This window comes from Balaenoptera physalus (assembly GCF_965194825.1).
Source record: "Balaenoptera physalus genome assembly, chromosome: 4".
Classification (NCBI taxonomy): Eukaryota; Metazoa; Chordata; class Mammalia; order Artiodactyla; family Balaenopteridae; genus Balaenoptera; species Balaenoptera physalus.
This window is the reverse complement of record NC_138891.1, coordinates 28,708,260-28,780,348: the sequence shown is the minus strand read 5'-3', so window position 1 is coordinate 28,780,348 and position 72,089 is coordinate 28,708,260. Positions and strand designations below refer to the sequence as shown.

The following is a 72,089-nucleotide window of genomic DNA, read 5'->3' as shown; positions in this document are numbered from 1 at the left end:
CTAAGAGTTTGATAGTGTCTGGCCTTACATTTAGGTCTTTAATCCATTTTGAGTTTATTTCTGTGTATGGTGTTAGGGAGTGTTCTAATTTCATTCTTTTACATGTAGCTGTCCAGTTTTCCCAGCACCACTTATTGAAGAGGCTGTCTTTTCTCCACTGTATATTCTTGCCTCCTTTATCAAAGATAAGGTGACCATATGTGCGTGGGTTTATCTCTGGGCTTTCTATCCTGTTCCATTGAGCTATATTTCTGTTTTTGTGCCAATACCATACTGTCTTGATTACTGTAGCTTTGTAGTACAGTCTGAAGTCCAAGAGCCTGATTCCTCCAGCTCCGTTTTTCTTTCTCAAGATTGCTTTGGCTATTCGGGGTCTTTTCTGTTTCCATACAAATTGTGAAATTTTTCTTCTAGTTCTGTGAAAATTGCCAGTGGTAGTTTGATAGGGATTGCATTGAATCTGTAGATTGCTTTGGGTAGTAGAGTCATTTTCACAATGTTGATTCTTCCAATCCAAGACATGGTATATCTCTCCATCTATTTGTATCATCTTTAATTTCTTTGATCAGTGTCTTATAATTTTCTGCATACAGGTCTTTTGTCTCCTTAGGTAGCTTTATACCTAGGTATTTTATTCTTTTTGTTGCAATGGTAAATGGGACTGTTTTCTTAATTTCACTTTCAGATTTTTCATCATTAGTGTATAGGAATGCAAGAGATTTCTGTGAATTAATTTTGTATCCTGCTACTTTACCAGATTCATTGATTAGCTCTAGCAGTTTTCTGGTAGCATCTTTAGGATTCTCTATGTATAGTATAATGTCATCTGCAAACAGGGACAGCTTTACTTCTTATTTTCCAATTTGGATTCCTTTTATTTATTTTTCTTCTGATTGCTGTGGCTAAAACTTCCAAAACTATGTTGAATAATAGTGGTGAGAGTGGGCAACCTTGTCTTGTTGCTGATCTTAGTGGAAATGGTTTCAGATTTTCACCATTGAGGATGTTGGCTATGGGTTTGTCATATATGGCCTTTATTATGTTGAGGAAATTTCCCTCTATGCCTACTTTCTGGAGGGTTTTTATCATAAATGGGTGTTGAATTTTGTCAGAAGCTTTCTCTGCATCTATTGAGATGATCATATGGTTTTTATCCTTCAATTTGTTAATATGGTGTATCACATTGATTGATTTGCGTATATTGAAGAATCCTTGCATTCCTGGGATAAACCTCACTTGATCATGGTGTATGATCCTTTAATGTGCTGTGGGATTGTTTGCTAGTATTTTGTTCAGGATTTTTGCATCTATATTCATCAGTGATATTGGTCTGTAATTTTCCTCTTTTGTGACATCTTTGTCTGGTTTTGGTATCAAGGTGATGGTGGCCGCACAGAATGAGTTTGGGAGTGTTCCTCCCTCTGCTACATTTTGGAAGAGTTTGAGAAGGATGGGTGTTAGCTCTTCTCTAAATGTTTGAGAGAATTTGCCTGTGAAGCCATCTGGTCCCGGGCTTTTGTTTGTTGGAAGATTTTTAATCACAGTTTCAATTTCAGTGCTTGTGATTGGTCTGTTCATATTTTCTATTTCTTCCTGGTACAGTCTAGGAAGGTTGCGGCACCACTAGGTGGCGCTATTCTGAACGTTTCCCTTAATTTTTAAATTATGTCTACTTAGTGTTCTTTTCAGTGTATCCTATGAAAAAGCAAATATAAATAAATAAGAAATAAAAATTATTTATTTTAATGTAATGAATATAGATTTTAGCAGAATTACATGGAAAATTTCCGTATTGCTTATGAAACTCCCACACATCCTAGAGCCGAGAATACAAAGAGATGAAAAATGCCTGATCCTCAGTTGAACCATTATGGGAAATAAACGCATAATGTCTATAGTGTTAACAAAATTCAAGAAGTCGATGTAAAAGCATGTAAATTAGAGATACAAGATAAATTCCCCAAAAGAAAAAAAGAGGTAAAAAATTCAAGATGATTCTCACTGGGGATTAGGAAGTGGGAGTGGGCGATTCTTTGAAAACACAGAGAAAAAAGGAAGTAATTTAACTTGCAGTATAGGTTTCCTCCTCTCTTTCAAATAATCTATATAGTTTTTTCCCCATCATGAACTGCTCAACATTAGCATCATCTTGCTCTTAAATTTACATAAAGAAATAAACCTAAAGTAATTGGGAAAAATAAAAATAGTCTATGAATCTGCCCTAAGTGTAATCATGACTGTGTAATAAGGAAATATTTGGGTGAGAAATTTTAGTTAATTATTTATGAGGTAATAGTATATGAAGAAATAGTAGATGCAATGAAGGAATAAAAGGAAATTTTCAAAAATGTATGACCAGTGTTCATTATGTACAAATGTCTGAACCAGCTGGACCTCAAACACTGTATGATGTTCCTCTATACTCATGTTTACCTGGAGTAGGCTGTTTGTTATCTTAAATGCACTCTTAATGACTAACCTTGTTTGATGCAGTTTAGGGTGATGCACAAGAAAGTTTAACTAGAAAAAATAATTAATTTAACTGTTCTGTGGCAACTATTAGAGAACCAATCTTTTACCTAATTACAGACCAGTTAGGATAATTTGGGCTACACGTAACATGCAAGCCGATTCATAGTGACCCAAACAAAAAGGATATGTGTTGGCCTGCATAACAGGCAGTCCAGGGTTGAAAAATCTCTCTCTTCTATTATGTCACTAAGGACCTGTTCTCTCAGTCTCTCCATTCTGCCATCAACAGCTTAAACCTAAACCAGCTTCCAACCTCCTGGTTTTAAGGTGGTCACCAGTACTGATCAAAGCCACATGTTTCCTTGTTCATGACCAGCTCAAGAGAAAGAAAACACCTCTGCCCTAACCGCACAACATAATTCCATTCAACTGGACTAATTGGCCACTTAGGTTATCACATGCCCATTCCTAAACCAATCACTGTCACCAGGGGAATGCAATGCACCAGCTGGCTTATGCTTGAGTTGCTGACACTTGAAGAGGAGCGGGATTTTCATGATTACCCTGGATTTCTCAAGCTTTACTCTTGGATTTAAACAATTTGATAAAGTGCATGGCAGCTACAATGGGTGTTGAGGGATACACAGATGTTTGGAAGTTGACAGCAATCTCGACTCCCCCACTGAATAAAACACCATCTAGCTTAAACTGCCTACCATTCATACCTGATATTTACCATCTCAATACTGAGTCAATATCTTTTAATATGTTTTTGCTTAGAAAAGGACTTTCCTTTGAAGGATTTTCTTCTCAATAAAAGGTTGCCGCCTGAGCATATCCTTTTATAATATAGAGATAGATAAAATATACATCCAATTTGATGAATAGACATGGAGAAAATATTTAACTCTCAAAGTAGTACAGATATTTAATTCTACTCTACATAAACATCACGTATTTATTTGCGTGCAACTTTTTTCCCAAATATTTAGCTGTTATATTAACTATCCTTTCTAGTTAAACTTTCTTGTGCATCACCCTAAACTGCATCAAACAAGGTTAGTCATTACGAGTGTATTTAAGTTAATAAACAACCTACTCTAGGTAAACCTGAGCTTGGAGGGGCATCATTTTAAGTTCCAGCTGGTTCAGACATTTGCACATAATGAGCACCAGTCATATATTTTTTTAATTTCCTTTTTATTCCTTCATTGCATCAACAATTTCTTCATATAATATTTTCTCATAAATAGTTAACTAAAATTTCTCACCCAAATATCTCCTTATTACACAGTTATGATTATACTTAGAGCAGATTCATAGACTATTTTTATTTTTCTCAATTATTTTAGTTTTATTCCTTTATGTATATTTAAGAGCAAGAAGATGCTAATGTTTAGCACTTCATGATAGAAAAACAAAAACTATATAGACTTGAGAGAGGGGAGGAAACCTATACTACAAGTTAAATTGCTTCCTTTTTTCTTTGTATTATCAAAGAATCCCCCACTCCCACTTCCTAATCCCCAGCAAGAATCATCTTTAATTTTTTACTTCTTTTTTTCTTTTGGGGACTTTATTTTGTATCTCTAATGTACATGCTTTTACATTGACTTCTTGACTTTTTGTTAATGTTACAGACATTATGCATTTATTTCCCATAATGTTTCAACTGAGGATCAGGAATTTATCATCTCTTTCTATTTATTGACTGTAGTATGTGTGGGAGCTTCATAAGCAATGAGGAAATTCTCCACGTCATTCTGCTAAAATCTGTATTTATCTCTCATTGGTACTTCACAAAGGGAACATTTGGCTTTATCACCATTCATCATGAGGTACTCTATTAGGTATTTATTTTTAAAGGTAGCTGAGTAGCCCAATGCTGGCTGTGTGATGGTCTGTCTAAGGTCCATGGTCTAGTCGGCTGTGACTCTTACAGAAATTTGTTCAGGGCTATTCAACCATTATGCCTGTCATACCTGTACTTTTTCATTCAGTTGAAGCTCCAAAGCTAAAAACAAAGAGGATAATTCTTCCCAATTTTAAAAGAGGCATCAGAGAAGCTGTGCTGAACTTGCTAAGTGATGACCTAAAAATAGACACCTTAGCCCATCACCCATACAAGGGTATATAAGAGATAGTGAGGAGAACGATTCAAGGATGACAAAGAAAACAGATTTTTGGAGAGAATTTTCAGAGGGCCAGGCAATCTTCCAGTCCTGTGAGGTAGGGACTTCTTCTTGCCCATTTCAAAACAAGTAGGAAAGATGTAACCCAACCAGCTGGAGAACTTGATCTCGGGTTTCTAGAGTTCATGGGGTGCTGGAGCTGGTGCCTAATTCTCAGTTGGAGATGTGTTAATGTTAAAAATCCATCAGGAAGTATCTTGACACATGAATGATGGGCGTGGGAAGCACATATGTATTGCCTGTAGGCCACAATGACCCGGTGAGATCCCCAAATGGTGGGACATGAATTGTTTTCAGAAGGATCCAGCAGAAAAGTTTGAAATGTTCTGGGAGATAGAAGCTAAAGGAGTGTCTAAATCAGCAGGAAGGAATGACCTTTCTATCCTCTGTGTGGCTATGTCACTGGTAAATACACAGATTCATTTATTGCATTTTGAGTTTGACTTTTAGGGATTCCATTTTCAAATTTAAATTACTTTTTTAGTTATTGAAATATATAAATAGTTGAAAAGTCAAATCTATGAAACAAAGATTTTCAGTGAAGTCTAGTTGTCATCTGATCTTTTTCTTTTATGGCCTGCTTCTGCATCCAGATAGATGGATTGATAGATAGATAGAGATAATAGATAGATCTATAGATATAAATAGGTCTCTCTATATAAACACACATTTATGTTATATATATCATATATACACACATAATACACACACATATGCACTTACACACACACACACACACACACACAGATTTTATAGCTACATAGTACTCCATAGTACTCCACTGTGTGGATATACCATAGTTTATTCAACCATTTCTGATTGATAGATAGTTTTGTTTTCCCCATTACAAATAGTAGATAATACTCAGAGAGGGAGGGAGATGAGTCTGGGAACTAGGAAAGAAACAGAATGTGTAAGGTTTTGAAAGCCATAGTAAGAATTTTGGACTTTATTCTAAGGACACCCACAGCCATTGAAAAGTTTCAAGCAGAGGACTGACATGCTATGCTGTTTGTTTTGTCTAGGACTGTGTGAACTGAAGAAGAGAGGCCCAGGAAGGTGACTACTGCATGAATTGCAAAGGCAATTCTCTGTTAGGAAGATCATTTCTATTAATGAAATATGTCCTTTGCTTACCCTGAAGCCTACAGTTTTAAATAATTTCCTAGGAAAGCAGATTGATATAGCCAACTAGAGTCTGCAAGATACTTAAAAATAGGTTTCCAAGATTAAGATTTTAAGTTTATATTGCCTGGTCCCAGGGCATATATTTATTTAACATTTCAGAGTATATAAAAAATCCCATACAGATTATAAATTAAGGAAATGCAGAGTAATTTCTGTATGTACACAAAGACTGAAATCTGAAATAGCTTTGTGTTCAATGAGAGTCCTGAAGGTCATTTAGTTTTTCAGAATCTGTAAAGCTTTTCCAAAACCATGCCATTAGCTCTCCTGTGGTACTACACATTAGAGCTAATAACGCAGTTACAACTTATGTAGTTAAACAGTGACATTGTTTTTTTTTCCCCCAGAAGGTCTTCCTTTTAGACATACAGTCATCTTCATTGTCCAGTTGTATGGATTCACATTGCTGCAGCCAAAGTAAAATTATCAATATAAGTTCTCTGTCTTAGTAAATGCCAGATTTTCTATCAATTAACCAAATACTGAATTTCATTAAGGCTCTAACCTATTTTAAAAGAGTATGTAGTGTTTCCAGGCAAAGACTCAGGTTCTTTTTTTCTTTTTTCAAGTGGCTTAAAGAACAAAGGTTTTTTTTTGGTTGTTGTTTCCTTTTGTTCTTTTCTTGTTTGTTTTGCCATCTTTTGCCTTGTGAAATGTGTATAAATTCTCTTTCTCTAAAAACCAAAACAGTTACATTTTAATATTCTAGCTACAAATAATAAATCTTATGTGATTCCTGGTAAATGAAGTAAACCTTTATACTACAGAGGAGGAGAAGGAGAAGGAGGTGAAGAAGAGGAGGAGGAAGAGGAAGAGGAAGAGGAAGAAGAAGAAGGAGAAGAAGGAGAAGGAGAAGGAGGAAAAGGAGAATATGTGGCCACCATATTCATGGGTGGCCTTGAAAGATATTTTGGATGAAAATCTTCTCAAGGGGAAGATCAACAAGGAGTGCACCTGCTCGTCTAGTTTGTGTGAGAAGTGGCCAAAAGTGAGACTATGTATAGATTCCTAGGCAGTAGCCAAACAGATGAACTTCTGGTCAGGACATTGGAAAGGACCAAAAGTTCAGAAATAAGAAGGTATGGGGTAGAGGTATATGTCTGGACATATGGAATGGACAGAAAGTATAAATACTCTGTAGCAATTTTAATGCCCATCAAAAAACATGAACCACAGAAAACGTCCTGGATAACTAAGTACACAAAATTACTTGACCAACGGATATTAGCTAATCTCATTATCAGCAACTTCAGACTTAGCATAAAGGGTATATTAAAGGAACGGTCACAGTGGCAGAGATGGAGGCTATGGATGGCTCACGCGCATGGACTCCCACTTACCAAACCCTATGTAGCTACTTCTGCTTCTGAACATGTAACTTGTTCAGTAACAGAGACCAACTCTGTGCATCTGATTGTTGAAAACAGGTCTCCATGTGTTTCTCATACGTTTGAAGGCCTTACCAGCAGAGGCACTGGCCACTTTTGTTCAGGACTATCTTTTCAAGGATGTTTGTAGTGAACAGACTTGGAAGACAGAGGTCGTGTCTTCCACTGGAGTTAAGGGGTAGGTTTGTTTACTACCACTACTATAGTGATAGCACCTCCTTCTGGGGAAAAGATACAAACCTACTTCCCATTATAAAATATCTGGGTTCCCTAAGGTTGGGGTTCCTGTCCTGTCCAACTCACTGCATGTGTATTCCTCTTCACAAACCCCTTTTGGGAAATGGGGCTGGAGCAAAGATGATGTTACTCTCACTACTGCTGTTGCTGTACATAATAAATGGCCTGTTTTCTCTGATTCAAGAGTCTCATGTCTTCTGGCAAAATCTATGAAACTATGGCAGGCTAATGTAGTTTGTCAATAGAGTAAAATCTCAGCTCTTTCACAGTTCTTGACAATAATATGTCACTATTACTTGAGGAGAGCAATGGACCAGTTGGAACATGTTGACTACATTGGCCCCTTCCATTCTAGAAAGGCCAACAGTCCTTCCCTCTTAGAGGAATAGATGCCTATTCTGGGTATGGATTTGCCATTGTTACCTGCTTAGTTTCAGTGAGCACCAATATTTCAGGGTTTATGGATTTCATATGGCATAGCATCAGATCAGGTAACCTACTTTGTGGTGAAAGAGGTATGAGAGTATTATTGGGCTGTAGAATCCAATAATTATATCACATACCAAACCATCCAGAAGCAGCCAACCTCACAGAATGCTGGAACAGCTTTAAAGGCTCAGTTTCAGCACCAGTTCAGAGGCAATTCTCTCAAAGTATGGAATGCCACACTTCGGTATGTATTAAATTAGAGGCCTCAATATGACGTTGTGTCCCCAAGAGAAAAATACAAAGATTTGGGGACCAGAAGGTAGAAGTAAGAGTGACCATATATAGCATCACTCCCAAAGACCCAATGGGGATTTTGTGCTTCCCATCCTACAGCTCTGGGCTGTGCAGAAATGGAGCTCCTGAAAGCCAAAAGGATTATACTATTATCAAGGTCATCAACAAAAATTCCATTATATTATAAGCTACAGCTGCCACCAAGGCACCTTGTCCACCAGGACTCCTCGTGTCCAGAGACCAGCCAGCAGACAAAAATAGAAATCACCATGCTAACAAGGGTAACTGACTCTGAGTGGCAGGAAATGGTGAGGCTGCTTTTACACAATGGGGGCAAGAAGGAACACATGTGGAACCCAACTTATCCACTTGGGTACCTCCTAGTACTCCCTTGCTGAACAGATATATGCCGCAACTCAGGCCTGATAAGGGCATGATCATCAAGCATTCAGACCCTCAGGACACCACCAAGTAAGTAATCAAGATATGCTGAGGTGATAGCTGAGGGCTTTAGAATGGATCTTATAGGTGGAAAAAGATGAGAATCAATGAGATCAACCACAGTGACCAAGGCTGTAGTTCACCCTATAAATTTCTCTCTTTTAAGTTTCCCCTCAGGAAGACAGATCCATGGGAACCATGGAGGAGCTCCTCCCCAAATAAGTGTGGAGAAGTAAATCTGTGTAGAGCAAGTGCTAAAGTGTGGCAGCCATGAAAATGGACCATTCGAATATCTTGCTGAATGAAGTGTAATTGAACGGTGGCCCAAGCTGTTACATTAGGAATCCACCAACATGACTGTGCTGAGGCCACACTTCCCACATGCTGCTTCTAGCCAAAGACTGAACACAGAAGGAACTCCTCTGATGGGAAACTTTGGCTCAAAACCTCCCATTGCCTTAGCTGAAATTTTCTTCAAACTGCAGTGCAAGACTCTCCTTCCTTCCTTCTCTCCTTCACAGAAGTCAGAACTACATTAGAGTCAGAAGGCTTTCCCCACCTTCTCCAGCCCCTTTTCATTTGTCCCTCACAGATGTTTTCTTCAGTATAGTTCTTGCACTTCTAACCCCATCTTGCCTTCTGCCCTTAGAGGACCCAAACGAACACAGAGGCATCATTAATAAGTACATCCAGAATAAAAGACTTTATATTAAGTAAGGCACTACCAATAGTGTCAACAGTGACCTCCATTAGCTCTCCTGGATGTAATCATCAGGAATTCTGTGAATATGTGTCAGAAATAGAAGCTGAGTACTCTACCTTACAGCAATTCTATAACTCAACAGTGACACTGCATTGCAATTTTCTTGAGGTCAGAGCCAAGATTAAACTTTTTGTGATCAAGAAGAACTGTCCTCAAACACTCTTTTTGAATGTTGAATGAATTTGGAGATTACCATTTGTGGTAGACTGGATAATATTTCTTAATTAATTTGACCTAAAATTACAAGGCAAAACTATAAGTACTGATATCAGTACTTATATGCAAAACTTACACTGCAGGAGTGTCATTTGGATGACAACTAATATTGTTTGAATCATAAGTAAGGTCAAGCTGCTTTATACACCGCCTAGGTTGTCAAAAGTTAAGATAAAAAGAAATACCTCCACTACCACACAATTTTGAAGGAGATATACTTTTCAAGCTCAACCTAAGTTCTAATAGTTCCAGGTTCAAAGGAAATTTCCATGTTTCAAAATTCATTTAACTACGTAAGTGAGGAGCTTCCACCTAAACTACAACTGAAAAGGAATAATCTGAAATGTAATGACATACTAAAAGGCAAATATCTAGAGAAGAATCTAACAGAATTCTATAAGTGCCTTTCATGTGCTCAAGGATTAATATCAGTATTTGGCAGAATTTAGCTCTGTGAAAAGACATTTTCAAAGATAAAATAATAAAATCTCATTACTGATCAGCATTGTGATGAATACTTGCAATTGATTTTGATGACAGGAAACACTGACTTGAAACCCAATTAGTGAATATTATCCCTAAAGGAGAATTCCACTTTTCTGATTAATATGCTTATATTACCAAAAATTGTCTTCAGTTATTATGTTTTGAATGTCATCAATAAGATTTGTGGAATCCTGATTTCTCACTTGTTATTTAATGTCCTCTATAACAGTCTCAATTTTGCCTCTTGGCCCACAAAGCCTAAAGTAGGTATTATCTGATCCTTTCCAGTGTAGGTTATGAGTACAAAAGTTTCAAAAACAGAAACCATATGCAAAGCCTTGATTGTTTTTCCTTGCATTTGATATTAATTAAATATACTCTATTTTCCAGAGTGCTATTTGAGAACAATTCTGTGATGCCTTCAAATACAAACATGTTTGCAGCAAAGCAGATATGTGAGGGGAAAATGTCTATGAGGAGTTTTGAATGATGCCATTTAGATTTTCACAACCCAGTTTCCTTAATCTTATACTGCCTGAAGTCATCATTTGTGGCTTGACATAAGACAAAATTATTTGAAATTGTTCAACATGCTCCATTATAGTAGTATTCTTAATGATATCAGATGCACTATTAATCTAATTTGTAAATTGTACTGGTGCCTAAAATGTTTTAGCTGTATTTAAGATAAGTTTCAAAATATAAGAATATACCAATAACAGTGATCTAGGGTAAAATATGACTATGCAGAAATTATATGTTTGGGCAGTGCAGGAAGCTATTTACAGATTCTACCTGCCTTGCTCTGTGGTCATCCCCTGTGGCATACCCAGATATTTTCATAAGCTGGCAAGAAAAACACTGGGAGTGAGATAAATATGCAATTTATACTCAACAGAAAATGTAATAAAAATATTAAATGTATTTGTGCTCATATTAATAATCTTTAAGATTCAGTGTTAAAACTATAGTGCCACTAATAATGAAGTTTTTAGAAAATATGCACACCCAAAATAAAGCTTTAAAGAAAAATAATGAATATTAGTTATATTACTCTTCAGAATGGAATTTCAAGAGTGTTATTAAAATTATAAAACAAATTAGACCCAGTTTGTTAATGCTTTTTTTAAAAACTATTTTAGAAGATAAATGCTTTGTTAGAATTCATTCATCTCAAACTTATTCCTTCCACATGCTAATTAATAGAACAGGATCATGGTTTTGTTAATTAAAATAAGATACCTCAGGGAATTGAAATTAATTTTGAAGTCCTAATAGATACTCTCATATCAATAAATCTCCCAGATGTTTTGTTAGCATTATATGAAAGTGGATAAAGGCATTCTTAGCTTGACTTTGGAGAAAGTGAGAGGGAATTATCCATTTTAGGCTAATCACAATGCATGAGGTAGATTAATGTAGTTTTTCATTAAGACTAATCTCCATGGATATGTTAGAAATTTCAGAATAAGCTTTCAAACACTATATATCTAAGTCTTTTGTTCAAATGAGATCCAGTTTAATAGTTACCGAAAGCTGTAACCATCTGGCAGATGTTTTCTGGCCTATGTGAAATGAGTTGAGGGGCTCATTTCTGTTTCCAATGAACACATGTCCAGGTCACCAGAAATACCACCACAATTTGCACCCTAATTAGCAATCTCAAGCATGTTGTGGGCTGCATGGTAATGGAACATGGGCTACTCTCCAAATTTGGAAATGAATCTATTCAGATACAAATAGAAATGCCCTTGTAGGGTCAGCATCAAGAGAGCTTGCATTTCTGTGTAGTGTAAATTTCAAAAACAAAAGATTGGGTTTTTTTTTCTGGCTTTAGGTGTTCATTTGACATTTTCTCTGAAAAATTCTTCTTTTTCACTAGCAATTTTTTGATATAATACAGAGTAAAGCATATGTCATTATGGTTCTTAACATTCTGGGGAAAACAGACCCTTCTGAGAATCTGATAAAAGTTACAAGAGCTTACCCCATAAAATTAATTGATGAATATATACCAACATTTATATACAATGTCAAAGACTTTACAGAATAATGTTATCCTAAGATAAGGAAAAGATCTTAGAAACTATGATCAAGATTTTCACTGTGATGTGTAGACTAAATTCAATAAAGAAGTTTCTTCATTACAATAATAGGCCCAATAAAAATACATGGTAAGAATTTTTAAATAAAAAATTCAATACAATTTTCACTTCTTTCACATGCTAGTTGGAATGGTACCCCCCAAATTCCAACATTTTCTTAGGTTGGTAGTTCTCTAACGTCTGAGCCTATATTTCTATAAATATATTTATTTGGTTCTATAGGCTATACATTAAGCACAAGTCACTGCATTTTACATGAGGCCTTCCATTTTGTTTTTAACTATCAAATACCTGCTCTAAAAGATGAAATGGAATGTCCTTGACCTGTGAGAAGAATAATTATACAAGTATGAAAATGAAATTCAGGAGAGAAAACAAGAATTTTCTTTGTACATCAAATTTATATAATATTAAGGCAGGTATACTCAGCTTGAAAAAATCTGTTCGTTTAAGTCAACTAATCTATATTGAGTTAGAAAGAGACATAAACAGGATAGAAGGGGTTGCTGTCCTTTTGACACAATGAGTGAGAGATGAACATGTGGAAACAAGCAGCTCTAGCACAGCATGGGATAAGCCACGATGGGGAGGAACAAGATGGCACCGTAGTCCTTAAGAGGTAAACCTCGGTGATGCTCAGAGCCTCTGGACCTAGAGCTCCTGGAGGGCCACATGTGGGTTTTATTTGATTCTAATTCTTATGTCCAGCATGATGACTGGCCAACAGAAAGCCACGTAATAGAGATTTTGTGTTGAAAATTCAATTTGTCATGGAGTTGATGGTGGTGGTGGTGGTGTGTACGTACAACTTATAAAACATCAGAGCTTTTTGAATAGTCAATATGTATAATTATCTATACATGTTTTACAAAATGTGTTATACAAATCGAAAGATCAGAAGAGAGGTATGGACTAATATTATGAATTTGGGAGTTGATAGAAATTAGAGTGCGCATGTGGATCAGATTGTTCAGGGAGAGAGTATAGAATGAAAAAATTAGGTAAATGCAAGAAGGCCCTCAGAGTCGTAAAAGCAAAACCAGGAAGAAATAATATCAAATAAGTCAAAGAAGGAAAGTGTTTTGAAACAAGGGAGTTGTCAACCCAGTCAAGTGCCAAGAGAGGTCAAATGAATATGATTTTCTAAGCATATTTAGGTTTGGAAACCAGAGGACCATATGTTACCTTGGAGACGGTTATTTCAGAGAAGTGATAGGCCTTTGACTTATGAAGCAAAAGCCAGATTGTGCTTGTCTAGGTAGAGAATGGCGCGTAGTGGGTGGGGAGAGGAAGTTGAGAGGGCAAATAGTGATGTATATTTCAGGAAGCTTCTATTCAAACAAAGGAGACAAAGACTCTGGCATTGCAACTGACACAGACACCAATGAGAGAAATAGTGCTCCAGATTTTCCTTCAAGTGACACGTAGATTCCTGCCCAAAGGATTTCACACAGATTTAAGAACTCTCTGCCAGGAAGGGGAGGTCAAATAAACATTACAGTGAATTATGAGAAATGGTTTCTGGAATCACCTTTCCTCTAGGTTTATCTGTCCAAATTACTTATAAAATGTGCCTGAGGGTAAGGAAATGAAGCACCTGAGATCTGGAGACCTTTTGCAACTCTGTAGCACTGTCATTCATTTTTTTTTTTTTTTTTAACTTTAATTAGCCTTTTGAGGAGCAACTTAAAAAGGCCAATGTACCATTTCTCAGATAATTCCTGGTTATAAAGAATATAAAATATGAGGGGAAAAATTAAACACAGATGACATAGAAGCCCTTAACTCGATTTCCTTATCTACAAATACTTGCAGCAAAATACTACTACAATGTTCACTTTCCCTCCTTGCCATTGTTTTATTTCTACTTCACTTAAATAATTGGTTTTGTTCTGTGACTTCTCTTGTACACTAATGCATGCAAATATAAATGAATTAAATCAGCGAAAGAATAAAATTAGATGATAACATGTGATTCCTTCCCCCTCCGTTTTTTGCTAAATAGAACAATTTTTAAAACTGAAAACTCTCAAATTTAGCTTTTCCCCTTTGTTTACTTTAAACTAATAGAGGGTCTAATCCTCTCCTTTCCTCTGGCACACTAACCAAAGGGACAAGGTGGGCCTCTGTGAGATCCCCTATGATCTCCTACTTTGTAATCTCATTTTAGTTACAAACTCAAGAAAATGCTGTTTTGGAAATCCTGCCATTTGGGAAAACATGAATGGAACTTGAGAGCAGAGCATTATGCTAAGTGAAATAAGTCAGACAGAGAAAGGGAAATTCTGTATGATATCACTTAGATGTGGAACCTGAAAAAGCTGAATTCATAAAAACAGAAAGTATCATGGTAGTTACCAAGGGATGGGGGTAGGGTGAGGGGGAGAACTGGGAGATGCTGCTTAAGTGTACAAACTTGGAAATAGTAGATAAATAAGTCCTGGAGAGCTAATGCACCGTATAATGATTATAGTTAACAATACTGTATTATAATCTTCAAAGTTGCTAAGAAACTAGATCTTAGTTGTCTCCACTGCAAAAATAGAAATGATATTTGTGTGACATGAAAGAGGTGTTAGCTAAGGCTTTGGTGGTAATCAGACTGCAATATATACACATATCAAATCATCATTTTATATACCTTAAACTTGCACAAAGTTTTATGTTAACTATATTACAATTTAAAAACATTTAATAAAGATGATTATTTGAGGAAATAAAACTGTTTGGTATTCTTTTTCCCTCACTCTTTCTTTCAGCTCTTGGTGACAGGGTGACTTAAGGCTTTCTGTGTAACTGGATAGGAGGAGTTCACACTTCCACCTACCCGGGCAAAATTACAGATCCCTTCTAGACCCAGCAGAGGCATAAAAAGGCAATATTCATACAATAACTGAACAGGTTATGGTTGCTTATTAATTCAGTAAATATCTCAGTAAATACCTTTCTCTTGGTAAACGTAACAGGATGATCACAGAGACCCCAAAGAATCGACAAATGCCAGCTCTTAAGAAGGAGCATGAAATGAATCTTTAGTCTGGGAGGTCGGTCACGTTCTACTCTTTCTCACTGTCACTTTCCTAAAGAACTGTTTGTATCTGATCACATGTTTGTTTAATGAAGTGCCTGGCTTTAAATGAGTTAATGAACCTCTGCGGAGCAAAATAGGCAATGCTGGTTATTATGTGAATAGCAAGCTGATCATTGCTTCATTTCTCCTTAATTGTTATATCGTTTGAAAGCTTTATGCCACTAATATATTAGAAGTGATTTTGAGAGAATATTAAGATAATTAATATTAAGAAAATTTTGAAAGCAGATCAAATCAAAGCTGCTCTGTTTGAAAGGAGAGAAGAAGAGTCCAAAGTCTCTCTGCCCAGCCTCACATACACCCCTGGCTGCACTCTGCATCCCACACCCCGCCCCTCACACTCAGAAGCCCCTGAGGCCTGCTCTTGGAATGTGAGGATTTCCAGAGACACAGTCAGAAATTCACTGATCTAGTCTATTACCTTCTCACATTCCTTTCCTCTCCTAACTTTGGTTATTTTACGACTCATAATCACCTTCGACAGTAGAGCAATCAAAGAACATTACTGGAACCGAATTTTGTAAAAAACATACACAGCACTTGTAAAACAGAGAGAAAATTACTCTCTTTATCAATTTACTGTGATTAACTAAATTAAATTAAATATATTTAATTTCTCTCATAGCATCTGATACAAAGATGATAAGGGTATACAAATTAATAAACAAAAACCTCAGTTAAATAGAGGGGCAGCTCTCACACTCTTCCATGATAGCAGAGCCCAGCAGGAAGAAGAAAGACTCCCTCTTCTTGCCTGGCAAGAAGCTCAGTCAGTGAGAGACAGTCACAAATCAGAGTATGAAAAGCCATGGACTGTTTGTTTACTGTGGCCCTCCCAACTTCCTTTTCCCCGTATAAAAGAGGTGTCCTCTCCATTCATGCCATAGTTGCAGACCCCAAACTGCAATTCTTTGCTGATCCTGAACAAACTCTTTTTCTGCTGGAAAAATAACTGGCAGTCTATTTGTTTTATGTTAACAAGACCATGTGAATTTCCTTCTTTCCCCTTACCTCCTTCAAGTATTCCCTTTTTCAAGTGACCCAAGGTGATGCCCCAGATTTTTTAAAAGAAGAAATTTTATTTAAAGTCATGATTTCTGCAATGAAAATCATTTTCTCTGTGTGTTTCTCCAAACAGGGGGATAAGTATTCTAAATAAGGGCTATAGAAAATGGAATTCAAAGGAATTCTCTGATGGTGGGCCTGAAGCATCTTGATGGGTTCAGCTCCTACCTGTTGAATTCCATCAGTGTGTCCTTAGTGATGCAATGAAATTTAAATTCATAGTAGCTCCCTTTTAGGGGTTAGTGTTGCATTATTAACAAAAGATACCACTACTGGAGTCTTTTTACTCAAACAGAAGGCAGCAACCCATGGCTTAGCAGGTGGTACAGTGCACAGTGTTGCCATATCTAACGAAGGCCATACGCATTATAGATATGGCAGATTTGTATATTGATTACAACAATTTTTCTGAGAGATGAGAGTAAAATCCCAGTTCTTACAAAATCACAAAAGGGTCTCAAGGTAGGGGTTTCATGGCAGGTATTTCCCTTTTGTCCCTAAAAATCCATTCTCTATCCATCTCCACCTATCCCTACCTTGCTCTCTACTCAGAAAAACTGATTTCTTTGTTCTACAAAATAGAACCCCCTGTCTTCTTGTTGGAGTTTAGCCAGAGACGAGCCCGGAGATGGGGAGGTCAAGGGAGGGAGAAGTCAGAGTAGCTGTTTTCCTTTTACATACCTCTCATGTCAGCCAACCCCACCCACCTCTGTATTTCTGGGTTCTTGCTGTAAGTCACACACTTGTCCCTTTGGGGCTGACTAGTAGCCTGAGGGGTATTCGTCCTAGGTCACCACACCTACAAATATAGAAATAATGGCTTTGTAAATAAATAAATATTTCTGACCTTGTTCTATTTTGAAGGTGCTTCTGTTTCCTCTTGGTACCCTGACCTCTGGGGGTCCCTTCCTCTTTCATATACAAGCAGCGCATGTGTTGGCCCTTCTTTGTGCTCATGCTCCAAATTCACGGCCTCGGGTCCACTGATTCGTGCCTCTGTACTTCCTCCCTAAGAGAAAAAAGGAAATAAAGGGAAAATCTCAAAAGAAGAGAAATGTTTATGGGGAAAAGGACCCTCCTAGAGAATCTAGGGCATGTGCTTATGTTCAAATTCAATTTGGAGAGAGACAAATATTCGTACACATTCCTTTTTACTGTGAAAAACACCATTCCAAAATTCAGAACAACAAAAATCTCGATTTGCTATTTATTTAAAATGCTTAGTGCTCAAAACATAAATGTCAAACCATATAAAAGTTTTAAAATCTGAGTCTTATAAACTAACTTCCAACCCCTGGTTCCATTTTCTTTTTAACAATTTACATTTTTTTCAAGATGGATATCAGAAGATATGCTTAAAATATTCTAAAAACATTCAAATATCTAAATATTAATATATGAAAATATTTATAAAATTATTCTAAAATATGCTTATGCTTTAGCTTCCTGATTTATACATTTAAATAGTACCTCTTGAGTCAACAACATTAGGTTATCTATTTAATAAAATCACACTTGCTTTCACCAAACATTATATGGATAAATGTATACAATTGCTTTTATGTTTTCAAGGTTTCTAAAATTTACCTTCTGTTATTTATCTATAACCATGTCCTCTGTGTTTTATCCATAGCTTGATTATACAAACTGACCAATAATAGCATTTATCATATGGCATACAATACTGCAGAATCAAGTTATATGGGGGAAAAACGGATACAAGTAACCTTAAGCTGCTAAATATGTGCCAAAGGGAAAACATTCTCAGCATCAAGGTCAAATTAATTTTCTTTTCAGATACTCAATGAATTGCTCAAAACATTGTCACATGACTGTGCTTGTTCCTCCATCTTGAACCATAAATTCAGTTATGTATAATTTTAAATGAGAATTAAAAATAATCATACTCGAATCCGTAAATTATGTACAAATACAGTATTATTTATGTTCAACTTTCAATAGATTTATTAATCCTAAGAAAAATTGTAATGAGAGTGAAATCATAGCTTCAGGAAGGTTACCTTGGTAACAGTTTGGCTTGGTTTCCATGGTTACAAAGAGTACAGCTGAGAGGCTCAAAGAATCACAATTTCCTTTGATTGGTAGAGTCTCAAAAATGATGATTTGGAAAGTGACAGGGGATTAAAAAAAAAAAAAGGAAAAAGGTTTCCCTTATGAGGAAAGAGACATTAAGTGTAATAATAGCACACATCCGTGTGCTCAGACACAAGACAGGCCTTTGAAATTTAATGAAATCTCCCTTCACCTCTTCATAAAAAAATTGGACAGACTATCTCAATTTATAACAGTATGAATCTGCAAACCCAAATTCCTGCTCCTGATTAACTGGTCAAAATATGTTAGATGGTTTATGAAGAACTTTTGAAAAATTAGTTTAAAAATTTACTAATTGACTTAAAAATGTAAGTGATTCAAAAGACTAAAATAAATATTCTTGATTTCTCTTTATTGTTTTCTGGGTTTGAGTAGGAAAAAATAATATGGCGTAATAGAAGTACAGTGAGTGATAAGGGCATTAAGAAATCAGAGTCAGGGATATCTCTTTAGCTAGTTGCATGTACTTAGGCATATCATTTTATTTGCAATTATCAGTACTTACTATCAAAAATGACACAGAAACTGAAAACTACCTAAGCTACTCGTTGGAAAATACTATAATACATGATTTTAAGATCTCTTTCTGTGCCTTGAGTCCTTTGATTTTAAAATATTTCCTCCCAATTTGAAAAGCACACTGAAGAGATGTGTGGGCAGGCTTGGAAAAATGTGGACAAAAGCTCTAGACACTTAGCCCCTCCCTACTGTGTCAGAGCCTCATAAGAAGAAGGAGAAATGTCTAAGACTCCTCATTTAGATTTTCCCAGCAGGAAGGATGTTTAAAGGAAAGACAGAATGAACAATCTTTCCAAGAGTTAATTGTCTCCAGCCGGAAGGCAAAGCAGTCAAAGACAAAAGAACTTAAAAGGCAAGGCAGATCCTCTGAGGAGTTAGGCCCATAGAAATGGATGCACTAAAGGCCACGGGTCTAGACACCTTGACTGTAGTCTCCTAGTCCCCTTTACCAGTCAATGCCCCAACCCCTCAAACTCTAACCCCCCAGTTTGTAGACTAGACATGCTGGAAATTCTGTGGGCAAAAGCAACAGTTTCCAATTGTGTTTCTGTTCCTCTGCTTGGTGAGAATGTGGAAATGGCAGCTGGAAGAAGTGACAAAAGAACTACCCAGCCAAACCTTGTCAGAAGCAGAGGAGGGCTCCAGGATCCCACTTGACTTTGGATACAAGGGTATCCACCACAAACCAGAAACAGGATACACAGCCAACTTAGGACATTGAAATGTACACAAAATCTTTCACAAAAATGGAAAAAAGAGTACAGAGATCAAATCTTCCAAATAAGATAACACAGAGTCCAGGTTGAATTCTACTCTTGATTTTCATGGTCTTGGGCTACATAATAGTAATAGATTATGAAAAAACAAGATGTTAAATTGGAGCTCTGTGAATTTTATATCAGGTCAGAAAAGAAAATCATGGAGGATTTATCCATACTACATAAAATAGATTAGAAGATCTTGGCAGAGCTGGATGAAAGACAAAAGCATTTTAATACTGCAAAGATGTTATTGGAAGGAAAAAGGAAGGAAAGAATGAGAGAAGAGAGAGAATGAAAGAAAGGGAAGAAAGAAAAAAGAATTTGGCTGAAAGGGAAGTTGGATGAAATGATGGCATACAAAAGTGAAGTAAAAAATTAACTCCCGAAGGAAAAATTATCTAAGAAAATAAATAAAAATTTCTTACTGTTCCTTGACAAAAAATAATATAAAGAAAACACAAACCCAAAGTAGCAAAATACTAAGTTTACAGTGATAAAATAGCTGAATAAAATGCAAATGCGGAACTAAGGACCAAATTGAAGGGGCAGAAACAGCATTACAGAACTAAGAAATAATCTGAAAATAACAGGTACTTCCAGTAACTAGATTATACTAGGTAATATAGGTAAAACGCATAACATAAAAGTAACATAAAAGATAATATAGGAAACTCTTGAGATAATAATGTGAATGCAGATGAACAAAGTTATGAAAGCAATTAGAAAAAAAATAGTAGATACAGAGCAGGTAATAACGATGAAATAATAACGATGAAACCTAGGATAACCCTTGAAGTAGAAAGCACAACTAATGGAACAGAGAAAAATACTTTTAAAAGAAAAATTTTCTTATATATAAGAATAAATGGATGCATGAATCAAAAGATTATGTGTTTCTTTTTCTTTCTTTCTTTTTCTTTTTTTTTTTTGGCCACACCACGTAGCTTGCAGGATCTTAGTTCCCCCACCCGGGCCCTCAGCAGTGAAAGCGTGGAGTCCTAACCACTGGACTGCCAGGGAATTCCCAAGATTACGTGTTTCTAAAAGAAGTGGTGGCGCAGTGGTTAAGAATCCACCTGCTAATGCAGGGGACACAGGTTCAATCCCTGGTCCAGGAAGATCCCACATGCTGCGGAGCAACTAAGCCCGCACACCACAACTACTAAAGCCTGCGTGCCTAGAGCCCAAGCTCCGCAACAAGAGAAGCCACCGAAATGAAAGAAGCCTGCACACTGCCACAAAGAGCAGCCCCCACTTGCCGCAACTAGAAAAAAAAAAAAAAGTACTAAAAAAAAAGTGTTACAATACAATTAGCTTCTAACATAATAGTCAACTTCTTGAACTTCAAGGCTAAAGAAAGTATTCTTCATTCATCTAGGTAAGGAAAGCAAGTCACTTATAAAGTGGGAAATGTCATTGTCCTCAGACAACCACATAAATATTGAAAAAGCCATAGGAGCAGAGTCTACAAAGATCCAAGAGGAAATCAAGTATAATCCAGGAATGTTATTCACAGCCAATCTGTCAAGCAAGTGTAACGACAACAGAAAGAAATTTTCAGATATGCATGGTTTCAGGAAACATGAGCCCACAAGCCCTTTTTGAAAACACAAAATCATGACAAACGTAGCCCTAAATAATATACTGACCTTGTGGTAAAGAGCTAATGGTAAACATTGAAAACTTATGTATAGAACTAAGACCAAACATTAATATATGGTATAGAAAATAACTTTAGACTTTACTACATACATGTGATCAATATATGTTTAGGCTTTATGGAATAGAAAAAGAATCTATAAACTTCAAGCCAAGAAGGTGAAGAAAGGGGGGTTGTGTAGGAATATTAAAGGGGGTGATTAAGATAGACTGCATATAGAAGGTGATATTTAGGCAAAAATGTAAATGATATGAGGGAGTTTATTTGCAAATATCTTGCAAAAGAACCTTCCAGATAGATGTTACTCAGCAAGGGCTTGCTGCCTTATTTGCATAGAAGCCAGTACTATGGCACCAGCTTTTGAGAAAAGAAAGAACTTTATTTAGAGGTTGACCAGCAAAGAGACAGGAGACAAGCCTCTCAAATCTGTTTGCCGATCCAAGGTTAGGGGTAAAATTTAAGGGGCTGGGGCAATCTCAAACTTGGAAGCTGATTGGCTAATATTGAATTAGTACATATAAGTTACTTATGCTGCTGGAAGCTAGATTTTCCTATGGAAGGACTTCTCACTTTGTAAAGGGCTCCAGTGGCAACATTTCTATTCTTTGAGTTCCATAGACTGAAGATTCTTAGCTCTGGGGTCATGCTGGAGACAGGGGCTCCTGTCCTGTACCTCCACAGTGCTGTCTCTGTAAAACAACTCAAGGTTTGATTTACCAACAACCTATTTGAGGAGGCAAAGTCAGTTTAAGCTGGCGCTGTTTCAATTTGATTTTTCAACAACCTATTTAAGGAGGCAAAAACAGTTTAAGCTGATGCTATTTCATAGAGGGAGTAGTTAGAGCAAGTCGTAAAGTGGAAGAATCCCAGGCATGTTCTAGGAATAGCAAGGAGGCCAGTGTGACCAAAACAGACTAAGGGGAAGAGTATCAGAAGATGGGATAATAGAGACCAGATACTATAGGGTCTATCGAGCTCATTCCAAAGTTTGAGGAGCAGGATGATATGATCTAACTTACATTTTCAAAGAGTCATTCTTGCTGTTGCATTTGAGAATTAACTGTAGGGGGCAAGGGTAGAAACAGGGAGTCTATTTCCGAGACTACTGCAATAATCCAGGCATGGAATTATCATGGCTGGGCTAAGATGGAAGCAGTGAAAGTAATAAGAACTGGTGGGATTATTGATGTATTTTGAAGAAAGAGCCAAAGAACTTCCTGTGTGAAATATAAGGTGTGAGATAAAGAGAGGAATCAAGAATGACCCACAAGATTTGACCTGACTGGGAAGACAGGGTTACCAATGACTAGATGGGTAAAGCAGATTAGGAGTTCAGTTTGAACCTGCTGAGTTTGAGATGTTATTATATAAGTAGAGAGTTCAGAACAGCAGCCTGAGCTAGAGATATATTTTGGGGTAATCAACATTTTTAAAGCCATGAGATTAGAAAAGATCACCAAGGAAGTGAATGTATAGGAAAAAATGACTAAGGATTGAGCATTGGAGTATTCCAAAATAAACATTTGAAAGAAGTGTCTCCAGCAAAACAGACTAAGAATGATCAGTAAAAACAAACAAAAAAGGGATATGCTAAAGCCTATTAAGAAAAGTGTGTCAGCAAATGAACTTATCTACAAAACAGACTCACAGACATAGAGAAGAGACATGTGGTTTCTAAGGGGGACGAGGGTGGGGGAGGGATGGATTGGGAGTTTGGGATAAGCAGATGCAGACTATTTTATATAGGATGGATAAACAAAGAGGTCCTACTGTATAGCAAAGGGAACTATATTCAAATCCTGGGATAAACCATAATGGAAAAGAATATAAAAAAGAATGAATATATATGTAAAACTGAGTCACTTTGCTGTACAGCAGAAATTAACACAACACTGTACATCAACCATACTTGAATAAAATTTTTTTAAAAAAAGAAAAATGTGTCAGGAGGAGCACATGATCAACCGTGTCAAGTGTTGTCAGTAGATCAAGCAAAAGGAAACAAAATTGACCACTGGATTTAAGAACATGGAAATTATCATTAACCTTAACAAAAGTATAGTTTTTTTGTGGAAAGGTTAAGGCAAAAGTCCATGTGGAGCAAGTGAAGAGAACACAGAAGGAGAGAAGTCAGAGGCTGTAAATACAGAAATCTCTTTTGAGGAGTCTTGTTACTAAAAGGAGCAAAAAAATGGTCTGTAGCTGATAGGAGAGGGGGTCAAAAAAAGTTCAGATGGAAGTTATAACAGCAGGTTGTACACTGATGGACGTGATCCTGCAGAGAGTGAAACTTGATGTGGGAGAGAAAGGAGAGAATTGCTGGTACAGTGTCCTTAAGTGTGTCTGAGAGGAGGAGATGCAGTGCACACAAGAAGTGACCAGCATGGACAAACCATGTATGGATACACAGGGGAAAGCAGGCTATGTGCATGTATAGTTGCTGACAAGTGGATGATATGGTGGTCGGAGTTTCTGAAAGTCATGTTCAGATTGCTTTATTTTCTCAGTGAAGTAGGATGCAAAGTCATAAGCTGAGAAGAAGGATAGGATAGGAGGTGTTGATGCTTGATTAGAGGCATGAAATTGTTGTCTAGATTAGTGGATGAAATGGTAATCTGGCAGCACTGAGGAACCACTTGATTTTGAGGTCATGAATATAAAACTGAGACTGATATGCACTGTTTTGTGTCCTTTGTTCATGGTAAGGTACAGACCTGCAGTAAAAGTGTTGCAATTAACCAGGATTTTTTTTTTTTTTTTTTTTTTTGCTGGTTGCTTGGTTTCTGCTAAATAAGTACTACAAAATAGGAAATATGTATATTCGGGGGTGTGATTATAACAACTCTCCAAAGAATTTAGGCTCAATAAACAAGCAAATGAAGACATCGAGGGGGGTGCAAATGACAGGCAGGATGGGAGGCCTTGGTGCATCAAAAGATTGTTGCACTGAAAGTATCAGAGAGAGCAGGCCAGAAATAGAGGAAGGAAACAGAGGATAAGATACATGAATTTGATATTATGGAAGGACTGCATTCAGTAGTCACCAAAAATATCTAAGATACACCTATAAAGAGTATATCTTTTTAAAAAGTAGGCTGAGGTTGAATAGGCAACAAAATCATCAGAGGAAAGTAAAAGGGCAGGCATTGTTGGCATCATTTATGTGTATATTGTATTTTCCAAGTGTCAAGATAAAAGTAGTATTGAAACAGGTGACAGAGAGTCAGGGTCTAAAATCACTGAGAAGCGGAAAGCAATGTCAGCAGATACCAACAAGAGAGTAAATTTCGTTCTGTTCCTCTTTTTTTAATAAACATTTTTACCACTGTCTCTTCAGGTTAATCTGTGTACATCTAGTTCATTATTCCTAATAGCTGGATTCTATTCCACAGTGAGTATCCACCACACTTTGTTTATTCATTGTCCCAGTTACGGACAATCTAAGTTGCTTACAAATCTTCACTACCACTAGCTATCATGAGTGTCCCTTATGGTCCCAACAGAAGAATTTCACTGAGATATCTGCCCTCGGTATATACCCAAATACTGCCAGATTACTCTCTAGAGTGGAAACACCTATCCACACATCACATCAATTAAAAATTAGAATGTTGCCACGACTTAAGGATCTACTTGTAGGTCTCTCCCCTTCACATATCTTCCTTACCTCTCTAAAGGTAACTAACAATCTGATATTCACTTTATTTTTCTAAAAATGTATACTTTTAGTATTTATGTATGCATTTGGTTTATAGCCCATTTCAAACTTTACAGAAATGGAATCACTCTATACAAGCACTTTTTGATGACTCACTTCTTTTGTTCAATATGATTGTAAGAAATAACCATATTGCATGCACGTAGCTGTAGTTTATTCATCTTCATTTATGTGGAGTATTTCATTATATAAGTATGCAACTATTCGTCACATTTTTTGTGAATGGAAATTTTGGTTGTGTTGGAGAAGGTAATCAAGTAACTGAGAGGACGTGACCACCAACTGACCCTCGAGCTGGACCCGGGCAATCAGAGGCTCCTCAATCCCTCCCCTGTCCTTGGAATGTGTGTTCTTCTTGCCTTCCCTAAGCTAGAAGTTGCCCCATGGACACAGCCTTGAGATACAAGGTGTTGTTGAGAACATCTGGACAGTATACATGACTGAATCCAGTTCAAAGCCTTATATAAGTTTTAAGATTCTAGTGAGTAGTTGTGGAGATCTATTCATTTTGCAGCCACCCAAGACAAGCTGCGTAAGTTTCCTCGCTTATTAAAACTACCACCTACCAATCTGGAGTGGTCTGCCTCTTTCTTTGGTCTCTCTTTGTCCTCCATGTACAAGGGCCAGTTTGCAAACCAACAGGTGGTTTCCCATTTGGGGTTATAATGATGAATGCTTCTAATGAGTAGTCTTCCATATTTCTCATGTGGGAGATGTGCAAGGGTTTCTTTGTATATACCTTCAGATATACAGTTGACCCTTGACCAACATAGGTTTGAACTGCCTGGGGCCACTTATACATGGATTTTTTTTTCAATAATATACAGTCACCCCTCTGTATTTGAGAATTTCACATCCACTGATTCAACCAATGACAGATTAAAATTTCCATCTGCTGTTCATTGAATCCATGAATGCAGAACCCATGGATATGGAGGGCTAACTGTATTCACTATACTACACCATGTTAAAAAAGGGATTTGAGCACCTGTGGATTTTGGTTTACTTGGGGCCTCCTGGAACCAATCCCCTCTGATACCAAAGGATGACTGTGCCAAATAATGCCAAACTGTTTTCTACATCATTGTGGCAATACACACACTCACCAGCAGTGCATAAGAGCTAACGTGCTCCATGTCCTGTCAACACTTAGTATTGTCAGTACTTTTAATTTCTGCCATTTTAGTAAGTGTGTCATGGTATCTTATTTAATTTTTCTCTGTTTGCTACAGAAGCTGAGCACAGTACAGGTCTGTTTGTATAAGATTTCATATGTTTAGAAATTCTTTATATTCCCATATTTTAAGTATAAGCATTTTTTTACCTAAAAATATACACATAAAAGTTAACAGTAATGATTTGGGGAGGAAAGGAACTGGTATCAGGGGAGAAGATAATCTTTTACTTTTCATTTATCATTTTCAGTATAATTTCAATTTGTTTGCCCTATCAATATGTTACTTCTATTTAAAAACTATAAATTAAAAATTGAAGATCAAAATTATCTTAAAGCACATATATATTTAAACAAACAAATAAGATTAACACACAACTTTTAATCTGTCACAAGCCAAGCCATTTTCTGGATAAACATGCTAGAATTTCCATGTCCAATACAGTAGCCACTATCCACATGTGGATACTGAGCACTTGAAAACTGACTAATGCCACATGTTGAAATTATATGTTTGAAATAGTTGGTGAAATAAATCACTTAATTTCACCTGTTTTGGTACATGTAAAAGTATGAAATTAGAACACTCCCCAAAAAAAAAATAAAAAATAAAAAAACACTCCCTAACACCATACACAAAAATAAACTCAAAATGGATTAAAGACCTAAATGTAAGGCCAGACACTATCAAACTCTTAGAGGAAAACATAGGCAGAACACTCTATGACATAAATCACAGCAAGATCCTTTTTGACCCAGCTCCTAGAGAAATGGAAATAAAACCAAAAATAAACAAATGGGACCTAATGAAACTTAAAAGCTTTTACACAGCAAAGGAAACCATAAACAAGACAAAAAGACAACCCTCAGAATGGGAGAAAATATTTGCAAATGAAGCAACTGACAAAGGATTAATCTCCAAGATTTACAAGCATCTCATGCAGCTTAACAGTAAAAAAACAAACAACCCAATTCAAAAATGGGCAGAAGACCTAAATAGACATTTCTCGAAAGAAGATATACAGATTGCCAACAAACACATGAAAGAATGCTCAACATCATTAATCATTAGAGAAATGCAAATCAAAACTACAATCAGATATCATCTCACACCGGTCAGAATGGCCATCATCAAAAAATCTAGAAACAATAAATGCTGGAGAGGGTGTGGAGAAAAGGGAACACTCTTGCACTGTTGGTGGGAATGTAAATTGATACAGCCACTATGGAGAACAGTATGGAGGTTCCTTTAAAAACTAAAAATAGAACTACCATACGACCCAGCAATCCCACTACTGGGCATATACCCTGAGAAAACCATAATTCAAAAAGAGTCATATACCAAAATGTTCATTGCAGCTCTATTTACAATAGCCAGGACATGGAAGCAACCTAAGTGTCCATCATCGGATGAATGGATAAAGACGATGTGGCACATATATACAATGGAATATTACTCAGCCATAAAAAGGAATGAAACTGAGTTATTTGTAGTGAGGTGGATGGAGTTGAGTCTGTCATACAGAGTGAAGTAAGTCAGAAAGAGAAAAACAAATACAGTATGCTAACACATATATATGGAATCTAAGGGGAAAATAAAAAAGGTCATGAAGAACCTAGTGGCAAGACGGGAATAAAGACACAGACCTACTAGAGAATGGACTTGAGGATATGGGGAGGGGGAAGGGTGGGATGTGACGAAGTGAGAGAGTGGCATGGACATATATACACTACCAAATGTAAAGTAGATAGCTGGTGGGAAGCAGCTGCATAGCACAGGGAGATCAGCTCTGTGCTTTGTGACTGCCTAGAGGGGTGGGATAGGGAGGGTGGGAGGGAGGGAGATGAAAGAGGGAAGAGATATGCGAACATATGTATATGTATAACTGATTCACTTTGTTATAAAGCAGAAACTAACACACCATTGTAAAGCAATTATACTCCAATAAAGATGTTAAAAAAAAATTTCACCTGTTTCTTGTAAGTTTTTTTATTATTTTTTTAAAAGATTTATTTATTTATTTATTGGCTGCGTTGGGACTTCGTTGCTGTGTGCAGGCTTTCTCTAGTTGCGGAGAACGGGGGCTACTCTTTGTTGTGGTGCATGGGCTTCTCATTGCGGTGGCTTCTCTTGTTGCAGAGCACAGGCTCTAGGCGTGCGGGTTTCGTAGTTGTGGCGTGCGGGCTCAGTAGCTGTGGCTTGTGGGCTCTAGAGCACAGGCTCAGCAGTTGTGGTGCACGGGCTTAGCTGCTCCGCGGCACATGGGATCTTCCCAGACTGGGGATCGAACCCGTGTCCCCTGCACTGTCAGGCGGATTCTTAACCACTGCACCACCAGGCAAGTCCCTCTTTTAAGTTTTTAATGTGGCTCCTAGAAAACTTTAGGTTACATATGTGGCTCAAAATGTATCTCTATTGACAACATTGCACTCGAATCTATTTAGTTACTAGAGAAAAACATGACTAAGGAGATTGCCAAAGAAAAAATACAACTATGCAAAACATAAATATACTTCGCTTTAAGCCAGCCCAGAATTATTTCTAGTTATGCCAAAAACACAAAGCATACTTGTATACAAACATCTTATTCAAATCACGACTGACTACAATTTGAGGTCAGGAGCAAGATCATAATTCTCATCAATTTTCACAGTTCATACATTGGCTTGTAGACAAAATAAGGAAAGAAGTCCCAAACCACAAACAATGCTTTTGTTGGTAACATCTACTCCCTCATTCTTGGAGTTAACATTTCATGAATGCCTATAATGGGTCAGGACCTGCATTAGACAACAACAAGAAAAAGGATATTCACTAATAAACACAGGCCTTCCTTTTCCAACCCCATTCAGTGAAGCAACATTCTCCGCGGCTTATAGGACACATCCCACACTTTTAGCCACCACTTCGCAAAGCATGCATTTAAATGCAGTAACATTTTCAGGATGATCTAGCCTATAAATAGCACCAGAAGAAAACACTAAATATGCACCATTAGGCATAAATTAACTCTAATGTATGTTGTCTATGCATTTAATGTATATTTGTTATAATAATTATCTCAATTTCTTGGGAACTTTGCTCTTGGGGGGATCCAAGCTTGGGGGAATGTATTGCAGAAAACAACTGGTGTCCTCTGGCTGGCACTGAGTTGCAGCTGCACCGGCTGTGCGTGATATGGCTGCTGTCAATGAAGGCACCTGCACGCAGAGCACTGCTGGGCTGTCGGCTGCAGCCACGGAAGGGCTTGTTGCAGTATTTTGCTGATGTCTGAAGATGCAGGCAAATGTTGGGAGGACAAAGCAACCACACTGAGCAAGGCACAAGAACCCAGGCACAAGGTAAGTATATTTAAAATAATGGTAGAAATAAAGAGATTTTCAAAATGGTAAAGCAGTTCTTGATGGGGTTTCTGAAGATTTTAAATGTCTTCTTAATTCTCCCCACCAATCTACTTGGTAGCTCCAATTCCCTTCCGTTCTCTCTTTCTCTCTCTCCTCCTCCTTCTCCTCCTCTCTCTCTCAGAGACACAAACATACACCCTGAAGGACATCTAAATAAATAATTATTGATATGTCATACGTCTGTACAGTTTTCTGCTTGTAATGCTCTTCTTCTAGTAATATAGCTTGCAATGAGCCAGAACCTCTCAGAAGATTCCCACTACTTTTAGACTCTTTAAAGGAAAAATGCCATTATGAACTGTTAAAAGTTTACATTATGCATAAGAGGTCAGAAAAATGCCAGAAGACAAAGTACAGTAAAGACAGATTACTTCAAAGAACTCCATTCAGCTTAACTTCATCTTACCTGAAGAAAACGTACAAGGCAGAAAATTTGAAAAAGAACTTCTATGGACAATCTATACTTTTGCTTCTGCCTTGGGCTTTACAATCTACTGATTAAGGGATACCTTTTGTCCCAGGGAGTCTGTGCGCAGGACTCTAAATTAGGAGTCTTCTTTTATGTCATCTTGGTGAGCAGGGACCCCTCTAGATATATTTGTTCCAGAACCAGCTTCTCTTAGTTTCAGACAGATTCTTCTCTGTATCTAGGATTCCTTTCCATTTTTTTTCTAGTCCTTTAAATCAGTATCTTTTTAAGTAGGCAGGAAGAGAGAATGCAAGATATCTATCCCTCATTAGCAACCAAGAAGCACGATCCAGTATACTATTCTTTCATTATTTAAGAAATAATATCTTAATAGTTATTATTTTTCTGTTTTAAAGTAACAGAGGAAAGGAAAATTAGACATGTACATGTGAAACAAAGAATTGCTCATTTGAATGATACATTACTGATTCTGATTAGCTTTGTTTTTCAGGGAGAGGATGAGTCGTATCATTTTATTTTCAGGAGGTGGTAACTGACTCTTGCTTTTAAAAAACGGAAGTATTGCATCTCTATGTTGTGGTCCTCCACTAGAGTGGAGGTCATATCATTACAGTCAGTAGGCTTCATAATGATATGCCCACAGTAAAAAGTTAATAAATAATTACTGAAAGAATGAATGAAGCATTGTATCAAAAGGGCAGGTCTGAATAAGATAGCAAAGAAATGCACTTTGATAAGAGGTTTGCAACATGTGGATAGATGGCTGCTGAAATAGGAGTTGCACTTTCCCAGGGAAGAAACATCCAAGTTCGCATTAAAAGACTGGATATCTTACATCCATAGTGTAGTTGCAAATCAAATAACGCTGGAAAAAAATATTTATACTAATGATATTTCTTCCCATGATTGTGTTAACTAATTAATTAATTAATACCCACCCTGAATTGTTTCACAATGAATTTTAGTATGGGAAATTATATACCCAGATATAAGATTTATGCATAGAAATGCATGCCTTAAGTGCTGCAAGTTTGCTAAAAGTGGATTCACATTTTAGCAGATCATACCATGAGCCTCACTGAATGAAAGGAGTTATTTTATCACTAAATTGCAGTCCATTACCATAACATTCCTCACCTGTAGCAGTTACTTGTATGATAAGCTGTTCGTAAAATTTGCTATTAATTATTCTTGCATGATATAGTATGATAGGAACAACTGAAAACATAAATACATGCAATCATGTTTACATTTATCAGATTATAATGTAATTAAGACTTCTAGATGGTGCCTTCTCATAAATTAATACTTAGGAGTCCACTAGATATTCCCCACTACAGTGACCAAGCCAGTGTTGAAAGGGATATGTGGAAATGGGAACTCTTATCCCTTACTATTGGGAATGTAAATTGGTACAAGACCATTGAAGATCAATTCAGTGATACCTAGTAAAGATGAAGATCTTCATATCCCATAAGCCAGCATTTTTATTTCTGGATATATATCTTCAAAAGGACTGCTATACATGTGCATAAGAACCATTGCCTTACATAATGGAAACAACTAAACATCCGTTAAAATGGCAATGAGCAAAAACTGTATTCATTATACTCATAAACTGTAATAACATGCAGTGGCTGAAAACAATGTAATGCTATGCATTATCATAAATTTTTAAAAACATAATTTTAAGTGACTAAAATGTGTTTGAGTTATACCTAAAATAATATTTATATAAATCAAGAAAAACAAGTAATTCTCTCTCACTTCATGTATATGTATATTTAGTTATATATTTACATATATATGTTTATGTATGTATGTATGTATATAATTTCTAGGAACACATACTTTTATAGTAAAACCAGAGGCAGAATAACTATTAAGCTGATGAAACAGGCTAACAGTCAGTTCATCCTAGTCCTTGGTCCTTGGTCCTGCCCCAGACCTATAGGCTTACATCTTAATCCACTCCATACTCTTTCCGCAAAGGATGTCATCAGGAGCATATTGCTGATTTTGTTTCATTTCGTTGTATAACAGGTAGCACTTCTTTTGTCACTATATAGGGTTAAATAAATTGGCAGTCTCTCCCTTTGTACTGAGAGAAACTATTTTGGTGAGCCTTTTCAATCATGAAAATTTAAGTCAAACATCTAATAGCTAAACAATTAAATAATGGGGAAGTTCTGAACAGTGATGTAACATTGAATGGATGGACCTTCCGAAATAGCTTTGACAGGTCCTGGGAAAAGGCCATGGGCAGGCGTGACTGTGTCAAGATTATGATGGAATTTTTTTTCATTTCCTTTTGGCTGAAACTGAAGATGGCGGATATAGAGTCTTTTCTTTCAGGGGGGACAAGGACAGGCAAGGCAGGACATCCTGAGTAGATGAGCACGCCCAAACAGAGCAGCAGAGCTGAGGCTCACGAGAGAGAGACCGGTAGGGAGTTTCCTGGGAAGGGGCAGGCCCACTGACACTAGATTTCCTGATATTCATTTTCCCATCTCCTTTTGTGTACTGCAATCCCACTATGTTATCATCGAGCCCTGGGTTATGTCTGTTGGACATGCCCAACTTGTACTGTCTATATTTCATGGAATCAAGGGAGCAGACTAAAATACTGTAGCCTGCTGACAAAATAAAACTGAAGCTGCTTGAAAAAGCCCAGGGCTTCATAGCACAGGGGTAGGAGGATTGTGTGACCCTCTGGAGTACTGAGAGTGGTCCCGGTTCTTCCATAGAGGCGGCAGGTGTTAGGGGAGTTGGAATGAGGGCACTGTGAAGGTGAATGGCAGCAGGAAAGCAGCAGGATGGGGGTTGAGGCCAACTTGTGGAACAACGTCTCCTGTCTGCGGGAGCACTCAGTGACAGGACACTTGAACCTCTGGGAGGTCCCTTAAGGAGGGTTTGCAAGCCTCTCCTTGAGAAAGGCTGGGAAACCGAAAGAAATGGAGGGAAGGGGAGACCTCAGGCTGGTATCTGCTGGGCCTTTTTTAAAAAGAAAAAATGATGTTGGTGCCGTCTTTGGCAGGACAGAGGAAGAAAGTATAAAGGAAGAAATAGGCAGTACCTACACGTCATCAAGTTAGATGGCCTGGAAAGTCTTTGTTGCAGGTCAAATATTGAAAGATTCAGTGAGTCAAATGGCCATGTCCAAATGCATAGATGGTTGGCCTTATATAGGCCAAAACATATGTTTAATTCACTTAGGTTTTTATATTTTGTTTCAAAATTGGTGCTCTATTGAAAGTCAAAATTAACTGGTCTGTTATGACCATAATTTAAAATACCATGTTTTTTAAATTAATTTTTATTGGAGTATGGTTGCTTTACAATGTCGTGTTAGCCTCCACTGCACAACAAAATGAATCAGCCACACACGTACAGATATCCCCTCCCTTTTGGACTTCCCTCCCATTTAGGTCACCACAGTGCATTAGGTAGAGTTCCCTGTGCTCTACAGTATAAAATACCATGTTTGATTGTGCTAATAACAACTTAGTTTCTTTGGATCAAAGTTTTTCCAAATGCCCATGGCAAACATTAAGAAATTTAGGAAACATATAATTTAATTCTAAAATACTAATCATATTTACACACATTTTCTGCAAAATGATAACTCAAATAATGGCAGCTCATTTTAACCTCGAACATTTCAAAACAACAACAAAAAGAAACATCTCTTTGCCAAATAAGAAGAACCCAAACTTTTGGCTGTCTACAGCCTGTGAGCTGACTTCATAATTTTTCATCACTATCCATGCCTTCTCAGGCCACTTAACTATTTTTAGAAGCAGACAGTGTTGCTGATAATGTAGTATATCCTACAAGTTCAACCTTTGCAAATCATGCCATCCAGGGCAACTGACTTGGTGAGCAAAATCTCCATAGTCATTTAGAAATATGAACTGTCTAGTCAAGTTTACAGTGCTTTTTTGTTTCCCCTCAGTGTGCAATGCAGTTAAATATTACCTGTATGTTTCATTTAACTTTATGAGATTATTGAAGGTTTCTATTTTCAAATTCCTGATTAATCAAATTCAACTAAAAATAAAAATAAATTTTCATTTATGTATGTAAATAGCAGGAAATAATCCTTTTCTTGTTTGTTACAGGGAGAAAGAGTGGAGAGAAATCCAGAGTAAACATAAAAATATTGCTGTTCAAACATTTTCAAAATTAAAAAAAAATTATTTATAACTGTCAGAAACTTACATGTGATAGACTGTTTTATCACAGACTCTGGTACAGGAGATTTCTAGAAATTAGAAAAGTAGAATATTTCTAATGTAGTAGTGAGGGCAAAAATATATATTCCAAGAAGTAATTTTTAAACACTAAGTGGAAATAAGGCCCATAAAAATGAATGTTGTATGTTGTATATTTTCCTTCCTGGTTTTTATTATTTTGAAATTGGTCCTTCAGCCACCAAGTGGGATGATGGTTTCTGAATAGTGTTTACTTTTTACGATAGCTTTGTCTCCCCCTGTTGTTCAAAATGATAAAATACAGCACTCTGGAAACAGCAAGGCTCTCCGTTCCTCCAGTGTTTGTAAGCTGACAAGAGGTAGACAGATACCCTCTGAAGTTTTATGCCTGCTGTGTTTCTCTCTTTGCTGCAACAAGAGGAGCCTTTTCTTTTAACCTACATGCCTTTGAAGAAGTGACTCAGCATATTCATGGCCTCTAAAGGTAAGAGTAAATATAGGCAGCTAATAAATTTTTCCTTATATTGTGACTGAAAATACACAGTTCTAAGGGTGTTACAATCGGTGAGATTGATACTTTAAAACCTGTCATTTAGTGCTTTTCAACGTTGGAATTTTTAACTTTGAACTCCAAGGAGCATGTTGCATTAAATTTTTTTAAAAACCCTCTATCTGATAGAATGTAAAAGTTAAGATGCAAACGGTGTTTTCGTTATCAAATATAAACCTAGTGACTTGATGTGAAAAGCTGCAGAGTAAAATTTAGAATGGGAATATCTAATGCCAAACACAAAGACAAGTTGATATTCCCAGTTTAAAGGGATTTGTAGAAAACTTTTCACACATAAGTTAAAAAGTGTTAAAGTACAGTTCAATATTTTAAAATTTCCCATTTGTTGTTTAAAATATGTGATACAGCCATTTATTATAGAGAATTAATCATGTGTTTTCAGGAAATCCTAGTAAATTTAATGGACTAGAAGTAAACATTTCTGAACTATGAAGCAAGAATCTTTTAACATTTCTTTGATGGTAAATTATATCTAAAAAGCAAACAGAAACTAAGCAAGCAGATTAAAGACTTTGGGAGGGGGAACTGGTAAGTTTTCCTCAAATCGCTAAAACTGTAAATATCATTAGTGTTGTCTCACTCAAAGAACTTCTCAGAAGACAAGGGATGTACTTGTTTTAGGTAATGGGTTGCAATCTCACAAAAAATACTTGTGAAATGATATAAAAATGAAATTATAATGTGTTTTCATTCCATTATCAGAAGAAACCATTAAACTCTAGGCTATAATGAAAGTGAAGAATTATGATTAGTATAATTGGTGGAAACCTTTTAACCTAATTACAAATAGGATAATAGAGTCCACAATTTAAAATACCCTAAATTAAATTAATGATCCATTCAGAGAAATGTGTATGCTTATTTGCTTCCTTTATCAAAATAGACTTTGGATGCTATTTAATTTGGAACAAAGGAAGTCATATTTTCACTTTTTGTCAACATGTAGCATACACCAGTCCCTGAGTATCACTGGGAAAGCTCAAATTGTAAAACATAGATGTGAAACATCAAAATTATGAATTTTAATACATGTGTACTTCATTTTTATATTTGAAGACAGACAAACAAAATCTTGGCAAGGTCTTTCTTTCATTTAAGACTGACACTAAGACTTAGTCCAAAAACACTTCATCACTTTATCAAGTCAGAGTTACAGCAACAACTGCAGCCTGTAAGGTAAAGAGTTGCAGAGTACGTGAAATATTTATAAGCTAGTTATACATTTTTAAAAGAGTAGATAGAAATTCAAAGCCAGATAGAAATTCAAAGGAGTTCCTTCTTCGTTTGGTGGTCTGAGTCTCTGAAGAAACTTGTGACTAGAAAGCAATATTATGATCAAAATATGATTAATCTACCAAAAAAGCAGTGATGTTCAGTAATGATAGGGGCTCAAGACTAAACTCAGAGGTAAAACTTACGGTAGAAAACTAACACTCTTGCTGCATCCCACTCAAAATATTTAACAGATGAAGTGGGTAAAACATCTGTGAGAGACCCTATACTCCTTAAAAGAAGTGAAAAATGAAGTTTCCTTTTGAATTAGAAATCTGGTTTTAGGGGGCAAATTGGTTTATCATCATTATTTACCTAAAATATTTTTGTGGAGTTTTATTCAAATATATTTAAAGACATTATTTATAATGTCATGATATTTTCTGGCCCATGAAACTGTATGGGCAATTAGCATTTTCCCAGGGAATACAGGCTAAGTAGACATTTCACACATTTTGTAGGGAGTTCAATCAGCACCACTAAATCAAAGGACAGTCTGGATACTGGACGCCATTAGAACTGAGGAAATATTTGTGTGGTCTGGAGTCCCCTGGTTTAGTATAAATAAACACAATTTAAGAACAGGTTGGTCTCAGACTTTAAGTTTGAGAAAAACAGGAGTTTCCAGGATGATCTAAGCTGAACAGAAGCTTCAGTTTAGGTCTTCAAAGGCTGTGCTGCTCCAATGTGAGCTGAAATCCCAGAAGAGCAAGCAAGTGATCTCAGAATGGTGATCCCAGCAGCCTCTGACTGAGCCTCTACTCCCCAGTAAAGACTTTGGACATGATCTGCTCTGGGCCCCAGTGCATTAACATCTCTTAATGCCATGAAATCTAAGGACCTAAAGACCTGGGTCCGAAATGTAGAGCCATTTGCCAGACACTCAAGAATCTACCGCGTTTTGTCGCAGCAAAATAGTTTACAAGATAAAATTGGAGTAATTTGCTAAGCTTTTCAACAATAAAATTGGCAATGAGAGAGAATCTAATAGTCTTCTATCAGCTATTATTAGAAATTAATCCCTACACATTTTTTTTTAATTGAAGGATATAACATGTGTACATGTGCATAAAGGCACCAAACTTAAACTCCATGACTTTAAAAATGAGGATGCACTTGTGTAACCACCACCAAGATCAAGATACAGAACATTTCTGGCACCTCCTAAAGTTCCCTTTCTGGTCAATAGCCATATGCACCTCCACTCCCAAGATAAACCACTATTCTGAATTTTATCATTATGAACTAGTTTTCCCCAGATCACAATTTTGTCTCTGCTTCTCTGAAAGTCAATGACAACGGTGCTTTTGGCACTAATGCCAAAGAAAGGATGTTTGTTGCCTTCTATTATTTTCTAGTTGTTATTGCGGTAGTGGCCATTTGCTCCTCTCCCAGATTTGACACGGTGTTACCTAGTCTTCCTCTCAGTTTACTCAGTTAGTAGCTCTCGAGAAGGGCTAAGAGCAAGAGGAATTCTAAAGTCTATATCCTTTGTGTCTGCCCCAAATCTGAGAGAAGTTCAGGATGGGGGCCTTTGGGGAAGCAAATTGTTATAATATTATCAGTATGGAGCTCTCTTTTCGTGGAACCAAATGACAAGCTTGCTTCCATTCAGTCCTACCCCTAAAGCGTGTCCAAATTCTAAATGTCACAGACCAGTATAAACTTAGAAATCCATATTGGTCTCTTCCCACAACCTTACTGTTAAATGAATAAATGAATCATTTGGCAATTAATGTCCCTCATTAACACCAAATGTACACATGACTTTAATGAGCCAATTGTTACTAGAAACAGTTTATGTCAGTGTCCAAAGGACCACTCCTTAGGTGCCTGTGCTCCTTCACCAGGTTTGTTTGGTTTTTTAAATCCCTCTCATTTGCTCACCCAGGCTATGCTTGGGAAGCAATGAATGAAGAGGAATTTATAATCTCCAAAGGAAAATCAGTCCTTTCTTCAGATTTATTTTTTAGAGTTTTAAAAGATTCAGAAGAATACCTACCCCCTCACACACACATATTACATGGACCTGGGTGTCTGTGCTGAAGAGAGACCATTCTAATCTACTGTGAATTATATAGCTGTCACTCCAATTTTAGTATATGTACAATGAGTGCTTATCCAAATCTTTGTGCATCTGTTATAAATTTCTTCCTCATATTAATCCAGAACGAGTTTCCTTGTCCTTCCCATTCACAGGTGTTTAAAATAGTCTAAATTACTTTTCTTCATAATGGCCTCTCTGATATTTGAAAACACCTGTCATGAACCTTGCTTGATCCATACCTACACTCAATCTAAAACAGCAAAGTGTAAACGAAATGAATGCACATGTGAGAACTCTGACAATTTGGCTTAATAAAGATGAGAAGTAAAAACACTGATAGTCTTTGAAAAAAATAATGGTATCTAATGAGGGAGATAGCCAAATGGCAGTCATGTGAGAAGAAAAGGGAAAAATAACAGTAGAAAGGGAATAAAGTATATTTTTAACAAAGAAGAAGAATTTTGCATGTACCACTTACAGGTCTTATGCATAATATTAGGCTCCAGACTAAAGCAGTATAAATAGCAAATCTCTGAATTTCAATCTAAGAGATAATTGAAACTAACAATTTTACCTGGCAATAATATAGAAAACAGGTGATTAAAAAATCAAAGCCTAACATTTTAGAATTCTGTAATTCTTTTATCCTTTGTAATGTTGGGTGAGCTACAAAGAAATTCATACTGTCAAAATTTTTTCAGATGTTTTTATACCAAACACTGAGAAATCAAAGCTAAATTAAATATTACACTGCCCTTAAGAAGCTCATAAATTAGTTACAAATATTCCCATTAGTTCTCAAAGTATATATCGTCAGACCAGCAGCATTAGTTTACCTGGGAACTAATTAGAAATGCAAAATTCTCAAGCTCCACACCCACTCCAACCACAGAATTAGAAAGTCTGGAGTGTGGCCCAGCAGTGGGTGTTTTAATAAGCCCCCCAACTGGTTCTGGCGCAGGCTAAAGTATAAGGACCCTGAATTAAATCTAGCCATAGCAGTATGATTGATAAAAAGAGACAAAATATCCTTGGAAATTACGAGGCGCCTTCATAATATTTGAGGAAGGGAGAATATGCTTGAAAGTCATAATTATGATTTAAAACCTATGTCTAAGGTTATCCTTTTATGAGTGGAGAACATCTAGTTTCTTTTGCCATTGATTTTCTTTTTGTAGTGTATAATCTTTTAGCTCTTTGAATAGAAGCTTCACTTGCCTTCAAAAAATATATACTTTCTAAAATCATTTATTTTGCCCAAATTATCCAACTCTTCTCACAACTACCTCTGGTAGTCTTCCACTGTCCTTTATCTCTGGCTTCGGGGTCAAGTGGTGCTGACAGTGAGTAGGAAAAATGAAGGAAAGGGCACTGTAGTGAGAGGCTACTGTGGGAGATACTCTACCCTCTGAATTAAGAGGAAGCAAATATTATAAGACAAACTAAATAAAATGGCCTACATTTAACTATGGACTGGGATGGTCATTCTCTTGCAGATGCACAGAACCAAAGAAGCAGAAGTCTGCCTGGTTTTCTTCCGGGAACTTCAGACCCAGACCATGGCCTTCACATCTCACCTTCCAATCCAGGGAACCAAGTGTGGCAGCGGGGTCCCCCCCCACCAGGGAGTCTCCCTCCTGGTCTAGAGTATTTAAGCCAGGTGCTTTTATCTCTCTATTTCTACTAAATGCTTGCCCTTAAAATGAATATAAACTTGATTTCTTGCCTTTCAATCAAGGCCGAAGAATGTCAACAAATAACTTACTGAAGTGAGAAAAGCATTATAAATCATGAAATTATAAAATCTGTCTTTTATTTATTTCTATTATTTGGGAAGAAATTTTTTTCTTTTATGGTCACTTCTAATTTCCTTATTTATTTGTCAGAGGAAGAAGACTAAACATTTTCGATTGAGCTGTTTAGCACATTTATCCTTTTACTGCTTATTGCTCAAGGTGTCAGCAAATTTAGCCTGGAGGAACTGTCTAATATGTCTAGTCACCTACAGCTATTTAATTAAGAACATTGAGTACCTGTCTTAATCAAGGCACGTAAATGGTATAAAACCTAGTCCCCCTCACCCAAACATTCTGCAACCTCATTGGCAAAGACAAAAAATGATGACAAAAAATGCAAGGCTGGGTACTAGAGCCAGATAAGCACACAATTTTAATGTGCGCAGGTGTACAGAGAAGAGAAATGTTGCTAGAGGTCAAATTACTCAGGAGAGACTTCTGCAATGAGCTGAGAGTTCAACATCTTCAACTGAATCTCAAAAAGGTGGATGGAAATCCAAGAGAAAATCAGCCTATCAAGTTAGCATTGTCTTCTGATGCTCTTGCATCTCCAGGCCAATTTGCTTGAAAGATCATATTATCATTAGGTACAGCCATTGTTCTAGTCATTGGAGGGTCATCAATGATTCAAGCCTTATAATAAATCAATCAAGAAATATTATCATCTGAATTCCATGGCACATAAATAGCAATTGATATTTATGTATATTACTGTTGCTTTTGTATTTATCCTACAAAAGATTAGAAATACACTTACACTAATATTGAGATGTCAGCACATCTGCTGCAATTTTCAGCTTGTTTGGCACTCTTTCAAACTATAAAGTCTATCTCCTTTATCAAAATCAAATCTCTGTGTTAATTCCCTTAAGGTGCAAGAGATTTCTGTTATGCCTGATAGGGTTTAAGCTGCACGCAGCATATGTTCCTGGGAAAATGTTTATAATTGCAGATGCCTTCTCCAGAAACCCACTGGCAGACAAATGTACTTTAGAGACTGGAGAGCTCAGGGAGATATGTAAAAGAGCTGGAAAGGCTAACCTACCATCTTCCATCTGCAGGAAGGATCAGCTGTAATAGCTGACTAGAGTTGATTAACTGCTGCAAGCTGTTTGGGAATGTTGTCAGACAAGGTTTCGCCGAGTATAAAAGTGATATACCAGTGCCAGAGGGCTGAGGTTTGATGATCACATATGGTCATCACATATTCTTCTTCCATCCATGAATGATGACACACCCGGAGCCAGATGCCTGACATGAATACACTTTTTTCATATTTGATAGAGATATGAACCCATTGGCTGCAGTTTTAAAACGAAGTCAATTTTCCAAACATATACCTTTGGTAATCTTTTTCAGAAAACAAAAATATGCCACAAATTGGTGGATATTTTACTTCAAAGGGAAAGAAAATTTATAATCTTTATACTAAAAGAACACTAATTTGCTTTAAAGTGGTGCATATAGGAAAGGATGAATGCACATTTTGAAAGTTTAATACTACTAGTTTGTAAGAAACATATATACAAAGAATTTTGTGAGTTAACTTTTATCTAAAACCACAAGATTAAATAAAACTATGAACACTTGAAAACAGTACATGCTTCAATAAACAAACAGGAAAATATTCAATAAAAATCCTTCTAAGTTAAAAAACATAAAGTAAAATTTTAAAAAATCATCTATTCTCCTTTAATCAAGACTATCCAATGACCACTACTGAAAATCATGTTTCCATTAATAATTTGAAAATAAATTCCCAAGCGGGGTGTGTGTGTGTGTGTGTGTGTATACATACATATGTACATGCACATACTTATATGTCTAGACATGTATATATATACATATATGTTGTTCATGTAGGTTAAACTTAAGAATAAAACCAATACATTCTCTTTCCAGATGGATTAACATGTTCATAATAGTCAATAACATTTTATCCTATAAGCATCAAAGGATAACTGTTATAATTTAGTCACCTATAGCTAAGAGTAGTGAGTCAAAGTCTACAAAGACACATGTAAAGATCCCATTTATTTTGCTACATGTATTAAATGGAACCAGTGATACCTGTAAACCTGATAAATTATACATAAGAATTGATTCTTAGTTACATATCCAAGGCTGTAATTAGGTTTCCATTCTATACCTTTCATACCTCAGGAATCCTTTACTTGCCCTGACACCCGAATACATGACACAATCTCTTTAGACTTTCCAACAATTCTTAGTTCATCAATTAATAGCAAAAGATGAAAAGGGCTCTTTTGGACCATGGTTTATAAGTGGCCTGGGGCGATTTAAAGGAAACTACAGGAACAACCAAAACCAAGACCCTCAAATCCAGGAGGTTTGCCCACAGAGGTAGATTAAGTCAAATGTGATTACAGAGGATGGGTGAGTATAAGAGTAAATAGGGAGGAAAGGTACTCAGAAGTCCCATAGCATCACTTAAGAATGGTTTCTCCCAGTTCCTAAGATTAGTTTAGTGATGTGGTACAGCAGAGTAAAGAGCACGTCAAAATCAGCGGCATTACTGCCTGGGTTCAAACCCCAGTCTAACCACTTATTGATACATGCTCTGTGATCTTGAGCAAACTACTTTCTCTCTCTGGGGTTGTTCCCTCACATGGAAAATGTAATGATATCTAGCTCTCTGATGTGTGTGAGGACTAAATCAGACACTATGTCAAAATATCTGGCACAGTGACTACCTCACGGTAGTCATTAAAAAAACAACTGCTATTATTAGGTATTAGAGAGGTACAACTTCCCTTTTCAATTAATAGTCTCTAAATTTCAAGGCTGAAAACTTGATCCATGTCACAAATAGTCAAAGTTCCTAAACTCAAAATTAACTTCTGCCCCCATACTCCTTCTCTATCTCTAAGTTACTGCTACATAGAACCACTGCTAAATAATCATGCATGTCTTTTTGAATCTTACCCCATCTCTTTCCTCAACCCTCCATTTTCCTCAAAAGAGGAGAAGAGAACTAACAATACTACACAACAAAGATTGATTCAAATTTTTTTAAAAAACTTTGTCAGAGTTGTTAAAATATGTTTTAGAATATCTTAAATCATAAATTTTGGAAAAAATATTTTTGTGAATCTTAAAAAGGAGGTCACATGCACTTTTATCAATAATAAGACTTAAATAGAAGAAATGATATTAGTTTTTATCTCCACCACAGGATATACAAGGAGAGTGAAGGAAATAAGGTAACGTCATATTTTCTGCGTTTGTGATGCCCAATCAATTCCAACTGTTAGTATTGATTACTTTCATTTAAAAGTTATCAGTGAGTTTATTAATGTGAAGGGAGAATAAAGTGAAGAAAATTTTAAGGCAAGATAGAAAATGAAGCATTCAAAAAAGTAATAATCAGCATTGCATTCAGTGTTCATGATTTTACCTTAGTGAATCTTCAAGTATTCAATATCAAAATGAAAACATACACAAATAAAATTCACTCTTAAGAACATACTTTAAATATTTCCTTTAAAAAGCAGTTTGTACTGTATTCTGTTTAATAAGTCACTTCTCAACTGTGGCTACTTTATCTCTGTAAATTAACTTCATTTCTAATTACATAGGCAAGTTTTAATGTATCATGCATTTAGTAGCTTAACTCTTTTCTGCTTAAATTGGTACTTTGTTGGCATCAGCAGGATTTCTGGGGTTTTTTCCCCTAGTCCAAAGGAAGTTGTGAATGAGAAAATTTTAAAGAATAGCTTTTTTCAGCTTTAACAAAGACGTTTCATCACTGTGAGGAATGAGTTACTGCGTGACAGAGCGAAAGTAGAGTTATAGGGCTGAGAGGAGATGCCATGCATGCAGGTCATTACTGTTTTGTTTCATTTTGGTTCATTTCTTTCAAAAAGAGAGAGAAAGAGAAAGAGAGAGAGAGAGAGAGAGAGTTTTAAAACCTTATAGGCATTCTTATTCAGATGGTTTAAAAATATTCTCAAAGGTATTGTTTCCAAGAGCTACACTTTTATCTGATTACCACAGAAAAAAAACACAGAGTTAATCACAGTTGCTAATGTTATTCTGGGCAATTCTGCCCTTGAAATTTTCAGGGTTCTTGTAATTTTTAAATTTTACTTGAATAAAAACCATGTTATCTTCTTTTTCATTATAAAATGTGAGCCGTTTTCAGCCATTTCCCTCACAGAGAACACGAAAATCACCTAATTTCATGTAGTCTAGTAAACAGGTTAATAGTAATAGCTGCAAAGGTTTTCAAAGACCTGTGATGTAATACTTTTTATTTCCTTTATGTCGTCTTTTAACAGTTAGACCTGATAATTATACACCAGCAGGTGGAGCTTCTTGGAAGTAAGTATATTATATTCTGTAATTATTAAAACTGTTGAAATGTTTTAAGTTTCAGAAGTTTCTTTACATCTCAATATTTTATAAATGATAAAGCTAAATGTTTAAGATAGATTAAAAAGAGCACTAGGCCTATTTTTTAAAATAAATATTGAAAGTAAAATTATTAGTCTGATATAGATAAATGTAAAAGCATAAAACTCCCCAAGTCTTTGATGATACTGTCATTGGGAATCTAATATTATTTTTAATCTTAAAGTAATAAAAACTATTTGTTCATTTCCATGGCTGCTAATAGTTTAAATTTTCTTAATGCTCTAATTTCAGACATGGAAATCAAGGTTGAGACTAAATAACAAAAAATCATCAAAACAAAATATGTTTTATCATAGTGTCAGTGATTCATCAAATAGGCAAATCATTTAACAATACACAAATTTACAATGATGACTAACTGAATTCAAATTAATCAAGGATTTTTGTCCTTAACTAAGATATGTCGAAATTATAATAGATAGCATGCAGCTGTATATATAATACCAGATAGAGATTTTAGACAAAATCATTACTATCAGTGTGAGTTGTCCCAGTAAATTTCATAACAGTGATAGAATTATTATCTGAGTATTTGATTCTTCTTTACAGCATTGCTTCCCTAGTTGAAAAGTGGTACTACATGCGTCCAAGTAGGTCATATATCTGTAATCAAAATTTAGTAATTGCACGGTTTTGTTCTCAGAGTTTACTTTGATTGCTATGGCTAAATCCTCAAAATTGCGAGCACGGAAGTAGATTTGTCTGAATAAGATACCATATACTTAATAACTGATCAGACACTCTGTTTTCTTTTAATAACACAACCATTTTTACTCATATAAAGTTTTGATAGTAAGCAATAAGCATGATTTTGATAATTTTTTTTTTTTGCTCCATTAGTGATACTTGGCACTGAGACCTCCAACAAATATGAGATTAAAAACAGCTTGGGACAAAGAATTTACTTTGCAGTGGAGGAAAGCATCTGCTTCAATCGTACTTTCTGTTCCACACTGAGATCTTGCACTCTGAAGATCACCGATAACTCAGGTCGAGAGGTGATTACAGTCAACAGGCCCTTGAGGTGTAACAGCTGCTGGTGCCCTTGCTACCTACAAGAGGTTAGTCTTTGGCTCTGGGTGTGCTTGTATTTTTCCATGTTTGGAAAAATCAGCAATTATTTCTTAAATAAATGGCATTCATCTGCAGATATGGGGCAATTAACCTTTCAATTGGTTGAATTAGAATGTTGCTCCTTTAGGATCCAAACAGCTTGAGGATCTGGTGATTCACTAAATTTCTTTTCCTTTCCAACCAAAAACTACAGTGGCTTCCGTGATGTTAATCGGTAAAGACAGCTCATGCATCATGTAAACGAGACACATCCTCCTGAATCTCTGTATTAGCCACGTAATTGTAATAGCTATAAGTTCCACCATTAAGCAAATCTACCCTTTTTCTTCTCTTATTGGTGCAAAGTTCAGGGAGTGCTGAGTGATACTAAACTCTTCTAAAGTATTCTCTTGGGTAGGTATTATTTTTAGTACAGAATCTCAGGTTCCAATCACCCATTTATGACAAACTTCAAGGTTTAGCAAAGACTATGTTATTGTTCTAGAGGGAACCATCTGATTGTTATATGTTTAATATATAATAGATTTTCATCACTATTTGATAGAACTATAGTAATAACTTTCATTGACATGATGCAGCTAAGTTGGTATGGAAAATATACTTACTTTGATGTTTTTGATATAATGACACCTCTATAAGTTGGAATAGATTTTACTCTCTACATTTTGCAATTGAGGAAACTGGGGCTTAGAGAGTGGAGGTGCCTTACCTATGATCACACATCTAGAAGATACAATAAATGGGACTTGATCCAGGTGTCTTTATTCAAGCCCAAGCTTCTCTATTGAGGACCTATGTATAAATAGTCTACTTAGCACAAAGGGAAATAAATAGTAACATGGAACTCTCCTTAATTAGAGAAGTTTCTCACAATATATATTGAAGCTAATTCTCCATTTATAGGCAATTACCTGGCTAAGTGATAGGATTGCTAAGGTACTCATATACGGAGCCCAAGAATTTTTATACTTCTACTGGGGATATTCAAGATCTAACATGCCCCAAGATGCTAAACTTAGTATAATCCAGAATATATGCCCATCTGAAAATTTCTAATAATTGATGTTTTATTTCAAAGTAGCCCCATGTCATATAACTTAACCATAAGATGCATCCTAATACTGATTAATATGTTTTTTAATTTGGTTAAAATCACATCAGTTACTTTAAAAGTTGTCCTAGAACAAATCTATATAATTCTAAGAAGACTTGTTGAAACCACCTTTGTCCATCTGAAAACACTACAGATATGCACATAAGACTATGAACTTAACAAATAAGGAAAGACAAAAGGAGATCAGATGATGAGCGCTGGTTTGATTTAAAAGCAAACAATGTTCATCATTTTCACCCACTTCCAGCTTATTTTACAAAGTATTTGATTTGGCTACATAAATATGTTGAAATACAATATTATGGACAATAAAGAAATTAGGGGAATAAAGGATGATGGAGTAAAATACTAAAGTCAGCCCTGAAAATGCAAGTGCAAGTCTTTAACACTTTGGACAAAATGAAACAGAAATCAAATTGGTGTGTAACAACTGTAACTCTGCAAGAAGCATTTGTTTTTAACTGAGCACAGAGAAGCTAGAAGTTGACAATCCAAAGAGAAAAAAGTTCATAATAATCAGTAAGTGAGACTTAAAAATAGATGTGTGTTGTGGCCACAGCTGAGAGGGGATAAATATGAAATACCTGATAGGAAACATCTTCAATGCTTGACCAATTATTGTACTTGGAACAAAATGGCAAAGAAGCCAGTGTCCCAGGGTCAGAAAACAGCTTTGGGATAGGTTCTCCTTAGGGAAGGAAGATCAAAGACTTGGACGTTTAGCACATAATGCAGAACACATATCTATACAGTGAATTTCTTTGTTTCTATAAATTATAAAAAAAAAAACCAGTATAACATAGAAGCAGATATTTAAAATCTTTTATATACTGTTTAGAAGTAAGCTGACATTATAGTAAAATTAAAATACAATAACCTTAGGAAATCTTATTTTATTATCTCTTCTTACAGTTAGAAATCCAAGCCCCTCCTGGTACTATAGTTGGTTATGTTGCACAGAAGTGGGACCCCTTTCTGCCTAAATTCACAATCCAAAACGCAAACAAAGAAGATATTTTGAAAATTGTTGGTCCTTGCGCAACATGTGGCTGTTTTGGCGATGTGGATTTTGAGGTATGATTGACAAAATGAAGGACCGTTTCACTTAGGTCCTGATTTTTTGCAACATAATTCAATTTTTAAAATGTTCAAATCATGAAATATCTCTGAAATAAATTTAGAAAATTATATATTTGTGAAATAATGTAACAAGTAATATTGTACATGCCAATAATAACTCATAATTCCAGAGATACTAAGTTCAAGAATTTTTTTAAAACATACTACAAAAACTTGATTTATGTGGAATATAGCGCCTATGGTATAAAGCAAATATATTTAGTTCAGAATCACCAAAATTACATCTTCTTTCCTATATCCCTGGTGGTAACATATCCAGTTCTGATCTCAAGAGCACACTCCATTAAAATACTATTAATTTAAAAGCTATGTTCATAAGACTTGCTAATTCATTTTGTAAAACAATCTATTCTCATATAAACATATTTGTGTAAATTGAATGTTAAAAAACAGTAATTACTTGCAAATTCAATGTGTAAGAATATGAACTATCTTAACAGATTTTCCTAGAGGATATAGTCTAATTTAAAGTATGTATTTCTTTTTCATTTATTCACTCCATTCATTCATGTATATCCCACATAGGACATTAAGGTTGCAGGATTTCAGGGAACACTATTCACCTAGAATACAATGTACATTTTGCAAAATGAGCTGTCATAACTCCAGCCGACGCCAAAAAGACTTGGTATAACTTTCCTAAGAGTAAAGGATAAAAAATATGCCTTATGATTGAGGAGAACTTAAGAGTTTTATTATTCATGGTATAGACATGGCCTAAGTAACTTTCTCTATTTTCTATCCTCTACTCCCATACAGAAAGTGAAAGTTTATACTGAATCACTTTCAGCCTCTGAATGAGAAACAGGGCAAGCAAATGAATAGTGGATAAAGTTTAACTGTAGATTCCTTCTAGCTGAAAAGAACTATAGACTTTTGATGTCAAATTAGTCTGAATTTCCTGTGTGGTACATTAGCCCAAAGAATTTTTCAAATGAAAAATAGGACTTAGGGTTAGTTATAAAGGAATGACCTAGTAAATATCTGAGTATAATATAAAAATGAAATTGAGCAATGACTGATAATATTTAAACATATTAGTAATTATAAAATCTTAGCAATAAAAAATAAAAGGTTATAAATTGTACTTAGAAATTATTTTTTTCTAAAAAATTTCTTCTAAAATATTTCACAAACATATTTTTTTCTTTTTTGATGAAGAATTCAGATTTAAAATCTGGACTTCAGGTAAAGGAATCATGGTTAGACCATATAATTGAGACTATGTACCTGCTGCCATCTTGTGGTAGCCTGGCCTCAATTACTTGAGGCTATTAAATTCTCAATCTGCATACAAAAACAAAAACAAAAAAATAAATAAAGGAATTACAATGGATTAAAAAATGTCAGAAAAGCAAAATTCCTGAAGAGTAAACTAGAAGATCTACAAACCTATGCTTATATTAAGGAAAGAGTACCATCGAATTGTCATTTAAAGATGATGAATAAAATAATTCCTATCTCTCATGAAGTAAATATATGAAGAAATGTAAAACCATCTGTATCACCTTCAAATTTACAACTTCTTATTTTCTTTTCAAAGGTGAAGACCATTAACGAAAAGCTTACAATTGGGAAGATTTCAAAGTACTGGTCAGGATTCGTAAACGATGTCTTCACCAATGCTGACAACTTTGGAATTCACGTTCCTGCGGATCTAGATGTGACAGTCAAAGCAACCATGATTGGTGCTTGTTTTCTCTTTGTAAGTGCAGTCTTAAAGAGTAAAGGTCATTTATTTCTTTCCTTTTCCCTTGTTGATTATTATAGAGTCAATCCCATTTTACACAGCATCTATCCTAAAGAGTAAGTTTAAACATAGAAGGTTAGTTTGGGGCCAACATTCTTCAGAAGTCAGAATGTACGAGCCTGCATTTCTATTAGGCAGGCCTCCTCCAGTGGCCCTCATATCCCCTCTTCCTCGAGGATTAATACCCCGTCCACATCCTACTCAGCATTTCTCGAAACCTGAGTTATCCTTCTCTTTCAACTTTAATTTAGACTTTTGGCTTATTTTCACTTTCACTGAAAAATATTTAAACTTAAATATCATATTATTTATCCTGTGTAAAGTTCAGGACTGCTTAATAGCTTACCAAGGAGTTAGGTGATATATTTTCAGAATGTGAAAAGTACTGTTTTCTTGCCCTTCCAATATGTACATAGATACATGAGTAGACAGAGATGAGTTAAGATGTATCAGTTTCTATTATTACAAAGATATGATGTTTTTGTCCTTTCTTCTCAACTTCCAATTTCATTAAAAAACATTTTCTTCTAGATTGGTGATAGGAGAACAGAAGTCAAGTAATACCAATGCCAAAGGTATTGGCCTTTGGGCTGGTTTTCCTGACTTTCCTTCTAATATCTCCCTCATTGCTTACCATCTTCAGTGCATTCACAAAAGCTCATGGAATTTTAAAATAAACCTACATTCTTCCTCTCATATTTTGTTATTCTTCAGGGTTTTAGGATCCTAATCTTATGGTGATATTAACGTGTGCTGCTGTGGGGAAAAATGTGGTCCTATTTACTTAGTCTCTTCTAGAGACACTTGGGAATTATATTAACTAAAAATAATTCCCTGGTGACATCACTGATGGATACTTAGAGTTTAATTAAAAATATATATTAGGGGACTTCCCTCGTGGCACAGTGGTTAAGAATCCGCCTGCCAATGCAGGGGACATGGGTTCGATCTCTGGTCTGGGAAGATCCCACATGCCGTGAAACAAGTAAGCCAGTGCACCACAGCTACTGAGCCTGCGCTCTAGAGCCCACGAGCCACAACTACTGAGCCCCTGCATGAGCCACAGACACTGAAGCCCGGGCACCTAGAGCCCGTGCTCTGCAATGAAGAGCAGACCCTGCTTACTGCAACTAGGGAAAAGCCCGCGCACAGCAATGAAGACCCAACACAGCCAAAAAATAAAAAATATATATATATATATATATATATATATATATATTAGGATTTTTTTCTCCAGCAGCTTTAGAGAAACTATTTTAACTTATTCATTGCCTATCATTGGTAGAGGTAGAATTAATACATAGAGAGCTAGGTTTCTATACTTACTAAGTCATCACTTACCCTCAATTCCCATTTTCATCTACAGATCTAACCAAGTCCAGTTAATCTTGCCTGTCACCTAATACTTTTTCAATTTCCCACTCTCCTTACCTGTTGGGTAAGGCTTTTAATTTGCCACTTCCTGCTCACCCCTTCTATTTTTTGACGATTTCTGCATTTCGACACCAAACATGCCAGCGATCATGTGCGTGCATGCACATAAAGGCGCGCGCACGTGCACACATACACACAGCCTTTTCTCAAAACCTTAATTTGGCTTTTCTGTTTAAGCCCCTTACTTAATATTTATATTAAAAATAGGTTATCTTTAATCTGCCCTACTGACCTATTTTATGTAACAAGCTGATGGCAAAAATGCACTGTCAACAATTCCCTATGCCTATAAACTGAAGAAGTACTGATCTAGATAACATCCGAATAATCTGAAAGGATAACTTTTTAACTCCAGTGTCTGAGGGAGAAACACACTCACTGAGACTATCAGACAGCTCCTATCCATTGCTTTTCCTTTCCTTTTTACCATAATATCATAAAATATTTGCACTTCTTTGGACAATATAGCTTTTAAGATAATTTGTCACCAAGAATTGTCTTTATTGCCGTCTCCATTTTATTACCTTGTGGTGAGAGATCTTTAGAAAGCTGTTGGTGTGAGGATATTCCCCGATCCAAACAGCAAAATTCACAAGTGTAATCTTATTATTGGTCTTTTCTTGTTTGAGGCTACCACTACACAACACACAGCTCTGACCCCTCCCCACCAAAGTTCCCTCTGGTATACTTCCTCAGATGACTGCTGAGTTACTGACCACAAAGTCCATTATGATATGCCTACCTCTTGTTTAAAGGTCAGAGTCTATTACAACTTCCCACGCTGACCCAGACTGCCCTACAATCTAATTCTAAAAAGTCTTGATCACTCCAAATTTGACTGGTGATACCATGCTGATTCAGATAAGGTTTCCAAGTTACTTGTACTCTGCAAATTTATCTAAGTGTCATGAAGTGAAAAACTTTGATTTCTCTCCTACTGATAAATCACATGTTCCTGGAGCACCACTGGGAAACATAATTGCTTTATGTAATCAAAGCTTACATGTGAGACTCTTGTTGCCTTTTGTAAATTCACTCATATTCCATTTATTTATTTGTAGGATTTTATGTTCTTTGAACATTCGCTTGCTGGATTATAACAAGCAAGATGACAAAAACAATAAAATATACAGAACAGATTTCAGTAAGTAAAAGACAAGTTTAAATGATCTCTTTCCCTTTGAAGAGGTCTATATTTGATGCTAATTCTTTTTCATTTTCTTCTAGAAATCCCCTGGGCTCTGAATTTCATTTCTGAATGGCTTGAGTATTGGCTTTTTCGGTAACAAAATGTTAATTATTATATTTATTAAAGCATAATGTAATGAAGCAATTATCTGGTTGTGAATGCATGATAGCTAAAGACAAGATGACTGGCCCTAGCAGAGTGTCGCTTGGAGAGATTACCATTCTTTCTTTTTATCCTTTTGAAGTTATTGCATGGTAAGCATGAAAGATGAGAGCTAAGGCTTGCAGCATCACTGATGAAAATTCAATGTTTAGAGAGCACTTTGAAGTTTTTCTGGTACTAGCGCTGGTTACTAATCAAAAGGATTGGATTTCTAAAGTATTTTTTCATAAATAGTCTTTTTTGCTTTGTTTATTAATCTTCTTATTGTAGTGAGACATTTTTACGTTATGTTGGAAAAGCTAAAAGTTGGGTAAATAATACATTTAAAGATGAGATGGAAGATAGATGAAATCAATTTGTTCTAGTGGCAAAAGGCACAGTTACATTCCATAAAAAAGATAATAGTTACAAATCAAAGCATGTTTTAAATACATGCCCGTGCTAGGGATTTAAATAAGCATATTAATAGACTTCTAAGTTAGTATCAATAAAGCAGTGGTATATAGCAGGACTTTTATCTATTTGCAGTAAAAGTTCAGTCAAAAAAGGGATCTGAGGCTCTGAAAAATAGACAACTCCAGGCCTTAAAAACAAGCAAACAGAAACAAACAAACAAGCAAAGGCTTAATACATGAGGCAAATACAGATGTCAGGAAACACAGCCAATTCAAACAATTAACGCCTTCCATTTTAATGTTTTCATAGTCCTCCAGATTACTATGTCTAGTTGTCTACACATTTCCAAAGTCCATTCAAAAGGAAAATCTTTGTTTATTAATGGCAATAGTCCTCTCCCCTTTTCAAAATGAGGAAACAAATTTGTTATAAGCGAAGTACCATGTAGGCTCTACTTTAGAATTACACAAATACTACCCAAATTTCTATCCACATATAAAGATGTTTAGAGAAACTAGAAATACCCCACTTAGTAAAGGGAATGTGTTCCAAGCATCTGTTACTAAGTTAGTTGTTTGGAATTAGGAATCTATCATCTAGAAATAACACTGTATGTGGTAGTTAAGTTCCCTCAATAGTCCACAAATATCAATTTAGTTCCAGGTTCTGGGTTAAGGGCTTTAGGTTGTGTAAGACGGAAAGGAAAAGAGTCTCTCCTCCATTTTCTGGTTCAGTTTCCTTTAGCAGGAAACTTCTAAGTGTAAACTTTTCTGAGAGCCCCCTGAGGCCTGCAGGAACTATATATATTGCCTCAAGCAACCATCAGTGACCTACTGGTGGGCGGAAGAATTTAAGCACTAACCACCAAAAAATAACCATGCTTCAAATCACACACAACCTTTCCCCGAGTCGTCCCATCCACTTCTTCAGCAGAACTGGTGTCACCTTCATGATGGGAGCAGTGCAGTCATGGAAGGGAACAGAAGTCCTGTGCTATGGTAGACGTCACCCTGAGTCTAGCCCCGCTGTGTGCTTGCCATGCATCCATGAACCTGACGTGTAGTCTTTCTGAACCTCCACGGGTTTCCCTTTCGTTACCTTGCAGAGCTGTGGTGATGGTTTAGGGGAGTGCAGAGTTTCCTCCAATTCTCCTTTGTCTATTTTAACCAATATGTGTGTGATTTATGGTCATTTACAACCTGCTGAAGGAAATGGCCATTTTTAAGCTGATGCTTATTAACCAATAAAATGGAGAAGATAGCTAAGGTTTTCTGAGGACTTACTACATGCCAGACACTATGCTTGCTGTGACTTTCTGGTGGGGTAACAAAACGAAGTAAAACAAAGAAAAATCAGGCAGTATGTGGAAGGCTGCCTGGCAACCTCTCTTTCCCCACGCTACCCTGCCCTCCATGTCCCAAATGTTCTCCCTAAAGATGATCCTGCTTTCATAGCTTTTGCTTGTCCTTTACTTTGATTTCCAAAACGAAAGATTTTTGTAACTGATGTTACAACAGCAGCACAGCAGTGGTTGAGACTTTCACAGTGAGGCAAGAATTGGAGAAGAAAACACCATTTGTAAATACTGCCTTTTAATATGACAATGTTTTGGATTATTAAAATATTTAAATGAACCCTAAAACTAGTGAAAAGAGCTACTTAATATCTACATCTAATGGAGACTCCCCAAGAATCAAAATCCTTCTTAGAATATAACACTCATTTTAAAGTTGGCCGTATTAAATGAAAACCTGCTACAGTATTTGCTCACTCCAACAAATTAGGACCCATCCTTTCTCTCCTTCTTTGTTAAAGATGAAATTGATCTTTGAATGTCTTCTATGCACCACTTTTGTCTTTACCACCAAACATGAGCCCACAAAAGACTAGGGAGACTCTTGCTTTTCAGCGAAAATTTTAATGAAACGAAAGCAGCTCTAGAATGACATTGTTCCTCACTGCCTTTCCTTGGCCCACTATGCTCTCAGAACACAGGTTCCAACCCTGTTTATTCTGAAATATGCTGGGAAAGTCTTGACCAGATTCAAATTCTTCCCTTTCATTCATTCTTTCATCAATTTAATAAATACTTCTTGACTCCCTCCTATATGCCAAAAATAGAGTGCCCCCGCCCCATGAAGCTTACAGTTTAGTTAAAGAGATGGCTATTAATCCAATAATGACACAAACAGAACTTAGATTTTCAACATGAGAAGTGTTTACAGGAGATAGACAAGGTTCTCAGTAAGGTAGGGGTATGTGAATGATGGTGGATTTAGTATGTGTAGAATAAGTCAGAGCAGGAGGAAGAATGTTTTAGGCTGAGGTACTAACATTTGCAAAGCTTTCTGATGGAGGAAAAGGAGGACATGATAATCTCAAGTGACATAAAGAAAGCCAGTGACGGAGGTTCAGACAATGAAGAGGAATGTGATGCAAGATGAGAATGAACGGAGTCTGGAGGCCATGTTGAAGATTTTAAACTCTGTTCTATTAGCAAAGCATCTGATAAAAGTTTATAAGGATAGAGTTGACTGATGAAAGATTAGATTGGTGAGAGGCCTGGAGAAGGTGCTCATGGACCAATTAGTGTTACTAAAGTAGTTTCAATGACAGCTAATGGTAGCTCGGATTAACGTGATGCTCATGTAAAGGGAGAAAAGTCAGCAGATTCAAGATATATTTGGGAGGTAAAATCACTCTTACTTGATGCTGGGTTGAAAATGGACATTCAAGGGAGAAAGGGGATTTCTGGCCTATAACATTTAGTGACAGAGAGAACATTAGAAGAGGATCTGGTTTGGTGGTAAAGAAAGAGTGTGGGTTCAGTTTTAAACACATTAAACCAGTAATGCCTCTAAGTCTTCCAAAAGGAGATGTCAAATAGGCAGGTGGGCATCTTTTCATCTAGTGTATTTCTGGAGAGAGAGATGAGTATATGAGAACTATATGGACCCACAGAGATCTGAGTAATCTCTGGTTTACTTCAAAGATATCCCTAACAAATATTTTGAAGCCTGCATGGACAATGAATTAATTCATTCATCTAAATAATACCTTATGGAATTACTTCTGTGTACTAGGCACTGTATTAGCAGTGGGGATATTACGCTAAGTGGCCATTATTCCTACTCTAAAGATGCATTCAACAAATACTTGTAAAGTTCATATTATGTGCTAGGCACCTATGTCATCAATAAGTTGCAGCAGTGAACAAAGCAACAAAGTATCTGCCCTCTTAGAGCTTACATCCTAATGCAGATAGATAATAAACCAACAGGTAACAAAAATATCATGTAATTATAGGTGATCATAAATACTGATAAAGAGTCTATCACTCAATATCTAAAATAATAAACTGAATGTATTTCTTGCTAAGGCAAGGAGGGCTGAGCTTATAAGACACAGTTTATAAGCAGAGAACTTACAAAGGGTTTTGGAAAAGTGTGGCGTTTAGAATCTGGAGTGTTGGCTTTAGCTATGGAAACAGGTTTACCAGAGTAAGACTGTTGCTGACTGGCTAACTCTCAGACATCTGTTCACTGGATGGAAGCTGTTGCTGATTATCTGATTTTCAGTCTGATTTTCAGGAGTTGATTGCAGGGGATGTTGCTGATTTCCTTTCAGAAGTGTATGCACTTTTGTAATCAATCAGACTGATTAAACAAGTGTAATACAGGCATACCTCATTTTATTTCACTTCACTTTATTGTATATTTTACAAATCGAAGGTTTGTGGCAACCCTATGTTGAGCAAGTCTATTGGTGTCATTTTTCCAACAGCATTTGCTCAATTTATGCCCCTGTGTCATAATTTCGTAATTCTCATAATATTCCCAACTTTTTCATTATTATTATATTTATTGTAGTGATCTTTGATGTTACTATTGTTAATTGTTTTGGGGCACCATGAACAGGGTCCGTATAAGATGACAAATTTAATCGATAAATGTTGTTTGTGTTCTGACTGATCCAACCGACAGGCTGTTCTCCCATCTCTCTCCCTTTCCTCAGGCCTCCCTTTTCCCTGAGACATAATAATATTGAAATTAAGCCAATTAATAACCCTATAATGGCCTCTAAGTGTTCAAGTGAAAGGAAGAGTTGCAGATCTCTCACTTCAAATCAAAAGCTAGAAATGGTTAAGCTTCGCAAGGCAGGCATGTGGAAAGTCGAGGTAGGTTGAAAGCTAGGAGCTTACACCAGTTAGTGAAGTTGTGAATGCAAATGAAAAGTTCTTCAAGGAAACTAAAAGTGCTACTCCAGTGAACACATGAATGAGAAGAAAGCAAAACAGCCTTATTGCTGATATGGGGAAAGTTTTAGTGGTCTGGATAGAGGATCAAACCACCCAAAACATTCCCTTAGGCCAAAGCCTAATCCAGAGCAAGGCCTTAACTCTTTTTAATTTTATGAAGGCTGAGAGAGGTGAAGGAGATGCAGAAGAAAAGTCTGAAGTTAGCAGAGGTTGGTTCATGAAGCTTAAAGGAAGAAACTGTCTCCAAAACATAGAAGTACAAGGTGAAGCAGCAAGTGCTGATGTAGAAGCTGCAGCAAGTTATCCAGAAGACCTAGCTAAGATCATTAATGAAGGTGGCTACACTAAACAACAGATTTTCAATGTAGGCAAAACAGCCTTATACTGGAAGAAGATGTCATCTAGAACTTTCACAGCTAGAGAGGAGGAGTCGATGCCTTACTCAAAACTCCAAAAGACGGGGTGACTTGCTTGTTAGGGGCTAAGGCAGCTGGTGACTTTAAGTTGAAGCCAGTGCTCAGTTACCATTCTGAAAATTCTACGGCCTTTAAGACTTATGCTAAATCGACTCACCCTGTGCTCTATGGATGGAACAACAAAGCCTGCATGACAGCACATCTCTTTACAACATGGTTTACTGAATATTTTAAGCCCAGTGTTGAGACCCACTGCTCAGAAAAAAAGATGACTGCTCATTGACAATGCACCTGGTCACCCAAGAGCTCTGATGGAAATGAACAATGAGATAAATGTCGTTTTCTGGTCTGCTAACACAACATCCATTCTGCAGCCCATGGATCAGAAGGCATTTCAATTTTCAAGTCTTATTCTTTAAGAAATACATTTCATAAGGCTGTAGCTACCACAGATAGTGTATTCCTCTGATGAATCTGGGCAAAGTACATTGAAAATCTTCCAGAGAGGATTCACCATGCTAAAAGTCATTAGGAACATTCTTGATTCATGGGAAGAGGTCAAAATATCAACGTTCACAGGAATTTAGAAGAAGTTGATTCCCAGCCTCATGGATGACTTTGAGGGGTTCAAGACTTGAGTGGAGTAATTAACTGCAGATGTGGTGGAAACATCAAGAGAACTAGAAATAGAAGTGGAGCCTGAAGATGTGATTGCATTGATCCAATCTCATAATCAAACTTCAAGGGATAAGGAGCATAAGGATGTTTCTTATGGATGAGCAAAGAGAGTGGTTTCTTGAGATGAAATCTACTCCTGGTGAGGATGTTGTGAAGATTGTTGAAATAACAACAAGGGATTTAGAATATTACATCAGTTTAGTTGATAAAGGAGCAGCAGAGTTTGAGAAGACTGACTCCAGTTTTGAAAGCATTTCTACTGTGGGTAAAATGCTATCAGATAGCATGGCATGCTACAGAGAAATCGTTTGTAAAAGGAAAAGCAAATTGATGTGGCAAACTTCATTGTCTTATTTTTAAGGAATTGGCATAGCCATCCCAGCCTTTAGGAACCACCACCCTGAACAGTCGGCAACCCTAGACACTGAGGCAACACCCTCTACCGGCAAAAAGATTACAACTCACTGAAGGCTCAGATGATGGTTAGCAATTTTTAGCAATAATGCATTTTAAAATCAAGGTCTATACATTGTTTTATTGGACATAATGTTGCACACTTATTAGACTACAATATAGTATAAACGTATGTTTTATATGCACTGGGAAACCAAAAAATTTGTGTGACTCCCTTTACTGCAACATTTGCTGTATTGCAGTGGCTGGGAACTGAACCCACCATATCTCCAAGGTATTCCTGCCCGGGTTTTGATTATTATTCTTTGCTATAATGAACAATCGGTTATTTCCCAGGAGGGTGAAAACTTTATATTCCCCAAAACCGTGAAGAAAATAATTCAAGATAAAAAAAATAGAGAGAAATGAAGCTGCTGTTACATTTGAACAGCAAAAGGAAATAAGGCAGCAATTCCTAAGAATATTTGGGAAAAGAGAGTTCCAGGCAGATGGAAAAGCAAGTGCAAAGGCTCTGAGTCAAGAGGCTGCTGGACAAGTTTGAGAAATGCTGGAAGCCAGGGCAGTTGGAGTATATTAAAACAAAGGAAGAGAGGTTTGAGCTGCAGTAGGAAAAGTGGCCAGGGGCTGGATCATACGGAGTCTTACCAAGCAAGGTATGGAAGGGTAATTGATAAACCCTGGAATTTGACTGCATGTGGGATGCAAGGAATATTAAGAACTCAAGGATAAAGCCCCAGTTTCTATTGTGGCCACGCCACTCACCAAAACAGGTGCAATTTAATTTTACAGGTGCTATGATAAAAGAATATACATGAAGGAACAAAAAGAGAAAGAATTAAATACATGTAGGGTGGGAAGTCAGAACCCCTAGAGAGTAGATAACAATACCTGAGATGAGTGTGTGTCCTCCAGGCCAGGTGGGGTCAAAGCCAGGAAGTGTATGGCTGGGAGAACATTCCAAGCCAAGAGCAGAGCACTAAGGCACAGAAGTGAGAAACGTCATCCTCAGCACCAAGAATGAAAAGCACCCAGGAGTTCAGGATGCACCTAGTAAGTTCACAGTTTTCTTGGACAACGAGGCCATACTTTCCCACTCAGCTCTCCTCCAAATTGTAGCACTAGATCATGATTCAAAGCATAGCTTCTTCTCCTGGATGTATGTTCTATGTCTATACTTGACCAAAGCATCCTCTAAGGGCTGTGAAAAATTATCTAGACACTAGATTGAACTCAGAAGCTGAGTCTGAGTGAACCAACAGGTACAGGGAAAAACAAAACAAATCAACAAAAACCTTGAATATCCGTCCCTATGCAGAATATTCTGGAGGAAAAAAACTAAAACTCACCAGATAGATCACCTATATTTCGCTACAAGAGAGGTTTTGATAGATGATCTGAAGAATCAAAGTATAGCCCAGACAGCATATATAGCAGTTCACTGAAATTCTGATTTCTTGGAACCTTAATTAGAGGTTTATATACATTTAGTTTAGATTTGTTGGGTTTTTTAAGTCAGAATAAGAATAAACCTAGGAAATAACATAAAATTTTAATACTTCACAATTTACTAATATTTTTCAGTTCTGTCATAATCTTTAATTGTTAAAATTAGAGGGAAGAAATTCTTGTTTATAATAATTTGAGTTCTCAAGTTCAGCAATTTCCCTTACTATAAACTGTGATTTTGTCCTTTATCCTAACATTTTGTTTTAGAATCTGCAGATTATATTAAAAAGAAAAAGCCTTTTTTAATAAAAATTCTCTAAATGCAAATGGATTTTGTCTATTTCTTATACTATGACATTTTTTGCCGTAAAAACAAGTGAGCATTGTCCTTAGTGACATGTATGATAGTTCATCCAACGGCCCAGGTGTTAAATTTAGACATCACAGATTTAAATAATTTAAGGAATCTATGATTTATTTTTAAGAGAAAAAACACAGTAATTAAAATCTTGTCAAAGAAAAGGAGAGCGCAAGAGGGAGGAGATATGGGGATATATGTATATGTATAGCTGATTCACTTTGTTATACAGCAGAAACTAACACACCATTTTAAAGCAATTATACTCCATAAAGATGTTAAAAAAAAAAAAGAAAAGGAGAAAAACCACATTAGATCTTACTGACTGAACCAGTATTTTATGACTATCTGCTGAACATTATCAAAATAATTGAAAATGTATTTTCTGGTCATTTTCTATTTAATTATAAATATCTGGTTTTTAAAGATCTGTTACAATAGAAATATAAGAGATTTCACATATGAAAATATGGCATTTTGTCTGAAACCAAACATGACGAAACAATTTGTTTTATGAATATATAAAAGCTAATATCAATGGGTCCATTTCAGACATTGTGCTACACTTGCCACACTCAATTCTCATCCAGTTTCAATGCAACACGACAAAGTGATCATTATAAGCCCAAAAGCATAGATGAAGAAAACAATGCTCGGGAAAGTCAAGTAACTTGCCAAATTTTACAGAGCTGGTAGCTTTTTGTCTACCTTCTAGGATGAGAATATCAGTGGCCAAGAAATGGCAAGAGGAGAACTTTTAAAAAACATGGAATGAGAATTCAGAAACCTAGGACAGAAGTATTCTCATCCCTTAAAGACCTGAATAAGTAATATTCTCACCAACGCCATGAGCTATCTCTATTTGGAAAACAACATATAAACAACAACTTAAAATCTTTCATCCGTTGAAAATATACCTCTGATGTCATTTTTGTGGATGTCTCTGTGCTTACTATTCTATATAACAGATTAAGTAGGTAATGGGTAAACCTGAAAAAAATCTCTTTGAGAAAAAGTTTAAATTTTATTGGAGTAATTTTTTTTTAAACTTTGTCAAACATAATAGATTTAGAAAATATTTCCTGGTATCAATAAATCATAAAGGCTATTTTAGTCTATCATTTAATTGTTTTTTAAATTAATTTTAGCATAATTAAATAATCAATAAAAATAATCTCAGGATTCATTTTGGTACCTATACTATATTCACAAGTACTTTGTGATGTAAAATGTAAAATATATTACATTTTAAAGTAATATTGAAAGCTAGCAGTTGAAAATACATAGAAAGACTAAGAGAGAAATAAAACAATTCTTACTTGCGTAAGCAAGTTGTTCAAAACCTATTTACATATGCACAGATAACATACACTTTTAATGTTTTTCATGCTGCAGATGGCAGCAACACTTCACATTATCAGCTCTGCTTAGCTACACCAGCAAACTCATGGAAATACAAATGTCTATTGAATATTCACTTTGTTCTTTCTGTAATTTGGAAAAGAAAATGTGCTGATTTTGTATGCAGGAGGGTGAAATTCGATGTTATTTTTCCTATCAAACAAGAAACAAACCATTATGTTGCATTATGCCCAACATAAAAGTTCAGTAATTACTATCTTTGATGACAAAATATAACTTCACAATTTCAATCAATTTAGTGAATGTACGTATTCCTATTTTTCCAAGGAAACTGAGTAACACTGTGTTATCAAATAGTTAATTATAGGCAACCATAACGATTAAGCATATAATTAAAAATAGATTCCCACCTCTGATTTGCTATTTCTCACTTAAGAGATCTAAAATTATTTAGAATCATGCAGGAGATCTCTTCACTTTGGTCATTTGTATGTTGCATCTTGATCATCTTCACAGGTAATGTGTAGGTAAAGCCGAGGCACATACATGGGGTCAAACCTCTTCCAGAATTGGTGATTCAAGGTCATCAAGCAAGAGTAGGTCTGATCGTGGATGGGAACATCCCACCATTTCAAAATAGGCTTTTAAGATGATAAAGTCATAGGAACTCAAAAACCGTAATTAATATTTTATCCAGAATGGTGAGAGGAGAAAGAGCAATAGTAGGAGAAATGCAGTGTAAAATATACACAAATCAGCTGTATCCTGTATGGGTCATTTTCAATCCAGGCTGAATGTTCAATGTGGACAGATTTTTAAAAATATCAATTCCCAGGCCTCATTCCAGATCAATTAAATCAAAGTCCCTTGGAGTGTCCTTGGGCCACTGCATTCTTTGTTAAAAATATTCCCAGTAATACAAATGCTCAACTAGTGTTGCAAACAATTTCCTATTCAGTGCTGACAAAATAGTATAAGATTTATTTTTAAGTCCAGTTCCCAAATTCAGCATTCAAAAACTTCAGTAATTTGGCTCTGATTTACTTACATAAACTTCCCAGTAGCCTATAAGCCCTTTATAGTACACTCATGTCCCCCTGGGATCCTTGTGCAGATCCCTAGCCTATTGTCCATGTTTCCAATGTACTGAGTGACTGCAAAATCACAACAACAGTGGTGTCATCTATATACTGGTAGAATTCTTTACAGTAGTTTAAAGCACTTCCACACGTATGAATGACCTAAGCAGAACCTCACAAGAAAACAGAGAGTTTCAATTGTGCACAGTTTATAGATGACCAGGTACAACCTCCATACATTGAAGTTATAGAAAATGAGACATAGAAAAATGACTTTTTTCTACTTCATGTCTACAGGTCAATTTTATAATAGAGTTTACATAAAAGACTATTAATAAATATGTAAAATGCTCAACGATGGTGAAGAGATGAATAAATTATGGTTCACACATCACATTATTCTCTTTTCTTAAAATTAGATTGTAATTTAGACAATAGAGAGAATACATAGATATATGGACAGACAGAATAGAAAACATCTATATTATAGTAGGTAAAGGAAAAGCAAGTTACTTTGCAGAAGCATGCAGAATTATGATCACCTTTTGTAAAATCAAAAATAATTACATGTGGGTTGTGGGTAAAAAGAGAAGTACAAAAGGTTAAATTGTCTATTTGCTCTAGCAGAAGCAGAAGCATGCAATTATAAAATCCATATAAAATGTTTTTAGATATATGTTTAAAAGCATGACAGGCAGAATATAGGTCTATTCTATAGACTTACGTCTGTTCTAAAACTAATTTGTTTTCTCAACTTCTTTGTATATAGGGGTCCCCATGTAACTCAGATTTGTCAGTGAAGCATAACTAGAAGTCTCTTAGGGCTTCCAGTAAATTATCTGCTGTTCTGTTAACAAGGGCAAATGTGGCTTGTTATTTTTCTGCCCACTTCTTCCTTTTTGGAACATTATATGATGCCTAGAAATATAGCAGCAATCTTAATGAGTCAGCAAGCCAATAGTCTAAGGATGGCGACTCTAATAGAAAGAATATAGGTCTTTAATGATATGATGTAGCTCTTGTACTATCTATCTCCAAACTTCTTAAGTGAGATTATTATTGTGCTTAGGAGATCATTTATTGCTTAAGCCACTAGTATTTAGGTAGACTGTAACATGAAATTGAGAATATTGCTATATGATATATCCATTTAGAAAAAATAAAATATGATTTAAAGTCACACACAAACAGAACTTTAGATATAAAAATAAAGCCATGAAATTTTAGAAAATTAAGATTTTCTGTTTTGCAAAACACAACCTAAAGACAAAGGAAAAAGAAGTTGCGACACAAAAGAAGACACGGATAGTGCTTATTTATAATGAGGAAAGAGCTGCTACCAATGTATGGAGACAAATATTTTAAAAGAAAACAGGTCTAACAATGAATATAAAATTCATTAAAAAGGAAATATTAGTGGCCAGTAAAAATACAGTCATGTTCAAATAGTCTATTAAAGAAAGGAATCAGATTAGAAAAGATTCAAAAGTTAAATTATCCATTGCTATCAAATGCTCAAAAAAGCAGCATTTTTTATACACTCTTGGTGAAAGAGTAAATTGATATTAATAAGGGGGAAAATTTGGTATCAAGTGTAAAAAATTTGAAATGTAGATATTAGTTGAGCAAACAATTTTGTTTTCTTGGAATTTATTCTATAGATATGCTAAATAACTGCAAAAGCTTTCAAAGATATATGTAGCAGGGTGCTAGTTGCAAAACTGTTTTAATATTCACAATAAAATGAGTGGAGACATTCTAAAGGTTCGCCAATGGTAGATTGGTTAATAAATAATTGTTCACAAAGAGAAGGGAATTTTTCTTTCTTAAAATTACAAAGATTGATTGCCTTTTAGATGGGGGACAGGAGACGGGGGCAGGAGATAGGGAAGGAGGATGGAAAATATCTATACTATAGAAAGTAAAGGAAAAGTTACTTTGCAGAAGTATGCAGAACTATAATTCATTTTTTGGTAAAAAATATATTCTAAATACATATACACTATATAGGATATTCTTTTTTTTTTAACTAAGACTTTTATTTATACAAGAAATTTTTTTTTGATTATCTGAGACAACTGAAAACAACCAAAATAACTCACACAGTATACAAACAGTCAATTATACAATGATCACAAATTCTGTAGAGCTGCTGTGGCAGCCACGAGCTACATGGGCCTATTGAAATATTTTAATTAATGAAAATTAAGTAAAATTAAAAATGCAGATCCTCAGTTGCACTAGTCACATTTCAAGTGCTCAATAGCCACATGTAGCTAGTGCTGCTGTATTAGTACAGATAGAGAACACTTCTACCATGGCAGAGAAAATATATTACAACTCTGTTCCACAGTCATCCAATCTCTGAAATTGCTGAAACCCTTATCCAGGTGTGACTGATGAAAATAGTTCTGTCCAGTCCTGTCCAAATGTTCCTCATCATTAATTCTGAAGCTTTCTTACCTGTGACCCTCATCCCATGCTGTCTGACCCACAAGGAGTAACTCTTGATATCTTTGCTGATCTGCTCATTTCAAAGAATTCTGTCTTTCCATCTGCGATTGCTTGGAGTTTACATTTTAAGTGCAGAATCCTCTTCAACTAGTTCTACACCAACGGCTTTAGAGAGTGAATCCTAGGAGCTTACATGAAAACCTCTCCTTTCTGGAACTTGACTGAGTTGTCCTGGGAACATGTGTCCTGCATTTACACAAGTCTGAGTCAGTAAGGTGCCAGACACAGAGCCTAGGGCAAGAACCAAGGTCTTCAGAGTCTGCTTGTCCTTTGGTTCAAACGCCTTTGGGCTGCTGTAATCATTAACTCTTGCAGGAGGCTCAGAGTATCTGCTTCTGATCAACTAGAGGCAGCTTCTACTGAAGTCCTCACTCCACTCAGGCTGTGACACCCTTTGCAAGCCAGCTGTTCCCCACGTGGCATCTTCCTTAGGCTCCAACCTCACAGGATGGGTCACTCTTTGTCTTAGTTCAGGCTGCTATAACAAAGTGCCTTAGACTAAGTGGCGTATAAACAACAGACATGTATTTCTCACAGTTCCAGAGACTGGACATCTGAGATCAGGGTACCAGCAGGGTTGGTTCTGGTGAGGACCCTCTTCCAGCTTGCAGACTGCCGGCTTCTCGCTGTGTCCTCACATGTGGAAAGAGAGTGAGGGACCTCTCTGGGGTCTCTTTTATTTACAAGGGCACTAATCCCATTCATGAAGGCTTCACCCTCATGACCTAATCACCTCCCAAAGGCCCCATCTCCTAATACCATCACATTAGGCGTTGGAATTTCAACATGTCAATTTCGGGGGACACGTTCAGTCCACTGCACTCTTCTACCCAGATGTCCTCTTACTCTGCTGAGGCTCCAACACCACTGCTTTCCTCCCCTCCCTCCATGCATGTCTGTTTTGCTTGGTGCCACCAAATGTCTTTGGGACTGAATTGACTAGAAGGGAAAGTGAAAAGAAAGAGGAAGAGAAAGAGGAAGGGGGATTGTGTCTTTATTTTTAACATCTAATATGTCTCAGCACATACTGAACACTCTTCGTCTACTTCCCCTGGTGCACAGTGTGTCAAGTTGCCTTTTATTTCAGGAACATTCTTGCATGATTTGTCCAGAATAGGATATTCTTAAATTTAAAAATCTGGAAGAATACATTCCAAAATTTTAATAGTGATTACTTCAGAGTTGGGACAGGCCTAAGGAGGTAATAAATTACTATTTTATATATTTCTGAAATGTTTGAACAATAAACCAATTCCATACCTACATACACACACACACACACATCACCCCCACATACAATGGTTAAAGTGCAAATATCTTTAAAAACAATTATCCAGATTTGCCTCATAAGGGAACATTTGTGACATTTTTTGAATTCATAGAAAAACAATTATTAAGGATAAAATTAATAAAAATAATGTCTTTTTTCTTTATGACTACTTCCAATATTTTCAACTGTGTTCTAAATGAGTCCATCTTTTATGCATATCTATTCCTATTTTTTCAATTGATTTGTTTGTCATAATGTCCAGCCTATAAACATGTACCAGGTTTCCTGGGCTCTATGACACTACCCAACATTTTAAAATTCCAGCCTGTTAATATTCCCCTTTGCATAATTTAGTAGCAGTCAGATTTGACATAGCATCAATGGACATGGGTACTCAACATGGGAAAGAATGAATATCCTCCTGTCCAAATACTAAATAGGACAAAATTTACACTCTGAAATCACTTGGTATCTAATTTAGCATTAATACACACTTAACCTTTTTTCATTACTAGTTTATTTTCCACCCACATAAGAAATGCGGTCAGAAGATAAATTGGGAAGGGAAGTTCATCTCTTACTGGACTGGCTTTGAGGTGCTTATGACACATCAAAGTGAAGAAATTTGGCAGGTACTATCAGGAGAGAGCTTTAGCTCAAAGGTTTAAATTTAGGAATTGAAGCCATGAGTACATGACTTAACCCACTAAAAATATATGGCATGGAAAGAGAAAAGTGTCAAAAGTGGAGGGAAGCCTTCGGACACTATACTTTAAAACTGTGAAGAGGAAGAATTGTCCACAAAGGACACAGTAGAACTGCCTAGACACTAGCAGGACAGACAACAAAGTATGATGACATAGGAATTAAGAAAGAAGACATTTCTATGAGATGTGTAGTAATTAACCACATTCAATGCTACAGTGAGTTAAAATGCTACAGCGAGTTTAGTTATTTTCTTTGGATTTAGGCTTTCCAATATTACTAGGTCTTAGAGAAACAGTATTAAATGAATTTTGTTAAGGGTCCTAATTTAGTGCATTTGGGCATGATGAAAAGAAAGATTAGAGAAAGTGAGTGAAGAATGTTTTTAATGTAACAAAAATAACTTGCAATTAATATTAAGAACAAATATCAGCAATCAGAAGGATCTGGAAGAGGATGGCCATGTCAGGTCTTAATTGGGCAGGGAGTATTTTATTATGCTGCAAAATCATTGTAGGAAATTACATAAGAGAAGCTGAGAGAATAATACACCAAAAACAGGTGAATAAACCTGTTATTCTGCTAAGAGTGAGGTAGTTCTTCCAGAATCAAGAACATAAACATTTGATTAGTCTGAGTTAAAAGGCTGAGCCTCAAATATTATTTTATGGAGTGATAGTAAAAGACGAGGAACAATGAAGAATTATGGCTTCCAATTTTTCAGTGAATTGCTCCATACTGTTTACATATAAATCCAGACATCATGGCTCCATGATAGATTTCAGAAAATATATCAGTTAAAGTCAGTAGATCAAATTTTAATTACTTGGAACCTAATTATACAGTTAGAAAGCAGTTCTGAAGAGACATGTGTCCTGGAGTTTTATATATTGTTTTTATATTAAAATTGTGTTAATTGGTCATGCAAAAGGAAAAATATTATTTCTTCCTGTGTATTCACAACTGCCAGCGACAAACTAATTAGTCACCAAATGTTATAAAGTCTATCTTCTTTTTACCTTACTTCTCTCTCTTCATCTCCCTTTCTACTGTCACTATCTTATTTCTGAACCTGCTTACTTACATCCCTGGCACAAACCTCTCCTTCCTACAATCCATTCTCCATATAACTGATAGATTGACTTCTTAAAGCAAGCGACTCAAAACATCTCTTCCAGTTCAAACAACTAAAAGAACTTATCTTCCCTTTCACCTACATCTCTAATAAAATTATAGTAAATGAAGATATTAATGAATAAGACAGAACCAGCAAAAGGCAGGCCAGTACACATGAATGGTCTACAAAGGAGAACAGCCTTTATCCCAGGGAGGCACCTGGCTCACAGACCACAGTGTCATGCAAGGTGGGACTAGGAAGAAGGTTTAAAAACAGAGTTAATTGAAAGTCTGTCTACTGAAATTCTATGCTAGTCAAGTGCCCCACACTGACCTCACCCTAACCTCTCCCTTTTCTCCACACACACTGAGCATAATAGCCCAACATTATACTCTCAGGCATCCAAAATAGTACTCTTAAATAATTTAATTAACTGCATGAGCATAACGTTTCTAATGTTGCTGGAATGGTCTCCAGTGCCACAGAGTAAAGATCTCAAGATCTCCCCATTTTAGCGTCCGAAGAGTGGTTTCCCCATCTACTCACCCTAAAGATAACAAGCATTGTTCATACCTGAGCTCCCCATCCTAGTCCTATAGCTGGGAGAAAGCTAGCAGAGAAACAGGCATACAAGAGCAGAGGGAAATGATAACAGTCACCAGCCTTCTATTCTTAAATATGAATGAACTAAGGACCACAAAATATATGGAGAAACAAAAAAACAAATAAATAAAAAATTACTGACCAAAATGAAACAAATATAAGCCAAGGAACAGAAGAGAACTCTTATAAACAAAACTCCAGTGTATGCTGAGGAATTTACATCCACTGAAGAAGAACAGCAGGCTATAAAAAACAAATAAAAGAACTCTTGGAAAATAATATATTACTACATTCCTGGGACCCCTGTGACTTAGTATCATGTTCTGAAAAAAAATTTGAATATTCTATTTAAGAGTTTTTGCTCCCTTTCCAGGAAATATTTATTAGAACTACTACTAAGTAGCATCATTAGCAGATTTTAAATAGTAAACCTTTTCAGTCTCAGATGAAGGAAAATAACAGCAATAAAGATATCATTAACCAAAAAGAGAAAAAGTATGCAAAGACATATAGATTATACATAAATAAAGTATATAATCACTTGCTGAAAATTTTGTTTACATTTCCTTAATGAATGTATCATTCATGTTCACTTTGGCACAAAAATTAGGAGCCATATTGCAAAAAAAAATGTTTAATTTTTTATGTATTATTTCATAGAACATAAAAGAAAAGAACAAAATTACAAATGCATAATCCATATAATAATCCACATAAATAACTGCTAGTTCTTCTCTTAGATTTTAATGTTACTGTTTCTGAAACAAATGCCAAATTCTAATAAATAAGTATATTATAAAAAATTTTTCAGCCTATAGGAAATTAATATGTTCTCTCCTTACCCTACAATTTTTAATAACCGCTATGAATGAACCATGCAACTATTACATGAGTCAAATGTATAAAAGCATTATTGTACTTCTTTGTATTATAGTTAACATACATTTTCAAAAATTAATACCAAGAATAAAGTATAATAGATAAAAAGTCATGTATTAAATAATTATAAGAAGAGATATGGTGATAACTCAAATAAATACTATACTACAATGCCTTATGACTATTGTGGGAAGTAAAACAATTTTATCCTTGATATGTACATTGGAGTAGATTAGAGATGCATGTTAGAGTACCTGTTTATTCCAATAAAATTGGGTTCACTACGTACATTTATGAATGTAAAATTTTTTACACGGGTTTGTCACGCAATGCTTTATGCCAGTTGTAGCTTCCAGAGAATGCCAAAATGTAAATCTTTTGGCAGGATGGAATACTTCAATGATTCAAACAGCAAATGGGACAGTGGAGAGGGCTGAGGAGGCATCAAGGATCACCACATTGGTGGCAGATTTTAGTTCCTGCCCTTCATAAATTTGTGGACATTACAAAAACACAAAAACAAAACCAAACAAGCCTGCACATCTATTAGCCTCACAAGGGCAGGAAGCAGTGAAATCTCACTGTTAAAAAGTTAAAACATCATAATGAAGTTTTCAAGATGAATTTTGAAGCAAAAAGCATGAAAATATCTAGATTTTACATAATCTTAGGTGATACGCTACATTCAAATTCAGCTATGCTTTAAGCACTTCTATTTCCCTACATTTATTTATACTTGTGCCCCCTCAAGCACATTTTCATATTTTTCTGCCTATCCAAACAGGCCTGTCATCTTTTTTTTTTTTAAAGGAAATCCCTGTGGAAGTGCTGTTTTTTGGGGGGGGGGTTTTGTTTTTAATTTATTTATTTTTATTTTTGGCTGTGTTGGGTCTTCGTTTCTGTGCGAGGGCTTTCTCCAGTTGTGGCGAGCAGGGGCCACTCTTCATCACGGTGCGCAGGCCTCTCACTATCGCGGCCTCTCTTGTTGCGGAGCACAGGCTCCAGACGTGCAGGCTCAGTAGTTGTGGCTCACGGGCCCAGTTGCTCCGCGGCACGTGGGATCCTCCCAGACCAGGGCTCGAACCCGTGCCCCCTGCATTGGCAGGTGGATTCTCAACTGCTGCACCACCAGGGAAGCCCCTGTCATCTTTTTAATGCCAAAATTGCTTCTGCCTCAAAATTCTTTTCTGATTTTTGTTCAGTTTATATTACTTTCTTCATTCTCTTTGTGTCAAAATATAACGTTATTATGGAAGTTAGCATGTTCTATTGTACATTACAGCTATTTATCTTCTGTTTATGAGTCATCTTTATTTTTAATTTTTTTCATTTTTTAATTTCTCTTTTTTTATTGAAGTATAGTTGACATACAAGATTACATTAGTTCCAGGAGTGCTACATAGTGATTTGACATTTATATACATTACCAATTTATCACCATGATGTCTAGTAACCATCTGTCACCATGCAAAGTTATTGCAGTATTATTGACTATATTCCCTATCCTCTGTATTATATCCCTGTGACTTATTTATTTTATAACTGTAAGTTTGTACCTATTAATCCCCTTAACCTGTTTTTCCCAACCCCCAACCCGCTCCTCTCTGGCAGCTACCCGTTTATGCTCTGTATCTATGTGTTGGTTTCTGTTTTTGTTTGTGAGTTTGTTTTTAGATTCTACATATAAGAAACCATAGGGTATGTATATTTATAGTCTTATTTCACTTAGTATAATAGCTTCTAGGTCCATCAGTGTTGTCACAAATTGCAAGATTTCTTTTTTTTATGGCTAATATTCCATTGTGTAAATATGCCCTATCTTCTTTATCAATTCATCCATCAATGGACATTTAAGTTGCTTCCATGTCTTGGCTATTGTAAATAGTGCTACAATGAACATAGAGGTGCATATATTTTTTGAATTAGTGTTTTCATTTTATTCAGATAAACATCCAGAAGTAGAATTGCTAGATTGTACAGAAGTTCTATCTTTCATTGTTTGAAGAATCTCCATACACTTTCCATAGGGGCTACACCAATTTACAATCCCACCAACAGTGCATGAGGGATTCCTTTTCTCCACATCCTTGCCAACATGTTTTTTCCTGTACTCTTCATAATAACCATTCTAACAGGTGTGAGGTGATATCTCATTGTGGTTTTAACTCGCATTTCCCCAATGATTACTGACATTGAGCATGTTTTCATGTGTCTGTTGGTCATCTGTATGTATTCCTTGGAAATT

The 72,089-nt window shown here is 36.1% G+C and overlaps 1 protein-coding gene across 4 annotated transcripts; it reads left to right on the top strand.

The window, feature by feature from the left end:
- Positions 1-29,425: 29,425 nt before the first annotated feature.
- Positions 29,426-59,507, top strand: PLSCR5 (phospholipid scramblase family member 5). Of its 4 annotated transcripts, XM_082461306.1 has the most exons (8): positions 29,426-39,913; positions 44,351-44,393; positions 45,327-45,547; positions 47,587-47,748; positions 49,358-49,519; positions 52,060-52,142; positions 52,226-59,300; positions 59,429-59,507. In XM_082461306.1, the coding sequence occupies exons 1-6, from the start codon at positions 39,722-39,724 to the stop codon at positions 52,096-52,098; spliced, it is 819 nt and encodes a 272-aa protein (XP_082317432.1). In that variant the 5' UTR covers positions 29,426-39,721; the 3' UTR covers positions 52,099-52,142; positions 52,226-59,300; positions 59,429-59,507. The 4 variants fall into 4 exon arrangements, with proteins under 4 accessions (XP_082317432.1, XP_082317431.1, XP_082317430.1 ...); XM_082461305.1 differs by lacking the exons at positions 52,060-52,142; positions 52,226-59,300; positions 59,429-59,507 and having other exon boundaries at positions 29,426-34,847; positions 39,750-39,913; positions 49,358-50,718; XM_082461304.1 differs by lacking the exons at positions 52,060-52,142; positions 52,226-59,300; positions 59,429-59,507 and having other exon boundaries at positions 49,358-50,718.
- The last annotated feature ends 12,582 nt before the right edge of the window (positions 59,508-72,089 follow it).

What these genes read in the sequence shown, in the direction of transcription:
- PLSCR5 (XM_082461304.1), top strand. Translation starts at nt 39,722, where the DNA reads ATGGACTGGGATGGTCATTCTCTTGCAGATGCACAGAACCAAAGAAGC. An exon ending in GCCCTTGCTACCTACAAGAG is followed by an intron (nt 45,548 to 47,586) that starts GTTAGTCTTTGG and finishes CTCTTCTTACAG; the next exon opens with TTAGAAATCCAAGCCCCTCC. An exon ending in TTGGCGATGTGGATTTTGAG is followed by an intron (nt 47,749 to 49,357) that starts GTATGATTGACA and finishes TTCTTTTCAAAG; the next exon opens with GTGAAGACCATTAACGAAAA.